Here is a 66,080-nt window from a genome sequence, read left to right as displayed (position 1 = left end):
GCTGTCATCGTGTGGAGGCCGGCAGCTGCAGCTCCAGTTCAACCCCCGGCCTGGGAACTTCCTATGTTGCAGGGGAGACCCTAAAAAGCCAAAAAATAGAAAGAAAGAAAAAGAAAAGGAAAGCAGAGGCCCTGAGACAGAAGTCGGCTGTGTTCCGGAGACGCTAGGCTGGGGTGCTGGACGGGGAGGGGGGTGCAGGCCACACAGACCACGGTCCTGGGAATCAGTGGCGTTGGAGGGGGAGGGAGGCCCCCAGCTTGGCCGTCCGAATGGATCTCGTTGGGAATCGGGTCCTTGTGGACATAATTCAGGTGAGAGGACTCTCCTGGGTTGGGGCGGCCCTAAATCCACCGAGACTGAAGGAGACGTGGGGAGAGGAGGCCTGTGAAGCTGGCGACAGAGACGGAGCACGTGGCCCCAAGCCCAGGAGCCGGGGCCACCAGGTGCAGGAAGGGGCCGGCCCAGAGCCTTTGCAGGGACCTGACCCCGACGTCCAGCCTCCAGGGCTGCGGCTCAGCTGCCGCATCCGAGATGTCTCCTTGGAAGCTGACACAAGAGGCCTGGAGACCCCTGGGGAGTGCAGACTCCTGGGCCTCCCCGGGCACCGTGGACTCAGAGTTCTGGGTGGGCAGCCTTGGCGGCCCCTCGCTGCCCCTCGGCAGCCTCTTCCTCCCTCCTGGACCAGGCAGGCGGACGGGCAGCAGCGCGGGGGACGGTCCTCAAAGCTGCCTGTGCATCCAAGTTCGCGACCTGCTGCTCCCTGGATCCCACGGGGGACGTTCTGTCCGCCTACCCCCGACCTCAGACCTCCGGGAGCCTGACTCCAGCATCCAGGGCTTGTCCAGAGGTGCAGGCGGGCAGGCTCCATCCGGCGAGAGCCAGGTGTGGTCCCCGGGGAGGCACAGTCACACCATAAATTTACCAGGATGGTGGCGCCAGCGGGAGAGCGGCCTCGGCGGGCCTGGGAGGGGAACCCCAAGGGACTTCACAGAGGAAGGGACGCAGCTGGGAGGCTGGGTTTTGGAGGGAGGAGAGGTCGTCCAGCGAGAAGGAGGGCGGAGGAAGCATTCCAGGGAGGGGCCCATGCGGCACCTGCCAGCCCGCACTGTGCCCGTCCCTCCGGAGGCAGAGAGCGGCTGGCACCTGAGTGGCCCTGCGGGAGGATCCCGTGACGGCCCCTCGGGCCAGTGTGCTCGTCTTCCCTTCCTGATGGAAAGTTGGCGCTGGGACTGTCACGTGACTGCACCAACCGAACCTCGGGTGCTGTGGCCCCCGCCCCCGTAACCACGGGGACCACCCAGTGTCTTTCTCTCCAGACTTTTTCCACTTTCAGAGAGATGCGGTCACTTCAACATCCCGGTGCGTGAACGGCTTCTTCCCCTCAAGCACCGGTGGCGCTGTCCCATCACACGAGGTCCATTTGGTCCTTTGGCAGCAGCTTCTGACAGGTGTGGCGTCTGGGTGTCACGTGGGTGTACTGACCAGGCCAGTGGGTGGACACTGGGCCGCCAAGAGGGTCACCGTGGTGCCTGCACTTTTGCACCTTTGGGGTCACCCCGTCGGAGTGGGGGCTGGGTCAGAGGTGGGGCACAGCTCACGGCATGGAGGGTCTTCCTGGACAGCCCCCTCCCCACAATGGTGGGGAGCTCACGGAGCGGAGGGGGGGCGGCTGGAGGCCCTGGAGGAAGGCCAGCACTGGGCAGGTCCTGCTGGAATCCGGCCCTGGTTTGCTGCTCCCTTCGACGGTCTGCCTATAGGACACTTTGGCCTGCAGCCGCCAGTAGCCCAGCTTCCACTCCGGGGAAAGAGCGTCTCTCCGGCACCATCAGGGGCAGCCTTGACCTGGCAGGTCAGGGAGGCCAGTGGGAGCCTGACGCATCCACCCAAACGCACCCCCTGGCTGTCCACCCATCTGCCGTCCCCCAGCCCGTCCTCTCCTCTCAGGGGGCGGGCACCTCTCTGCACACGGACCCCCCCTTCCCTTGCTCACCCTTCATCCATCCTTCACGCTTTTTATTTTATTTTTTGTCTCTTGTTATTTTCAGGGCTGCACCTGCAGCATATGGAGGTTCCCAGGCTAGGGGTCCAATCGGAGCTGTAGCTGCCCGGCCACAGCCACGCCAGATCCAAGTCGCATGTGCGACCTAGGCCACAGCTCACGGCAATGCCGGGTCCTGAACCCACGGAGCAAGGCCAGGGATCGAACCCGCAACCTCATGGTTCCTGGTTGGATTCGCTTCCGCTGTGCCATGACGGGAACTCCCCCTCTTTCCATCCTCTCGCCCAGCCACCTGCATCAGTTAATCGTGTGTAGCCAACAACCTCAACGCTTAGTGGCTTTGAAAAGTAAGGAACAGGCGCGGGGGAGCAAGCAGGAGTTTAAAGAATGGTGGAGACACGTCCAAGAAGACAGGAGCCAGCTCCCCACTGACCAACTTGTAGGCAAGCTGATCATCAAACAGACAGTGACAGTAAAAGCTTATAATCTACGGGGTAAAGTAAGAGGCCCTGAGTCCAAAGCAATGGGGAAAAAAAAATGAATCCACGGAGAAGATGCAGCAGCTCTCGCGAGAATGCCAGCTCAGAGAGCACCTCGGGCCAGGTACCACCACCACCACCCCCTGATCCAGACTCCAGTGGGAGAGCGGAGAGCGGACGTGAGCCAGTGAGGGTTCGAGGGGGGGACAACCTCTGCCCAGCCTCAGGCTGTGCCCCACTGACGCCTCAGGCACGTCTGTGCAGAGAGGAGAGATCCAGCAGGCACCTCCTTAACCGCGCCCTCGACCTTGCCGCGCAGGCTGAGGTCGGCGGTAATGGGCCAAACTCACACCCTGTGCCTCGTGACACGGCGCACAAAGAAGCCCTGAGCCGCAGCCACGAAAACCCCCGACAACCCCCGATCCTTCACCAGGTTCCTGGGAATTGCATCAACAGCCTTGTGGAGGCAGGACTCAGGAACCATCAAGTTCCCCCTTTGAAAGCGGCTTTTCGTGCCTTTGCAGCTGCATATCCATCTCAACGCGCAAGTTCCAGAAGCTTCCCACCCCCAAGGAAACCCCGGGCCCTTGAGCAGCCTCCCCGTTTCCCCCTCTCCCGGCCTGGGGAGCCACTCTGCTGCCCCTGCCTCTGTGGACGCCCATGCGGGACGTTGGCAGAAGTGGAATCACACACTCCGGGGCCTCCTGTGTCGCCTCCTCTCCCAGAGCATCGTGCATTCAAGGTCCGTCCACCCGGGGGCTGAGTCCGTGCTTCCCTCCATCCTGCAGCCAGAAGCATTTCCCGGGGGGCTCACACGCCCCGTTTTGTCTCATGTCTGTCCCTTGAGGGGCGGGCACTTGCTTCTGCCCCTGGCTGTTGTGCTGCTGGGACGTGCGTGCGCAGGGACTTGTCTCAGCACCAGGGGTCTTTCTCCCGGGCGGGCTGCGGGGCTGGGGTAACTGTAAGTGCTCGGGGAACAACCGCACTGTCCCACGGTGTCCCCGCCAGCTCCGAGGTGTGGCCAGTGCTTCCCACCATCGGTCCCTGGGGGGCGAAGTGTTGAGCTGTCTGCTCTCGGTGCTCTGTCAGAAATTCCCGAGCCCCTGTTCTGAGCCCGCCCAGAGAACCCCCCCTGTCCTGGGGGAGCCCAGCCCTGGCGTCCTGGAGTTCCCCCGTGGGCAGGGGCTGCACAGGAAGGGAGAGGAGGAAGATACTGCAGGGTGGGGCCCTCTGCACGCCAGGCTCTCGACCCGAGTCTCTGTGGCTGGCAAACCACGAGGCCGCCTGTCCTGCAAGCGTCATGCCCACCTGCTGGGCCTGGGACCCCGTCCCCTCCCCCGTCCCCCCCTGTCCATCCCCCACCCGCCCCTCTGTCCCCCCGCCCCTGTCCGCCTTGCTCACAAACCCCACGCTGGGCAGAGGGGTGGGGGACAGCAGGACAGCGTGGAAAGGCCTTAGGAGGGTCTCAGCTCCACCGGCTGCAACAAAGGGCCGAAGGCAGGTGCTTAATCACCGACGCTTGCTTCTCACGGTGCTGGAGGCTGGGAATCCACCATCCAGGTCCTGGCCACTTTGGTTCCTGGGAGAGCCCTCCTCCTGGCTTGCAGTTGACTGGCTTCACACGGTGGAGGGAGAGACAAGACCAGAAAGACGTGAGGGGAGAAAGCTCACATCCTTTTCCAAGGGCCACCCTCCCAAAGGCCCCACAGTCTCACGCCACCACACACGCGGTGCAGCTGGGGCTTCTACACATGGCCGTTTGTGTGTGTGTGTGTCGGGGGGTACACAGCCCCGCAGCCCCCGCAGGCATGGCACGCCTCTTCTCTCCACCCACTGGGCCGAGGACCCCCTTCCCCCGCCCCCGCCCGCCCCTCAGTGCATCATCTTCCCAGAAAGCCTGAGGCAGGCATCTGAGCTCCGGGTGGACCAGGGCTGGCGGGATCCAGGCATCTGAGCTCCAAGGAGGGGATCAGAGAGTCCAGCCCACTCCCCCCCCCCCGGGGGGGGGCCCCACACCCTTGGCCTCAGCAGGCTGCCCCCCCGCCCCCACCCCCCAGGAGCTGTCGTCTGAGCTGTGGTCTCAGTGCCTGTGAGCCTGGGGCTGAGAGCAGGCGCTGGGCTGACAACCTCCCAGGACCTCCCGGTCTACTTCCTGGGGCCCCGAGGTTCTAAGAGAAGGAGACAACCACAGCAGCAAGACGGCTGCTGCGTGCAGGGGCTGCAGGTGCTGGGCTTTCTGACTTGTCTTTGCACGGCTACCTCCCTCCTCCATGGCGGGCAGAATGGCCCCCACCAGCCACAGCAGGGAGCCCCAGCCTCTGCGTGAGGCCCTTCCCCGTGACACAGGAGCTCCCGTGTCCCCAGGCCTCTGCTCACAGAGGGACTGCAGGTGGGGCCCTGCCCTGTCAGCCTCAGCCACTGAAGCCCCCTCGCCTTCCCCTGCAGCTGCTGGCTCCTGGCACCTCCCGGGACCTTGCCTGGCTCAACCATCCTTGGGGGCTGTGCTTCCAGCAGAAGCCCCTGGGAACCTGGAGACCCCTGGCTTAGAACCCCAACACCCCAGTTGCAGCTGATGCTACCCTGGGCTAGAGACGTCGGGGCCCGAGTCAGCCGGCTGGTGGGGTCCACAGTTAGGGAAGGCTCCCCCGTGGGGCTGGGGCTGGACTGTGAGAGCCACAGAGTCTCTTAGCACAAAGCCTCACTCAGAGACGTGACCCACCCCAGGAGGGCTTCTGGCTGCGCCTGCGTCCCGGGGACGCCCAGCTCCTCTGAGTTCCCATCTGGAGAAGCTCAGGGCTGCCAAGAGGATCCACTGTGTGTTCAGCCAACACCTGACGTGGGCCCTGCCCCTCCTTAGACTAGACTAGAAGGCCTTGCAGCTGTGACTCCTCCCCTGGAGGGGCCCTGACTCTGATGGAGGCTGGCAGCTGGCCCAGCACATCTGGACGGCCCGCTGTCTGCAAGTTTCTAACTGGGACCCCCCCTGTAAAACTCCTCGCTTTCCCCCAAAGCAGTAGTTACTGCAGGAGCTGTTTCTCAGCTTTAGCCAATGCTGGGCTGCGTTTCTCTGGGATGCCGCCTTTCTGAGGCACTTGGTTTGCGAGGACTGCGCCTGCAGAGACCCTCCGCTCTGCAGGACCCGTCAGGGCCTCCCATAAGGAGGCCACCGGCTGCAAGTGGCCGTCAGCCCTGTGCCTGGTGAGGTGGGGCTGCAGGGCCCTAGGACCGCGTGACGACCCCCAGGAGGAGGAGAACATGAGGCTCTCAGCATGGACTCTCACGCAGAGGTGCTGGCATCCTCTGCCACCGAACAGACCTGGTACATGTCACAGGGACCCACTGTGCCGGCCAGCACGCCGAGGCTGATGCCCTCAGTCCTGCTCTGATGACACCTGGCCCCACACTTGGGCCGGCCTGGGGATGCCCGGTCCCTCTTGCCCTTCTGTGTGCTCTGCCCACTCCCAGTGGCTGGCTCCCTCCTGGACACCACCATGGGGACCCAGGTTCTGCCCTTTGACCCACAAAAGGAAGAGGCCTCTGAAGGCCCAGCACGTATGGGTTAGGATCCGAGGCCACCCTTCCTAGCTGTGTCCTTGGGCACGTCACTAAGTAAGGTCAGCCTCACCTGCAGGAGCGGGTGACCCGGCCCACCTCGCCGGGTAGAGACCAGCGGCTCCGAGGCCCTGCCGACCTCCCGTCGCCTGAGGGCGCTGCAGGCACCGCTCAGGGGCAGCGGACCCTCTTGCCTCGCCGCGCTCCCCCCGCCCCCCGCCGCGCTGTTTTGCTTCCGGGTGTTCCGGAACTGGGGTTTTGAGGACAGTTCCGGTTCCGGAGCGGCTGTGGCGGCGGCTGGGGGCCGATGCGCTGAGCCAGAGTTGGTGTGGCTGCGGCTGCCGGCGACGCAAACCCTGCCCGGGTCCGAGGCGGGATCGCGCGGCCGCTTCTGGAGTCGCTGCGCGCGGCGGGGCGGGCCATTCACCCCGGGCCCCAGCGCCCGACGGTGGATCCGAATGAATGGGCGAGCGACGGACGCCTGAGTGGCGCTGGTCCTCTCCCCGCTGAGGCGTCGGTAGTGAGGAGCGGCGAGGGGTCGGAGACAGAATGAACCGGGCCAAGCCCACCACCGTCCGTAGGCCCAGCGCTGCGGCCAAGCCTTCAGGTGCGCGGGCCTCTCCCGGCGGCGTGCGGCATCGGGGCTTCAGCCCGGCTCCTGGGTCGGGTTGCGGCTTCGTTGCTCCGAGGCGAGCGCGGTTTCCAGGAGTAGGGTTCGAAGAGGAGCCCTTGGGCCCGGGCCTCGCTGGGGCTCTGGAGTCCCGGGGGTGGGGGTGGGGCCGGGGGATTGGGTTGGGACAGCTGCGACTGCCTTCAGAACGAGGCTTCTCGTCCGACGGTGCGTCTGAGGCGTAGACAGCAGCCCGGGAGTCCCGGTCGGGGGAAGCGGCGGCACCGGCGCGGTGGCTGAAAGCAGGCTGGCCTCGGGGCCCTGCTGTGCCCCTCGCCAGCTGTGTGGCCTTGGCCCTGTTACTTAGCTCCCCTGTGCCTGGTTGTCCTCACCTGGAAGTGAGGGTGATCACGCCTGTTTCCGAAGCTGGCGGAGGCCTTGTGCACTGACCCTTGTGAGCCAGAGACGGCCGGGCCTGTGCTGAGCCCTGTGACTGGCGGCTGTCATCGCCGCTACTTCATGCAGTCCCAGCTCTGCTGTGGACTTGCCGGCTGACTTGTTCCTGGCCTCCCTGGATCCTCCTTTCATCTCTGAAGTAGCGGGAGGTCGGAGTGGGTCTCCAGCACCCTTGCCCCCTCGGCCGCTGTGTGAAGGAGTACGTGGCTCCGTGTCTTTTCTCCGCAGGGCACCCTCCCCCAGGGGACTTCATTGCTCTGGGCTCGAAGGGTCAGGCCACTGAGTCAAAGACGGCATCCACCCTGCTGAAGCCTGCGCCTTCTGGCCTGCCCTCGGAGCGCAAGCGGGATGCTGCGGCTGCTCTGGCCGGTGCCTCGTCCCTGACTGGCCTCACCAAACGCCCCAAGCTCTCCTCCACACCCCCTCTGAGTGCCCTGGGCCGCCTGGCTGAGGCTGCAGTGGCGGAGAAACGCGCTATCTCTCCCTCGATTAAAGAACCATCTGTGGTCCCCATCGAAGGTAAGGTCAGCCCTTAGACGTGCACAGAGGAGGTAGCCCAACCCGCGCCGGGGCCCCAGGCGTTCGCACAGGCCACTGCCAGGCCGAGCATCGTGGGCGTGGCCTAGGTTAGTGGAGAAGAGGAGAGAAGCATCATCTGTGAATTTGTTTTTCAAAGCATCTCATCTGGGTGCCTTCCCCCCACATGTGCTTCAGGGGATGTGCTCACGTGGGACTCACGGCAGGAGGGCACAGGTAGGTCTGGGGCCCGAGTGAGCTGCCGCCACGTAGCGGAAGCAGCGCTGACCGCAGGCACCCAGTGACCCTCTTGGCTCCTATCAGTTCTTATTTTTTTCTCCTTTGTAGGGCCACACTCACGGCACGTGGAGGTTCCCAGGCTAGGGGTGCAGCTGCTGGCCACAGCCACAGCAGTGCCAGATCCCAGCCACGTCTGCCACCTACACCACAGCTCACGGCAACGCTGGATCCTTGATCCACTGAGCGAAGCCAGGGAGCGAACCTGCAACCTCATGGTTCCTAGTCAGGTTCATTAATCACTGAGCCACTACGGGAACTCCACCTGTCAGTTCTTACCAGTGCAGTGGACGGGTCACGCCAGGGCTTCCGGAATTGGGGGTGGACGTCTGGCCCCGTTCTAGGGGAGGAGCTGGTGCCAGGGTGACGCACTCTGGTGGACGGCCAGCACCTCTCCTGTGGGAACAGGTTCGTGCCTCTGTTCCCTTGCTGGTCTGTCCCCTCCCTCTGACAGGCTCCCTTTTTTTTTTTTTTTTTTGCCTTTTCTAGGGCCACTCCCACGGCATATGGAGGTTCCCAGGCTGGGGGTCGAATCGGAGCTGTAGCCGCTGGCCTACACCACAGCCACAGCCACGGCCCACGGCCACGCCGGATCCTTAACCCACGGAGCGAGGCCAGGGATCAAACCCGCCACCTCATGGTTCCTAGTCTGATTCCTTAACCACTGCGCCACGGCGGGAACTCCCGTTCTCTTTTCAACCGCTGTTCGGATGTCTAAAACCCAATCCTGACGAGGTCTTGGGTCAGAGGAGGAGTCCCGAGGGCAGCGAGGAAGTGTGGACGTGAACAGTAACAGATGCAGTGCAAGCCAGACGCGCGACAGAGCCGAAGCCTGGCTGAGAGGGACGCGCAGAGGAGCAGGGCGGGGAGGCCCCGAGCTGCGGTCCCGGCAGAGAAGCAGGGCAGTGGCCGATTAAGTCGGTGGAAGAGCAGAGTGGGAAGGCGCAGGGCAGAGGCCCGTGGCCCGGGAAGAGGGCCAGAGCCCGGGGCGGGGGTTCTCTGCAGAGACGGCAGGACAGCCTCTGCGAGGCAGAGCCCGGGAGAGGCCGGAGGAGCAGCCACGGGTGAAAAGAGAAGGGAGCTGTGGGTGGCAGCATGCCCGTTAACTCAACAATCTAGAAAAAACGACCCGTTCATAGAAAAATGGGTGTGTTTCAAGACCAGGGGGCCCCGCGGTAGCCACGTGGGGTGCGGCGAGAGGCTGTGGTGGCATGTGGGTTGGCGCGTCCTGCGGGTCGGGCCGGCTGTGGCTCGGCCTTGAGCCCCTCGCTGGCTGGGTTCTGAGGGCCCGCCCGGGTGTCCCGGGGCCGCCCGCTCTGACGGGGCTCCTGCTTCCGGCCAGTCCCGCCCGCGGTGCTGCTGGAGGAGATCGAGGCGGCCGAGCTGGAGGGCAACGACGACCGGCTGGAGGGGGTGCTGTGCGGGGCTGTGAAGCAGCTGAAGGTCACGCGGGCCAAGCCGGACAGCACCCTGTACCTGAGCCTCATGTACCTGGCCAAGATCAAGCCCAACATCTTCGCCACCGAGGGCGTCATCGAGGTGAGGGCTGGGAGGGCTCCGAGCGAGCCGGCCCCGGGCGGCCCCTGCCCCGTGTGCATCACCCCGTCTCCTGCAGGCTCTGTGCAGCCTCCTGCGGCGGGACGCCTCCATCAGCTTCAAGGCCAAGGGCAACAGCCTGGTGTCCGTGCTGGCCTGCAGCCTCCTCATGGCCGCGTACGAGGAGGACGAGAACTGGCCTGAGATCTTTGTCAAGGTGGGTCGGCCTCTCGGGGAGCCGCGGGGCCAGCGCCGTCTGGGGGACGGGGGGCGAGGGGAGTGGCCGGCGAGGCCCGGAGGTGCAGGTGTCTGTCCTGTCCTCGCAGGTGTACATCGAGGACTCCCTGGGGGAGCGGGTCTGGGTGGACAGCCTGCACTGCAAGACCTTCGTGGACAACATCCAGACGGCCTTCAACACCAAGACGCCCCCCAAGAGCATGCTCCTGCAGGGGGAGGCGGGCCGCGGCGGAGGCGACCTCAGCGCCGGTGAGGGGCGGCAGGCCGGCGGGGCGGGGGCTTCCCAGCGGCCGGGCCGGGCGGTCTTCTCCCTCCACGGCGCCCGGGGAGCGGGCGTCCACACGGCCCTCCACCTGCAGGGAACAGCCCGCACCCCTCGCTCACCGAGGAGGAGGACAGCCAGGCGGAGCTGCTGATCGCCGAGGAGAAGCTCAGCCCCGAGCAGGAGGGCCAGCTCATGCCCAGGTAGGTGCCCGCGCATTTCCCCCCGGCGCGACCCGCGGGGCCCCGAGGCGAGCCTGCCTTCCTGCCTGCCTGCCTTCCCCCCTCTGGCCTAGGTACGATGAGCTGGCGGAGAGCGTGGAGGAGTACGTCCTGGACATGCTGCGGGACCAGCTCAACCGGCGCCAGCCCATCGACAACGTGTCGCGGAACCTGCTGCGGCTCCTCACGGCCACCTGCGGCTACAAGGAGGTGCGGCTCATGGCCGTGCAGAAGCTGGAGATGTGGCTGCAGAACCCCAAGGTGAGGGCGCCGCGCCCCGCGCGCACGGGCCCCCCGCCCGTCGGCCGGGCCGCGAGGTTGACGGTCCCGCCCGGCCGCCCCGCAGCTGACCAGGCCGGCGCAGGACCTGCTGATGTCCGTGTGCGTGAACTGCAACACGCACGGCGCCGAGGACACGGACGTCATCTCCCACCTGATCAAGATCCGCCTCAAGCCCAAGGTCCTGCTCAACCACTACATGCTCTGCGTCAGGTGCGGCCCCGGCGGGTGTGGGGGTGGGGCCGGGTGGGCGGGGCTCGGGGGGTGGGGACGGGGCCGGGTGGGTGGTGGGGCGGGGCTCGGGGAGGGGGGCGGGGCGTGGGGGCGGGGCCGGGTGGGCGGGGCTCGGGGAGGGGGGGCGGCGGGGGACGGGGGGCGGCGGGGGAGGGGGGGCAGCTCCAGCGTCTTTGCCCCGCTCGTGTCCAGGGAGCTGCTGAACGCGCACAAGGACAACCTGGGCACCGCCATCAAGTTCGTGATCTTCAACGAGCTGTCCAACGCGCGGAACCCCAACAACATGCAGCTGCTGTACACTGTGCTGCAGCACAGCTCTGAGCTGGCGCCCAAGGTGGGTCCGCCCCGCCGCCGCCACCGCGCTGGGTTTGGACGGGTGGGCGGACGGTGCCGGGCTGCGTGCCAGGAGGCCCTGGACGGGTGGACGGGCTAGAAGGGACATCCGGTCAGTTCCAGGCGGGCGTGGCCAGCTTGGGTGCCAGGGATTTCGGCGTCCCCTGTCCCCGGCCAGGGCCTCTCAGCTGTGGTCTCCTTAAACCGGGACCAGCTGCCCACGAGCCAGATGCCAGGGGTTGAGGAAGCTTCTGCTGCCAGAGCGCCTGGCCAAGGGAGAGGACAGCTTCCCTCCCCCGTCAGGGAGCAGGTCCACGGAGCCCTGTGCTCACACGCCTAGTTGTGCTGTGGGAGCTGGTGGGGCCTGGACCTGGGAGGCCCTGGGCAGGCCTCCTGCGGGGCCAGTGTGGACAGAGGCTGGGGGCAGCGGCAGGGCTCCGGCGGGCGGGCCCGGCAGCTCCCGGCTTGGCCTCTCTCTGCCCCAGTTCCTGGCCATGGTGTTCCAGGACCTGCTGACCAACAAGGACGACTACTTGCGGGCCTCGCGGGCCCTGCTGCGCGAGATCATCAAGCAGACCAAGCACGAGATCAACTTCCAGGCCTTCTGCCTCGGGCTCATGCAGGAGCGCAAGGAGCCCCAGTACGTGGACATGGAGTTCAAGGTGCGGGGCCTCCCCGTCCCCGCGGGCCCGCGGCCTTCCTTCTCCTCTGGTCGCACCTGCTGGTGCCTCCCGTGCCCATTGCAGGGCGCTCGGCTGTGACGGGCACCCCACGTGCACAGGGGCTCGTCCCAGAGGCAGCAGAGGCACCATCCTGTGAGGTCTGAGTGGCTGCCTGCCGCCCGTGGGCATTGCTGACTTCTGGGTGGGGTGTGGAGGTGGGGACGGGGCCGTCGCCCGTGGGGGCGCAGGGGCCGGGAGGTCTGCTCGGGGTAGGTGGCAGGATGTGGGATGAGAGAGGAGGGTGCGGGGCCGGAGGTGGAGGATCCCGCCTGGCCCCCGGGGCAGGTTGCAGACGGGCCCCGTGCCGCTCCTCTTCCCGGGCAGCGGGCTGTGTCCTGCTCCGTGGCTGTGGCCCGGCCTGGCCTTGCTGCCGCCCAGCTCTTGGGCCCTAGTCCTCCTCCCTCGCGGCCCCTCCGGTCCCGGCTGCGGCCTCGCGGCCCGGGCCCCGCCGGCTGCGACCCCCCTGAGCCGGGCTCTGCCCGCAGGAGCGCTTCGTGGTGCACATCACAGACGTGCTGGCTGTGTCCATGATGCTGGGCATCACGGCCCAGGTGAAGGAGGCTGGCATCGCCTGGGACAAAGGGGAGAAGAAGAGTAAGGACAGGCGCGCGCGGGGAGGGCTGCCCCCAGCACAGCTCCTGCGGACGAGCCAGCTCCCGGCAGCCGCCGTGGCTGTTGTGCGCGCCGGGGCTGAGAACACCAAGGCCGGGCCGGCTTGGCTGGCTGCTGCTTGGAGCCCGTGGCCCTTGGGGCGAGGGTGGGCAGGGGAAGAGGGGAGACGCGTCTAAGCGGCCTATTCTGGGGAAGGTCTGGCCGCAGAGGCCCTTGAAGTGGCTGGAAGTTTGGAATGGGAGGGCTTCGGTTCCCTGCGCAGCCCCGGCCCTGAGGGTGATCAGCTTATTCCAGGGGCGTCGGCCCGCCCCAGGCCCCACCCTCCCCAGCGCAGCTGCGGCCCTGTCGGTCACTCGCTCTGCCCAGGCCTCCCTCCCTGCGCGTGGCCTTGAGCTAGACCCTCTGGTGCTGGACAGGGTGCGGTGACTCTGTCGTCCTTGTTCCCTCCCAGACCTCGAGGTGCTGCGTTCCTTCCAGAACCAGATTGCGGCGATCCAGCGGGACGCCGTCTGGTGGCTGCACACAGTGGTCCCCTCCATCAGCAAACTCGCCCCCAAGGACTACGTGCACTGGTAGGGCGGCGTTGCCCCGCTCAGGGCTCTGGGGAGACGGCAGCCGCTCCCGGGCTGATGGGTGGTTTCTGGTCACCGGCTGGCGCCAGTCTCTCGAGCTGCAGGGCAGTGGGCAGCAGCCGTCTCCTGTGTCCAGTGTGCCTGTGTCCAGAGGAGGCAGAGCCTCCTCTGACGGGGGAGCTGGGGTCCCGTCTGCCCGGAGATGGGGGCCCCCGTGGGGGCGCCGTCACCTGCCAGCCCTCAAGCCACATTGGGGCGGCTGGAGGCCTCCCAGGGGTGTTGTGGGCTTGCGCAGCTTAGGAGTCAGGCAGTTGCTCTGTGAATGTGGCTTTCGCTGTGGGGGGGGGCCGGGCACCCCCCGACGCGATGTCCCCTACCCCCCACAGCCTCCACAAGGTACTCTTCACGGAGCAGCCTGAGACCTACTACAAGTGGGACAACTGGCCGCCCGAGAGTGACCGCAAGTGAGCAGGCCAGCCGCCCTGGGTGGGGTGGGGTGGGCGTGTGCGGGGAGACCACCAAGCCCAGGCCCGACGGCTCCATCTGGTCTTGGTGTCCCGTCCCTGTCTGCCCGGCAAACCCTGGGTGCTGTCCCCACGGGGGCCAGAGTCTGCAGGCACCTCCTCCCGCCCAGGCTCCCCGCTCACGGCCTTTCCCGGCCCCAGGCAGCTGCACACGTCTTGCCTCCCTTGGCCGGTGCCCAGGCTCAGCCCCGTGCCCCTCCCAGGTCGCTCCCTTCCCTGCCCAGGGCTCCGGCGCCCGGTCATCACTCTCTCCATTCACGGCACGGTTTGGCGGGCTGCGGGCGAGGCTGGCCTGGGAGCCCGTGGGCGGCGGAGGCTGGTTCATGCAGGCCTCGGCCCCAGTGACCGCGGGAGAGGCGGGCAGCCGCCTGCGAGGTAGCGCCTCCGCGAGCCCAGCCTGGTGCTGTGCCCGCAGCTTCTTCCTCCGCCTCTGCTCGGAGGTGCCCATCCTGGAGGACACGCTGATGCGAATCCTGGTCATCGGGCTGTCCCGGGAGCTCCCGCTCGGCCCCGCCGACGCCATGGAGCTGGCCGACCACCTGGTGAAGCGGGCTGCGGCCGTGCAGGCGGACGGTGAGGGTCTCGGGTCACCCGCCACCTGGGGTGATGACCTCGGCCCCTGGGCCCCTCCCCTCCTCCTGCTGGCATTGCGGGCGCGGGGCACGGGGCAGGGACCTGGTGCCTGCGCCATCCTGTACTTTCTCTGGGCCTCGTGCCCGTTCCTCCTCAGGGAGCCACAGCAGGGGCTTCTGCCTGCACCTCCTTAAGGGCAGTCCCTTCTAGGACGCACGTGTCCCGCTGCTGGTGGCCCGGAGCTGATCCCTCAGGGCGGCTGGCCGGACCCACGTGCCCGCTGTGGACCGTGTGTTCCCAAGGCCCTGACTCCCCGAGCCGGGCCGCGCGGCTCCCCTTCCTCGGGGGCCATGCGGTGGGCACTGGCCCCGGCTTCCCCAGGCTGGCTCGCCGGCGTCTTCACCCGCCCCGCTCACCCTGCCTGCGTGTCCTTGCGTCCCGTCTGCTGCTCGTGCCCGTGGCGTCCCCCGCACCCGCCCCGCCTCCTCGCTGGCTGGCGTCCCGGGCCCGCGTCCGGGCCTTGGCGTCCGCCCAGCGAACCCGTGTGGCCCTCGAGGTGCAGACGTGGAAGTGCTGAAGGTGGAGCGGACCCAGCTGATCACCGCCATCCTCAACCTCTGCACCTACCACCACCCCGAGAACATCCAGCTGCCCCCCGGGTAAGCGGGCGCCGCCCCCCCCCCCGCGCGGGCGCCCTCTCCCGCCTCGGCCCCTCCGCCGGGTGGTGGCCCCTGGCCCGGGCTCCGCTCCCTCATTCTCTCCTTCCTGGACTCCTGGTCCCTGAGCGGCCCGTGTCCCCTGGGCGTACGGGACGCCGTGTTTCCTGGTGCCGGGGAGCTCGTGCTGTGTGTCCTTGACCGCTTGGCTCATTCCGAGCGTGCGGCTCGGCGTCACCTGCGCGTCCTCAGTTCCATCCGTGACCGCTGCGGTCTAATTTTAGAACACTGTCCCCCTAAAGAAACCCATTCCCGTTGGCTCCTGCCCGCAGCCACGTGCACGCAGCGTGCAGAGCCCGCTGGTCGGCTCTGTCCCTGGAGGGCGACTTCTCCAGATGCTTTGTGCAAGTAGCGCCAGCAAACCCGTGGTCTCGTGTGACGTGTCTCACAACACGGGTTCCAGGCCGCTCCTCTCGTGCTGTCTTCCTTCCTCCCTGTGGCCCAGGGCCGCGGTTGTGCGGCCGCGCCCTGGCCCTGGTGGGTGATGCTTGGGCTGTTTTCACCCTTGGCTGTTGTGACGCGTGCTGCTGGGAGCTTTGTGGTGAGGTGTTTGCAGACGTGTTTTCAGTTTTCCGGCGAGGAGGATACCAGGAGTGTGGTTGCTGGGTCACGCGTGTGACCTTCTAGGGAGCTGCCAGGCCTCCCCCGCAGCTGCACCGTTTCCTACCCAGCCCAGGCCCCGGTTCTCCGCGTCCTCGCCACACCGAAGTGGCATCTCCTCGTGGCTCTGATTTCCGTTTCTCTGATCACTGGTGACGTTGAGCGTCTTTTCAGGTGCTTGAGGGCCACGTGAGTGTCTTTGGAGAAAAGCCTGTTCAGGTCCCTTAAGTTGCTTTGAGTGGTCGTCTCTGGACCCCGGGTGCAGACCCTCGTCCCGGCTGCAGTCTGCCCACGGCCCCCTCAAGAGCGCCCTCGGAGACACAGTCGCTTTCCATCTCGTGAGGGTCCGGCTTCCTGTGTCTTAGGTTCTCGGGTTTTTGTGTCGCGGTTAAGACACCGTGGCCTCATGTGAGCTCCCAGAGGTGGTGTCCTGTTTTCCTCTAAGGGCTTTTGGCTGTGCTCACGGCCTGTGGACGTCCTAGGCCAGCAGTGGAACCTGCGCCACGCCCGTGACACTGCCGGATCCTAACGCACTGAGCCCTGAGGGGTCCCTCTCCCGAGACTTGCATGGTTTCAGCTGTTGATGTTTCGGCCTGGCACCCGTTTGGAGCTAACTTGGGTGTGGGGCGTGGGTCTGACCTCTTTCTCTTTCACGGGCGGGCCCAGGTGGTTCCGGCACCACTGTCCTGGGTGACGAGTTGACCTCACGCGTGAGCGTTCTTTGCTGATCCTCCGTCGTGCTCCGTCGCTCTGCGCCCGTCCTCACGCCAGCGCCTCTGTGTTCCTGGGACTTGGGCTGCGTGTTGAAATGGGGACGTGTGAGTCCCTAGCTTTGTCCTTTGTCTAGATTGTTTTGGCTCTTCTGGGTCCTCGCGTTTCCATGTGAATTTTAGGGTCAGCTTGTCCGTGTCCACGGCAAGGCTGCCTGGGGTCCTGGTGGGGTCACACCGGGTCTGAAGATGCGCTTGGTACAGCGTCGGTAGCTCAGGTCTGTTTCAGCTTCGTAGCCCTTTCTCTCTCACCCTCTGAACGGCCTCCAGTGGTAGCCAGGGTTGCCTGGCGTGTGGTTTCTGCGCGTTGGCATAGCCCCGTGCGGCAGGTACCGCGGTGTTGGGCTTTCTGGCGACGATGACGAACCCCACTGGACACGTGTTACCTTGTCACGTGTTACCTGTTGCTGGCTCACAGGCGGGGGCGGGCCTAGCGGGGGGCACGTGCCCAGAGCACAGGGCTGGGCGCCCGGCCGCGGAGTGAGTGTGGTGGTTGCCGTGCCCTCCTGGGGGCACAGGTCGCAGAGGGGGGTGACGGAGGCCCACGTGCGGATCTGAGCCGCTGCTGCCCTGGCCCCGACCTGTCCCGTCGTGGGCCTGTGCGCCGAGGCCGAGCGCCCGACACCTTGCATTTCAGGTACCAGCCCCCGAACCTGGCCATCTCCACGCTCTACTGGAAGGCCTGGCCCCTCCTGCTGGTGGTCGCCGCCTTCAACCCGGAGAACATCGGTGAGCCGCTCGGCCGGCGCCGTCCCCTGGCCGCCTCAGGGGCGGCGGGCCGGGAGGGCCGGAGCAGCGCCGGGCTGGGCCTGGGTGGTGAGCTGGCAGGGCGCGGGCCCCGGGCCGGGGGCCCCCCGCTGCCACCTGCCGTCCCCTTGTGCCCTAGGCCTGGCCGCCTGGGAGGAGTACCCCACGCTGAAGATGCTCATGGAGATGGTGATGACCAAGTGAGTGGCCGCCGCCGCCGCGGGGCAGGGAGGGGAGGAGGCGGCGCCGGGGGCTGCGGGGCCCAGGCCATCCTCCGCCACGCTCAGGCCACCATGGGCGCGGGGACGGTCGGGCTGACAACGGTGTGACATGGGAGGGCTAGGGCAGAGGGTCCCGGAGCCAGAGGCGGAGTGACGGGATGGCGACACGGCCAGGCGGGCGGGAACGCGGCCTGGGCCCCGCAGCAGGGACCGCCTCTGGCCGGGGTGGGCGCCAGGCGCCAGGCCTGCCGCGCCTGCTCCTCGGGAGCGCAGACAGCAGCAGTGGGGGCCTGTGTCACTGCCGTGCCAGATGCCAGGACGGGGCGGGTGCGGGCCGTCTGCGCTTCTCAGAGGGACAACGCGGGTCGCCCCACAGGGCGGTGGCCGAGGGCAGAGCCCGAGGTGTTGTGGGAACCGGCATGTGACCACACACGCGCGACCGGCTTCAGCGTGGGAGGACTGGGTGTCTGCGGCCAGAGGCTGCAGACGGCCACTGCCTCGCGCATCTGCGGGCAGCCTCGTGGCCATCCCAGGAAGCTGGGTGGCTTTCGGGACATGTGGGAGCTTTCTGGCCGCTCATGTCCCAGAAAGCCTCGAGTCGGTCTGGGAGCACCCAGTGTGCCCTGGGTGGGGAGCTCCCAATGTCCCCTGGACAGGAGTTGCCAGCATGGCCTGGACGGGGCCAGTGTGGCCTGGATGAGGCTCCCAGTCCAGTGTGCCCTGGACCACCTGCTTGCTGGCAAGATCCCCAGGAGGGCACGCTGGGCATACCGTTCTGGGTCCAGGCTCCTGACGGCCAGGTGCGGGCTCTGCAGGATGCCCAGCTTCTTCCCAGAGGTCTGGCCTTGACCCCATGGCCCATGACCCCAGGGTCCCGCCTGTGGCCTGACGGCTCAAGCTGGGCGTGGGCCAGCGTGCGAGCTCTGATGCCTCCACTCGAGTGCTGTCTGCTGAGACGCGTTCCCCTGCTCGGCCCCCAGCAATTACTCGTACCCGCCGTGCACCCTGACGGATGAGGAGACCCGGACGGAGATGATGAGTCGGGAGCTGCAGATCTCCCAGCGGGAGAAGCAGGAGATCCTGGCCTTCGAGGGGCACTTGGCGGCCGCTTCCACCAAGCAGACCATCACCGAGAGCAGCAGCCTCCTCCTGTCGCAACTCACCAGCCTGGATCCCAAGTACGCACTGCACCGCGCGGAGCTGCGCGCCGGGCCTGGGCTGGGCACGGAGGGGGCGGTGTGGAGGAGCAGCCCCAGGCCAAGGCCACCGCTGTCCTGGTTCTCCCTGTGCCAGGGCTCAGGTGACACTGAGAGCCTTGGGCCGGGCTAGGGGGAGGGCTGCAGTCCTCACAGGGGTCCCCCCGCCCTCCCACCCTCCCTCTCCCACTGCCGTCCCTGGGGGTACTGCCCTTGTGACTCAGACACTCGTGTCGTCTGGGACTTTCAGAGGGCCCCCCCGGAGGCCTCCCCCCCACATCCTGGATCAGGTGAAAAGCCTCAACCAGTCCCTCCGTCTCGGGCACCTGCTGTGCCGGAGCCGGAACCCGGACTTCCTTCTCAACATCATTCAGAGGCAGGCGAGTCCGCAGCGGCTGGGGCAGAGGGGCGCTGGCGGGGTGCGCACGTGGGGGACAGGGCTGCCGCGGGAGGGCTCCACGGGTGGCGGGCAGGTGGGTCGGGAGGGGCCGTGGCAGGTCGAACCGGAAAGAGCCGTGCGGCGCCGCCCTGTGCAGGCCTCGTCGCAGTCCATGCCCTGGCTGGCCGATCTGGTGCAGTCCAGCGAGGGCTCCCTGGACGTGCTGCCCGTGCAGTGCCTGTGCGAGTTCCTGCTGCACGATGCTGCCGACGAGCCCGCCTCTGCGGAGGAGGAGGAGGAGGGCGAGAGCAAGGAGCAGAAGGCCAAGAAGCGGCAGGTCGGTGCCGCCCCCCCGCCCCCCACCCCACCCCACTCCCGCGGGCCCGGCGGCCAGCCTCAGGTCGTCTGTCCCTGCGGAGGGCAGGTCGGTGCCCCCCGGCCCCACCCCAGCCCTGAGGCCCGCCTGAGGTCGCCTGTTCCCGCAGAGGCAGCAGAAGCAGCGGCAGCTGCTGGGCCGCCTGCAGGACCTGCTGCTGGGCCCCAGGGCCGACGAGCAGACCACGTGTGAGGTGCTGGACTACTTCCTGCGGCGCCTCGGCTCCTCCCAGGTGGCCTCCAGGGTGCTGGCCATGAAGGTGAGCCCGGGCCTGGCTGGCTGCCCCCGCTGTGGTCCTTCCTCTCTGTTGTGTTGGAGAGGTTTCCCCCCTGTTACTTTGGCGGATCTTCAGTCATAGAGGGGACCCAGTAGAACCCACAGGAACCAGAGTCCTTTCCCCTGTGGGCCCTTCCCTGGGCGGTGACGGGGACTCCCTGAGGGTGACGTGGGAGCTGTCCTGCCGCATCTCAGAGGTGCTGGTGACAGTTCTGCAGGGAAGCTGGCTTGGGCTGCTTCCGCTCTGGGGTCGTGGCAACGCCAGGCGGGCCCTCCCCGGGCCGTGCGGGAGGAGGCGGGCCCCTGGCTGAGGGCCGGGCCCAGCGCCTGTCTGCTCGCAGGGCCTGTCCTTGGTGCTCTCAGAGGGCAGCCTGCGGGACGGGGAGGACAAGGACCCCCTGCTGGAGGAGGACTCGGGCGACTCGGACACGCTGCAGGGCTACCAGTGGCTGCTGCGGGACCTGCCCCGGCTGCCTCTGTTCGACAGCGTCAAGACCAGCACCGCCCTGGCTCTGCAGCAGGTGGGGGGCGCCGGGTGGCTGGGCGGGCGGGGGCAGTGGAGACCCTGCCTTGACTCTGGCTCACGGCCCCCCCGCCCCCCCAGGCCATCCACATGGAGACCGACCCGCAGACCATCAGCGCCTACCTGGTGTACCTGTCTCAGCACACGCCCGCGGAGGAGCAGGGCCAGCACAGCGACCTGGCCCTGGTGAGGGCCCAGGCCACACCCGAGCTGCCCGTCCAGAGCAGGGTGGAGGGCGCTGGCGGTGGGAGGCAGGGTTTGACCCGCCTGGCAGTCTGCTACAGGGGTTCCTGTCCGCTCGCTGCTGGGAGGTGCCGCGAGCCCGCACACACGTTTTCTCCTCTGCCCTGCTCTTCCTCGGTCGGCATCCTGCCCTCGCCGTCAGGGCCCTGGGCTCTGTGGGAGGAATGAGTGGAGGGAACGGGAACGGGCAGAGGACAGGTCCGTGGGCCTTCCCGGCTCTCGCGGCCTGGGCCGCGTGCAGCCCGGCCGCATCACTGCTGCAAGGTTTCAATTAAACGCGGTGTCTGGCTGCCTGCACACGGCCTTGCCCTGTGGGTCTGGAGAACTCCCTGCCCGTGTGCGGCCGGCCCCCACCAGGGAGCCCATGCCTTCTTGCTCTTCTCCCGCCTGCGCGCCTCCGGGGCCCTGGCCTCCAGCCGGGGCACCGTGTGCTGACCGGCGCGGGCATGGGCCGGTGCCCGGCGGGCGGAAGCGCAGGGGCTGCTGGACGGGCGCCCTGATGCCGTGCCCCCCTCCCGCCCCCAGGACGTGGCCCGGCTCATTGTGGAGCGCTCCACCGTCATGTCCCACCTCTTCTCCAAGCGCTCCCGCAGCCCCGAGTCGGACGCCGTGCTGCTCGCGCTGCTCTCCATCTTCTCCCGCTACGTGCAGCGCATGCGCACCAGCAAGGAGGGCGAGGAGGTCTACAGCTGGGTAAGGCGGGCCCCGCCCACGGCCCGGCCCCGCCCACAGCCCCGCCCACGGCCCGGCCCCGCCCACGGCCCGGCCCGCCCGCAGCGCCGCCTCGGCCCCTCACCGCCCCTTCCTCTCCAGTCGGAGTCACAGGACCAGGTGTTCCTGCGCTGGAGCAGCGGGGAGACGGCCACCATGCACATCCTGGTGGTGCACGCCATGGTCATCCTCCTGACGCTGGGGCCGCCCCGCGGTGAGTGGCCGGAGGCCGTCGGGGTGGGAGGTGGATGCCCCTGGGGGGAGACGCGGCACCCTCAGACCCGCAGACTCCCTGCTGCCCCGGTCTACACGCTGCGCATCCTGGTGGGATGCCCGGGGGCGGCACGCGAGGCCTCCTGTGCCTGACCCTGCTCCTGTCGGCCCAGCCGCCGGGACTCCAGGCGTCTGGAGGCGGAGGTGTCCGCATGGAGCTGCCTAGTTGAGGGGACAGGGGGACCCCGCCTGGGGTGTGGTCTGCAGCTCAGCAGCCGTGGGCTGTGTCTGCAGCCTGGGGGTCAGCTTTTCCCTTATGGCTGACCGCGGTGGACTGCTCCACCCTTGACTCGTGTCCAGGGGAGGCTGGCCCTGTGCTGGTCAGGCCTTTCGGCTTCTTGGGCTTGTGAGGAGCCTGGGTGTTGTGGGGAGCGGGCTCAGCCAAGCTCAGGGAGGCCAGCATCTCTGCACCTCCGTCTTCTCGCTGGACGGGGCAGAGCTCAACGGCAAGGATCTGTTCACTGCGTGAAGCCCCTGGGACATGGGACACGCTCAGCCCAGTTCCCATTTATAAAGTCTTGGCCTGGGGAGGTTCTGTCAGGGCGCAGTGGAAACAAAGCCGTCTGGGAACCACGAGGACGTGGTTCCCATCTCCGGCCTCGCTCAGTGGGTCAGGGATCTGGCGTCGCTGTGGCTGTGGTGCCTGCAGGCTGGCAGCTGCAGCTCCGCTTAGACCCCTCGCCTGGGAACCTCTGTACGCTAAGGGTGTGGCCCTAAAAGGACAACAGACAAAAAAAACCCCAAACCTTGGCCTTCATCCGTGAGTGCAGCTCAAGGCGCCTCAGGTGGAGGTCTGGGAAGGCCTCGCCGAGCTGGCCTTGGTGCTGACACCGTCTTTCCCGAAGCTGGTGATGGCGAGTTCCGGGCTCTGCTGGACATCTGGTTCCCGGAGAAGAAGCCGCTGCCCACGGCCTTCCTGGTGGACACGTCGGAGGAGGCGCTGCTGCTGCCCGACTGGCTGAAGCTGCGCATGATCCGCTCCGAGGTCCCTCGCCTGGTGGATGCTGGTAGGGCCCGCGTGCGCGTTTCAGCCACTGCTGATGAGAGGACAGCTCGAGGCCTCTAGTGGTGTCCCGGGCTTCTGTCATTCGCTGCTGACCCCTCCTGCGAGGTCCTGTTGTTGGGGTTCAGGTGCGGGGCCCCGGTACGAAAGCAGTGTTGGAGGAGGACGAGGACCATGTGGCCGGGAATTTGCCGGGAGTGGGGGTCGGGGGGGGTGTTTGGAGCCAATTCTGGGGGTGGAGCGGGGGTGGGTTGGGGGGGCATCGGCTTGGGAAGCACAGTGAGCACTCGCTCGGAGGGCTAGCCTCCAGCCTCAGCACACAGGGTGAGGGCCAGCCGAGCCACCCCTGCCCCACCAGGCTCTGTGGGCCTGGGTCCTGCCAGGGTCAGCCTGCAGCAGTGGCTGAACAGGAACCCCTCTCAGCCCTGCAGGACCTGGAGCCCCAGCAGCTGCTGCTGTTCGTGCAGTCCTTCGGCATCCCTGTGTCCAGCATGAGCAAGCTCCTGCAGTACCTGGACCAGGCCGTGGCCCACGACCCCCAGACCCTGGAACAGAACATCATGGACAAGAGTGAGCCGTGGGGGCCTCGCCGAGCGCTTGGGGGGGGGGGCGCTGCGGGGCCAGGGTGCTCCCCGACCCCCTGCGGGAGGACCTCTGGCCTGGGGTTTCTGGGGGAGGGCTGCCCCCTCGCTGGGGGCCATGCTCACCCCCGGCCGCTGCTCTGCAGATTACATGGCTCACTTGGTGGAGGTTCAGCACGAGCGTGGGGCGTCCGGAGGCCAGACCTTCCACTCCCTGCTCACAGCCTCCCTGCCCGCCCGGAGAGGTACCCACCCCCTGGTCCCCGCCCGCCCCTGGGCTCCTGCAGGCCTCTGAGGCTGGGGGCCCCAAGGCGAGGCCCCTCGGTCCCTTCCTGGGTTGTGGGCCCCCAGGCGAGACCAGTCTTTGTTGGCGTGTTCACCGCAAAGCTGCTGAAGGCTTTCAGCCGACACCACTGCTCTCTCCCTGCAGACAGCACCGAGGCGCCAAAGCCCAAAAGCAGCCCTGAGCCGCCGCCAGGCCAGGGCAGGACCCGGGCGGTGACTCAGGTGCGGGCGCTCGGCCCCGAGGACGACTTGGCCGGCATGTTGCTGCAGGTAGTGGGCGTTCCCTTCCCCCTTCAGCCCCTCCACCCACCGGGGGGGGGGGTGCACCCTGGAGCCCACGGCCTGGTTCTCTGTGCACGCGTGTGCTCACCCCTTCGTGGTAGCGCTCGCCGCAGAGCATCTGTGCTCTGTGTTCACGCCGTCACATTTGCGCGCACGCGGCATTCTCACACGGGCACAGGTCCACACGCTCTCCCGGGCGTCAGCGCGGTCCTCCCGGTCTTGAGGCCGGTGCCCTGGGTCATCAGGGCAGCGGCCCAAACCTGAAGAATTTATAGACTTTGAGACCTGCCTGTGCTCTCGCCCCCAAAGCAGGGTCTCCCGCCAGCCCCCGCCCCATGTCCCCAGCAACTCCCCCTGCTCCCTGGAGAGTCTTGCAGGAACTGGACATGGGCTCCGGGCAGGGCCAGGGCGGGGGCCTGGGGCAAGCAGGGCCCGGCCGAGCAGGCGGAGGGTCCCCGCCTTTTGCCGCCAGCCTGACCACTGCCCTCCTTCTGCTCCAGATCTTCCCGCTGAGCCCTGGCCCGCGGTGGCAGGGCTCCAGCGCCCGGCCTGTGGCCCTCGCGCTGCAGCAGGCCCTGGGCCAAGAGCTGGCGCGAGTCCGCCAGGGGAGCCCCGAGGTGACGGGCATCGCCGTGCGCCTCCTGCAGGCCATCGCCACCCTGCTCAGCTCCCCGCACGGTGGCGCCCTGGTCATGTCCATGCACCGGCACCACTTCCTCGCCTGCCCTCTGATGCGCCAGCTCTGCCAGTACCAGGTGGGCCCCGCACCGCCCTCGCCCCAGGAGGCCGTCCAGGTCTCTGACACGGGCTCTGCCTCCAGTCCTGCTCCCCCTAAGGCCCGGGCCCTCACTGACGAGGTCCTGCCCCGGCCTGTGGCCTCGGCCCTCACTCCTGAAGGAGGGGAAGAAACTTTGGCCGTGGACCTGGGCGCAGGTCCCGCCTCCGTCACTGAGGCTCCAGTGAATGGGCTGGGGGGGGGGGCTGCCCCTCGTCCGCCCCCGTTTGCATCCTGTGCCTCGTGCCTGCATGTGCACGGGTCTGCTGAGTCTCTGCCCCGAGCCACGTGAGCTCAAGCTGCAGGCAGGCCCCTGTGGGCCGTGGGGTCGGCAGGACCCCTGTGGGGTGCGGGGGGACGGCTGTGCCCCGCTGAGCCTGCGCTGCCCTGTCCCCAGCGCTGCGTGCCGCAGGACACCGGCTTCTCGTCGCTCTTCCTCAAAGTGCTCATGCAGATCCTGCAGTGGCTGGACAGCCCCGCCGTGGAGGCCGGGCCCCTGCAGGCCCAGCTCAAGCTGTTCGCCGCCCAGTACTCAGCTCGACGCCGGATCAGTGACGGTGAGGCCGGGGAGGCGGGCAGCGGCCACGTTCACAGAGGGGTCTGGGGTGGTGTCACTGGGGTGGGCCCGGCCGTTTGGGGGTCGGGGTTGTGGGGGTGGCGGCTCCTGGGGGGCAGAGAATGAGGGTGGGGACTGAGGGGAGTTGCCCGCTGGGGCCCAGGCAGGGCAGGGTCGGGCCGCCAGGAGCCCCGCGGGTCACATGGTGCCCCCTGCAGTGCGGAGTGGGTTCTTACACCTGGCGGAGGCCCTGTCGTTCCGTGGGGACCCGGAAGTGGTCAGCTCCACCGTCCGTGCCGTCGTCGCCACCCTCCGGTCTGGGGAGGGGTGTGACGTGGAGCCAGAACTCGTCAGCAAAGGTACTGGGGCCAAGCCCCCAGCCTGGCCGCCCACCGGCACCCCTCCCCCGGGTGCCTCCAGGGTGGGCCTTGGCCACGGGGGGCGGGGGGGCCCGTCCGTCTTGGGGTGAAGACGCAGGACACCCCTCTGCCGACAGTCCTCCGTGGTCTGGTCCAGGCGAGGTCGCCTCACCTGGAGGAGCTGCTGGCCGCGCTCTTCTCTTCACCCTCCGCCTGCCCCGCCTCGGGGCCCGTCGCCGTGGTGAGCGCCCTCCTGCTGCAGGAGGAGGAGGAGTCCCCGGCCGCGGGGAAGCAGGACGCCGACAGCTGCAGGTGAGCTGGCGGGGCGGCGGCCAGCCCAGGGCGAGCCTGGCCGGCCGTGTCTGAGCCCACCCTGCCTTCCCTTCAGCCCGGAAGCCGTGCGGCTGGGAGCCTGCTCGGGGCTCCTTGTGGACTGGCTGGAGATGCTGGACCCCGAGGTGGTCAGCAGCTGCCCCGACCTGCAGCAGAGGCTGCTGTTCGCCCGGAGCAAGGTGGGCTGTGCGGTGCCGTGCCGCTCCGAGCCGGGCCCCTGGCCCCTGGGGGCGGGCCGTCCCTTTCTGTGGCTTCCAGCGGAATCCTAGGCCTGGCACGCCCCACATTCCTTCGGAGCTGGTCACCAAACCCGGCAGATCGGGTCTCTGCGGGGGGCGGTGTGGGCTGGGGTCGGTTGTCAGCGGGCCCAGGGGCTCTGCAGCAGGGGCAGGCGCGCTCCGGCTCGTCTGTTCCCGGAGACAGGGAGGGAACGCTGGTCGGGTCCCAGGAGGGGTGTTCTCTCCGTGACCTGGGGGGTCTGCGCCTCTGAGGCCATGGCCACACACCTGCCCAGCCGAGCAAGCCCGCGCCCAGCTCGTGTGTCCGCCCGCCTCTGAGGAGCCGGCTCAGCTGAGCACACTCGAATCGGTGGAGCCCCGGGTCTGCCTCGGAGACTCCCCTGCTGGGCGCTGGCTCAAGCAGGCTGTCGTCTGCCTGGCGGGGACCATCCCAGCTTCTCCCTCCCCAGGGCAAAGGCCACCCTGGCCCCCAGGTGCCGTCTTTCCGACCCTACCTCCTGGCCCTCCTCACGCACCAGTCCAACTGGTCCACGCTGCATCAGTGCATCCGTGTCCTGCTGGGCAAGAGCCGGGAGCAGAGGTCAGCCCCCCATCCGCCCCCACCATCCACCCCGTCCCTGGCAGGTCTCCGCCTTCAGCCTGGCTGTGGGCTCTGTGGGCCTCGGGGTGTCACCTCTGGGCAGCTGGGTTCAGACGGCAGCGTTCGGTGCCCTGGGGGCATCTGGTCCTGTGGCACCCTCCCCCCCCAGCTTTCTCAGGACCCGGGGACTCCCTGGCTCGGCCCCAGTGTCCCTGCTGTGGCTGATCAGCAGGCCAGGTGGTTGGGTCTGGTGTCCTCAGCTGGTGTGAATGGCTTTTGGCCGTGCGCTGTGGTCCATACTCGGCCACAGGGGCGCCAGAGGCCCTCGGTGTGGCTGCAGGGGCTGGGGCTGGAGGAGGGGGTTGACACAGGGCCAGTGATGTTTTGCCAACAGGATGCCCGGAGGGGCTGGGAGGACGGCCCATGCCCTCCTTCGGCCGCCGGGGCCCTCAGCCGGCCGGTCTCGCCTTGTCTCCACCTTGCTTGGCTCAGCCAGGGCTCGTGGTTTCCTCCCAGGTTGGACCCCTCGGCCTCCCTGGACTTCCTCTGGGCCTGCATCCACGTGCCCCGGATCTGGCAGGGAAGGGACCAGCGCACCCCTCAGGCAGGTTTTGGGTGCACCCTCCCCCAGGGTGGGGTGACATTTGCTTGAGCCCATCCTTCCCCGGGGCTGACCGGCGGGCACCTGGTTGCAGAAGCGGCGGGAGGAGCTGGTGCTGCGGGTCCAGGCCCCAGAGCTCATTGGCCTGGTGGAGCTGATCCTGGCTGAGGCGGAGACCAGGAGCCAGGACGGGGACACCGGCGCCTGCAGCCTCCTCCAGGCCCGGCTGCCCCTGCTGCTCAGCTGCTGCCGCAGTGATGACGACAGCATCAGGAAGGTGACGGCGCACCTGACCAGCTGCATCCAGCAGCGGGGTGACAGGTGAGGGTGCCCGCCCGCGGGCTCTGGAGCCCTGCCCTGTCCCCTTGCCCTCAAGACGAGCGGCTGTTCAGGCAAAGCTGCAGCCCGGACCTGGTCTCTTGCAGTGCGTTGGGCAAACGCTGCCGAGACCTGCTAGTGCAGCTCTACCTGCAGCGGCCAGAGCTCCGCGTGCCTGTGCCCGAGGTCCTGCTGCACAGTGAGGGGGCCGCTGGCAGCAGCGTTTGTAAGGTGAGGCCTGGTGTGGGCTCTTGGGGTCGCTTCTGTCCTTTCCTCGGAGGTAGAACGCAAACTGGGAGGTGCGGGCAAGCCCTTTCTCCGACTTCAAAGGAAAGAGCCTGGGGAGACCTGACGGCAGGGTCAAGTGCTGAGGCTGCTGCCCCCCCAGCCCCGCCTGCCCCGCCTGTCTGACCTCGTGGAAGGTCTGGAAATGGTCTCCTCCTCCGAGAAGGCCCCAGGCGTGGAGCAGAGGCGAGTGTGTCTGCTTGGACCCCCCCCCTTGCTTCCTGACGAGGGACCTTCGGCTACAACAGGCTGCTGGTGGGCGTGACTGTGTCCCGCCCTGAGACCACCCACAGCCGAAGGCCGTGTCCCTGGGGTCCACCCCGCGACCCCAGCGGGCTCGTGGTTCTCTCAGACCCTCCGTACAGATCCTCAGGCTGCCCGTTGCCCGCTGCTCTGCTCCCCCGTGCGGGACCTCCGTACGCGGGTCCTGCAGCGTTTGCCTTCACATTTCCTTGCTGATGCGGGCGTGGGGCACGGCCTGCGGCCCCCTGGCCCAACTTCCCTGGGCTTGGCCTGGGGCCTGTCTCCTGCCTGCCCTGCTTCTTGGGACAGGGAGGGAAGTTGATGTTTTTCCAGCTGTGTTTCCTGCTGTTTTTACATGTTACGTGTTGGGCGCAGCTGAGGGGATGTGTGTGAAAATGTGGCCTTTCCCACACGAGGTCGTTTTGGCCCTGGCCCTGGGGCCCTCGCTCCGGGTGGAGGGCGAGATTGCACGCCCCGTGCGTTGAGGTGGCAGAGAACTCGGGCCCCTCTGACCCTTGGGGAACAGGTTTTTCTGGGTCACCTCGTGGGCCCTTGGGGACCAGGCCAGGGCCCTGGGGTTTGGGGAACCTGCCTGGTCCCTGCAGCGGGGGGGGTGTGGAGGCTGTGGGCAGCCCCAGCGCTGACCGCCCCGCCCCTCTCAGCTGGACGGCCTCATTCACCGCTTCATCACCCTCCTCGCGGACACCAGTGACTCCCGGGCGTCCGAGAACAGGGTGGCCGACGCCAACATGGCCTGTCGGAAGCTGGCTGTGGCCCACCCCCTCCTGCTGCTCAGGTACCACCGCTGGCAGTCGTGTGCCCCTCCTGCCCCAGCCCCGAGGGGGCCTGTGCTCCGGGTGGTCCCTGGGGAACAGGCTCTGCAGCTCCGAGCTGGCGCAGGCACGCGCGGAACCCCGCCCCGGAGTGGGGGCCACTTCCCGGCTGAGCTGGGCCTGGGAGGGGGTGGGAGGGGGTGGGGGGTGGATCGTGTGAGTGGCCCAGAACCAGGGGGGCACAGAGGCAGCAAGCAGCCCCACTGCCGCGTCTCAGGGGCATCTCCGGGCCTCCTGGTCGGGGTGGGGGAGACGCTCGAGGGGCCGGGGTGTGGCTCTCTGGGTGGAGGGGCTGGCACAGGGGGACCACCAAGCGCTCTCGCCCCCTAGGCACCTGCCCATGGTCGCCGCTCTCCTCCACGGCCGCACGCACCTCAACTTCCAGGAGTTCCGGCAGCAGAACCACCTGACCTTCTTCCTGCACGTGCTGGGCGTCCTGGAGCTGCTGCAGCCGCAGGTGTTCCAGAGCGAGCACCAGGGGGCGCTGTGGGACTGCCTGCTCTCCTTCATCCGCCTGCTCCTGGTGGGTCCCGCCCGCCCTCTGCCCCTGGGCTCCGTGCCCTCGTCCTCCCCCTGCGCCCCTCTCACCGGCTGCCCCCACTCCGAAACGGCTCGCGGTTCAGCTCGGCTCCTGCTGCTCCTGCTGCTCCGGCAGGCCCGGTCTTTCCACCCAGGACGGGCTTCCAACATGCCGTCCACCCAAGGCTGCTGAGGGCGGGCCGACGGGGCTTCCCGGGGCTCCTGGGACCCTGCAGGAGAGCCGGGCCTCTGGCCGCATCAAGGGCAGGGTCAGGCTTCGCGCGGGGCGAGGCCACTTGTGTCCCTTTGGCACCTTGACGTGCTGCCCAGCAGAGGGGGGGCGTGTCACCGGTGTCCGGTGTGTGCCGTGAGGCTCCAGGGGAGGCCACGCGGGCAGGGCAGGGACAGAGGGGCTCCGTCTCGGGCACGCGGGACGCTGAGAGGTCTCCTCGCGCGGCGCCCACTTGCAGAACTACAGGAAGTCTTCGCGCCACCTGGCGCCCTTCATCAGCAAGTTCGTGCACTTCACCCACAAGTACATCGCCTGCAACGCGCCGGCGGCCGTCGCCTTCCTGCAGAAGCACTCGGACGTGCTCCAGTGAGTGGGCGCGTCTGGCCCGAGCCGTCTCCGGCGAGGGTCCCACCAGCGAGGGTCTGTGAGAAGGGCCACGGGGGCGTGAGCGGCAGGCAGGGTGCTGCCCGCGGCACGGGGGCCGCTGGCAGTAGGGGTGGCTCGGTCGCGGCATCTGGCGCTGGAAGCCCGGGCTGCGCCGGGGTGTCCCGACCTGGCTCCCTGCCTCCTGGCCCAGCTGTGTCTCGCCCACCTGCGGCATGGTTCTCACGGGAGCCTTGTCTCCCTAGTGACCTGTCCTTTGACAGCAGCGACCTGGTGATGCTCAAGTCGCTCCTGGCAGGGCTGAGCCTCCCCAGCAGGGCCGGCAGGGCCGACCGAGGCCCGGACGAGGGTGGCGACGGTGAGCAGCCGGGGCTTCTGCCGGGAAGGGGAGGGGCTGCAGGGCAGATGGTCCTGGGCGTCCCTGGGAATGGGGGGAACCAGCCACGTCCCTCTGTTTGCATCCTTGGCTCCCGTCCCCATCCTGGAACCCTCATGCCCCGATGGTGACCCGGGACCCGCAGCAGAGCGTGTCCCGCGAGCACTTGGGGGATGCGGGGACCCGGGTCTGTTGCCGGCCCCTCACAGAGCCAGTTTTACCGAGTCGGTTGTGCCTTTGCTGAGCACCTGCCGTGTGCCAGGGCAGGGCGGGTAGGTGGCCAGGTGGCCAGCCGTGCGCACAGGGACGCAGGGGAGCGCTGGAAGGAGAAGCGGCAGTGCCGGGCTCGGGGCTCGGGTCTTCCTGACAGCGCCCAGCAGCCTCATGCTGTCCCCGTCCCTGTCGGCGGATCACCCGTGTCCCCGGCCCTGGCCCTGGGCTCGGCCCGGTGGAGCCGCATCTTCGAGGGTCTGGGGTCCAGGTGCTGCTCGGCAAGCGAGCCCCTCGCTTAGGCCGACGGGCCCTGCAGCCTTGGCTCTGGGTGTGTGCGGGCTGCTCTCCCAGCGCCTCCTCTCGGGCCCTTTCTGCCGGCCGGGCGGCACTGGCTTCCTGTCTTGCAGACGACAGCTCGGCCGGCTCCCTGCCTCTGGTCGGCGTCTCCCTCTTCACCCCGCTGACGGCGGCCGAGATGGCCCCCTACACAAAGAGGCTTTCCCGGGGCCAGACGGTTGAGGGTGAGTTCGGGGGCCGGGGTTGCACGGCGGCCCTGGCTGTCCTGGCTCCTGCAGGCGCTTCCGGGAGACACAGGGCTCCTGCCGGCGGGTTGGAGGGAGAAGCAGGCTGGGGCCTGTGCTGGGGAGCCCCCGGGGTCCCCGGGGCACTGAGGAAGAGAGACCTGGCAGCGAGCCGGCTGACAGCTCCGGGTGTCCTGCAGGGGCGTCAAAGGCCCACGCGGCCACCTGGGGGGAGGGGCAGGGTGCTGTCTCGGCACCTTTGCGGGAGGCCGGGGACAGGCATCAGGGCGCGTGGCACGAATGCAGAGCCGCTGGAGAAGGGGCTCGGGGAGCACGGGCCTCTGAGAGCTTCCCAGTCCGCGGGCACCCCCGTTCTGGGGTCCCTGGCCCAGTGGAGGGGGAGCGGGGAGCAGCAGGACTCCCTGTGCTTTCGGTCCTGAGGTGCCAAGGAGACGGCTGGGGCTGAGCAGGCGCTAAGGAAGGTTTGGAAGGTTCCAGCAGGCCTGGTGCCGTGCTGCACCGGGGGGCCCAGGGCCCCTCTGCCGAGGCGAGGCCCGGGTCCCTGCCTGGCGGGTGTGGTGGGGGCAGCACGCTCTGTCCCCAGACTCGAGCTCTCCTGCCTCCGGGGCGTGAGAGGGACAGGGTCGCCGCAGCCGCGGCCCGGCCCGGCCCAGCCCTCACGTGCCCCCCGCCCGCGCCAGATCTGCTGGAGGTGCTGAGCGACGTGGACGAGACGTCGCGGCGGAGGCCCGAGATCCTGGGCTTCTTCTCGGTGAGGAGCTGCTGCGGCCCGTGGGACTGGGAGGCGACGCGAGGTGGGGGTGGGAGAGGGAAGCCCTCCTGCACCCTGCTTCCTGCAGGCGCCCTGCATGGCCCTCCGCACGGGGCTTTGGCCACGGGGCCCCCTCGGAACCCCGGCCCCTGCTCACCGTCAAGCGCGGGACCGAGGCAGCCCGCCCCTCCCCTCTGGGCCTGAGCTCTACGTGCTTCGTGGGTCCTGAGGTCGCAGGGCTTGGGGAGCGGGGTGCCCTGCCAGCCCTGTCTGCCCAGCCGAGCCTGACGGTTTGAGCCCTCGACGGGCGGCTCGCCCTGCTGACACCCCCCGCCCCCCGCAGACCAGCCTGCAGCGGCTGATGAGCTCAGCCGAGGAGTCCTGCCGCAACCTGGCCTTCAGCCTGGCCCTGCGCTCCATCCAGAACAACCCCAGGTGAGTCCGTGTCACCTGCCGCCCGGGGGCCACACAGGGCCTGGGCCAGGCTTCCCGCTCGCCCAGCCGTGGGGCCCAGCATGGGACTCTAGGGCGGCGCCTGGGCCTCAGCCTGGGGCGGAGGTGCCCACCCGAGCACGTGGGTCTTGCAGCATCGCCGCCGACTTCCTGCCCACGTTCATGTACTGCCTGGGCAGCCGCGACTTCGAGGTGGTGCAGACGGCGCTCAGGAACCTCCCGGAGTACACGCTCCTCTGCCAGGGTGAGTCCGGCTGGAGCCCCCGGGTCCCCAGGTCCAGGCTCCCGGGAGAAGGCCAGAGGCTCCACCTCCGAGCGCGGCTCACAGAGCCTGGTCTGCCCCGCAGAGCACGCGGCCGTGTTGCTGCACCGGGCCTTCCTGGTGGGCATGTACGGCCAGGTAGACACCAGCGCCCAGATCTCCGAGGCACTGAGGATCCTGCACATGGAGGCCGTGATGTGAGCCTGCGCGCCAGCCCCGGGACCTCCGGCCGCCCCCTGGGGGACCTCCAGCCAGCCCCGGGGGGGTGTCCAGCCGCCCCCCGGGGGGGGGGCCCCAGGCCAGTGAGTGGCCTTGGGACCAGCAAGGCGGGTCAGGGCAGCATGCAGAGCCCCAGGTGGCGGCCCCTGGCCAGCAGAGGGGGGCCAGCCCCCCGGAGGCTGTCCTGCTTGCAGAGCGATTTGGGCACAGCCCAGCTGGGAGGGGTGGCTGACGTCCCAGCGAGTCACAGTGAGGGGCTGCTTTCTAATGAAATGTTGTCAATTCCTGGTGCCGCCCGTGTGGTCTGTCTGTCTCCCTGGAGATGCCCGGGGGTGAGTGGGACCTGGGAGCTGGGAGTCCTGTCTGCTGGGCCAGCCTCCTTCCCCCCCGGGTGGGCTTGTGGGGTGTCCATCTGGAGACAGGCGGGTTTGCGCGGTCTCAGGCCTTGCTCCCTGCCATCCAGCATGCTCCCTTCCTGGCGGCGTCCCGAGGAGAGAGCTGCCAACGCCTGGGCATCCTCTGCCCGTGCGGGCTTGGCCACATCAGGCTCCAGAAGGGAGCGGGGACCGCTGGGGTCACCCATGGAGCCACTCTCAGGGCTCAGGCAGACCAGCCCCTCCTCCCACCCCAGAAGGGACCACAGGCCCTGAGACCTTCCGCTGGGGGCCTGGCTCAGTGGCTGGTGTGCACCGGGCTGCCTCAGTGAGCTGGCCGCAGGACAGGGGCTGGCCCAGTGTCCAGTGCGGAGCTGTGGGTGCTGGTGGGGTCTGGGGGGCTCTGTCCGAGAACTTGGCTTAGGGGCACTGAGAGGCGGGGGCAGTGTCCCCTCTGTCAAGGGGCTCCAAGCACCCCTTAGCAGCACTGGTTTCTCCAGGCCAGCCTCCTCGGTGGGGCTGATGCCATTTGCACCGCATCCATGCTCAGAGCAGCCAGGCTCTTCCTGCCGTACTCATGGCATCTTCTGTCTCATCCCCTCCAGTTAGCGCCCAGCACTCGGCAGAGCGGCCCCGTCCCCCCACTGCCCCCGCCCCCTGTTCCCCTGCACCCCCAGGCTGGCCCCCAGCCCGCCCTGCTCCTGCGCAGCTGGAGCCACCAGGGGGCGCTGTAGCTGCAAAGTGGACAGCGGTCCTTCCAAAGTCAGTGCTGCCCTGTGAGGCGGACAGGCCCTTGGTGGTGGGGGTGGGGGCATTGCCTCCACAGAGACCCCTGGGACGGCCTGCACAGCCTCCCTTCCCCCTCTCCTCGCTCTCCCCAGTAGCCTGTACCCACCGCCCAGCCTCCCTAGTCCCCTGAGCTCCCAACTCAGCCACCATGTGTCTGCCCCTCAGGGTCCAGATCCTGCCTGTTGGTGGAGCCCCAGCACCCCCGTCCCCTCTGGCTTGTTCTCGGCCCCCGTTGTGTGACGACAGCCTAGCTCAGGGACACGTGGGACTGGCCTGATGGCCGCTCCTGGGGGCTGCAGAGAGGGGCGTAGAGCTCAGGCCCCCCTGTTGCCGGCTGGGCACTGTGAGCAGGGTGCCCTGCCAGGAGGTTCCGCGCCCACTGGGCTTGGGTGACAGCCTTTGGGACACCCACGTGCCCCAAAGGACCACCACCTCACCCAGGGCCACAAGAGGGCTGGAATCACAGGCCCCTGGGGTTCGGGAAGATGGGGCTGGAGTGTTTCACCTCGACTTTGGGCCCTTCCCGCCCTACCTCTCTTGTCACAGCCAAGGCCTGAGAGCTGGTGGTGCGATGCAGCCTGGGCCCTTCGCTCAGAGCAGGTGGGGAAGGCAGAGGGCAGGGGCCCTGGGGGGTGTAGGGATTCCAGACCCCCAGGGATGACCTGGCAGCACCCATGGCTCACACCTGCCAGGCTGGGCTGCAGCAGGTGGGGGTCCAGCGAGACCCTCGGGAGCTGGGCCGCAAGTGTGAGCCGGGGGCGTTGGCTGGGCGGTTCTCCTCCCGCAGGCCGGTCACCCCCACCCCACCAACAGCACCCACCTCCATTTTACACCTGGGGAACTGAGGCCCGAGAAGGGGGCGACCAGCCCTGGGTCACCAGCCGGGACATGGGCAGTGAGCATGGGGAGGCCCAGCAGATGGCAGCAGGCAGCAGCGGGTGTGTGAGTGAGTAGCATGGGGGTCCTGTAGAGGCTGAGCCCCCGCAGGGTCCCCAGATCTCTCCTGGGTCTCGGGACAGAAACGGCAAGGCTGCCTGACCTGCCCCGTCCGCAGGGCGTGGCGGGATGGAGGGAACAGAGGCCAGTGTCCAGAGCCCAAAGCCCCAGACCTGGGGGGCCAGGGGGCGGGGCGTGGGGTGGACTGTGGCAAAGACTGGAAGCCTGTGTGTCCCGCCCCAGCTCTCTGCAGGGCTGCTCCCACCTGGCTCAGAGGCCTGCAAAGCTGACGGGTCATGGACCAGGTTGGGTGGGGGTGGGGGCCTTGGGTGTCAGGAGGTGCATGGGCTGGAGGCAGAGCCCACCAGCCCCTGTGACCCTGGACAGCTGAGCTCCGCTCTTTGGGCCTCAGCTTTCACCTCGTCCAGAGGGGCTGCACAGCCACCCGACCTGAGAATGGAGATGGTCTGAGCAGAGACGGCCCGTGCGAGGCCCTCTCCAGCCCCACGGCCCCTTCCCTCTGGGGAGGGAGGCCCCGGGGAGGGGAGGACGCTAGGCCAGGCCCGGCCCCCAGCTGGGGAGGGGTGGGGCCAGGTGAGGCGTCGTCATGGTGATGAGCGCACCTGCCTCCCTCCCTACAGCCTCCCCACAGACGCCTCCCGTTTCGTTTTCCGTCCTGGGAAGGGGTGGACCCTGACCTTCAAACAGGCCAGGCAGCCCAGAGTTGGGCGGAGGGCCAGAGGGGTGTGGGCAGCTGGGGCCCAAGGGCGCCTGGATCCCCCCTGACGACGGGTCCCACGTTCACCCTGCACGCACTGGCTTAGGACTCATTTCACCAGTGAGGCCATGAGGCCCAGACAGTGGTCCACGGTCACACAGGGGGGGAGCTGCCCCCGGGGTCCCCGCCAGGACCCCCCTCCTCTGTTTCCTCCCCAGAGCAGTGTAAACATCCGACCCAGCTAGACTGGCCGGGCAGCAGTGGGGCTATTTCGGGGGTCGGCTGGAGGGCTCCCCTGGGGCTGCCGCTCCCGTCTGTCCCTGGGGAAGTGACCTGCTGAGAACACCAGGGAGGACAGGCAGACTCACCCCAGGCCCAGGCTGGGCCCCCGGGGGACCGGAGGTTACATCCCAGCAGGCTCATGCCTGGGAGAGTCAGGAAGGGCTGTTCCGAGGAGTGCAGCATGGGTCTTGAAGGATGAGTAGGAGTTTTCCAGGCAAGGATTCTTAGCTTATCAACCTACAGCTGGGGCACAGGACTCGTCACATGTGGGTGGTGAGTCCACAGCCCTGGCTTCTTGTCTGCCCTCCCGGTATGAAGTTTGGCCTGGAGGGGACTCTGGGGCCTGGGGGAGAGCAAGGGCGCACCTGGCCCGAGTGGGGCTGGGGCAGGACATGGCTCCAGAGCCCAGGGCCCCACTGACCCCCGCCCCAGGGGGAAGCAGCTGCTGCCTCTGCCCTCCACCTCCTGCCCCCCAAGACACGGAGTTGCAACTGGTGTGCTGTGGGGGGTGGGACTGGTTCCCAAAGACCTAGGACAGGTAACCAGGTGACACCAGCACGGCGCCCCAGGGCTCTAACCCCAGCCCAGATCACGCCCCCGGCAAGCCTGCTTCTGGGTGTGAAGGTAACTCCTGGGGCCGTGAGCCCTATTTCACACAGAGAAGCGCTCAGTGAAGCGTGTCTGTCGTCTGACCTGCTTTATGAACAGAGAGGTGCTGTGATCTGGCCAAGGACACACAGCCATGGGAGGCAGGGCCGGCCTTCCGTCCGCCCTGGCGCCCCCACCAGCCCCCGCGGTGTTAACGGGACGGGAGGGCCAGGCCCCATTACAAGGGGTTCCTATAAATGGCGTGAGGACGATTAATAATGGATTTATAACACATCGTTGTGGTAGCTGGAAATGATCTATAAATGTGCGGTAAATGTTTTATAATGTTTTGTAACCCGTTATAAATGATAAATGGCAGACTATAGATGCCAGATCAAATATTCATAACGCATTGTGTGCGACGTTGGGCCGCTGCAGTTCAGGAAAGCCATTAATAATAAAGTGGATGGAAATATAAAAGTTACCGCCATGCCCAGCAAAGCCATTTATAATGAAATGTAAAATTTGGCTGCTGGAAGCAACCCACGAGCTCCCGCCGAAGCACCGGCCAGCTTCCCCGGAGCCCGGGGGAGGAGCGGGTCGTGAATTATTCGTGAGGTGTTCGGGTGAGAACGTATACTACCCATAGCACGCCGTATAAATATGCTATTAATATACCCACGGCAGCATGCATTATTCATGGGGCCTAATTAATTAATGGGTGGCCCCTTAAAATGGGGTGTCGCAGCTTCCAGCTTCCTCCTGCCCAGGCTCTGGCATCCACGGCCGCCCGAGTGAGCCGCTGGCTGACCTGACGGTGGCCTTGGGACATCCCGGGGAGGCTCTGCAGGGGAGCCACCGTGACCCCCCACCCGCGATTCCGCTGCAGGTGGCAAGGGGCTGGCATCCACCTGGCGGTCTCCACTCACCTCCCCCAAGCCTCCGCCTCCCATAGCTGAGCTGCCGAACTGGGCCGGGCAGGCCAGTCCTGGCACTGCCGGGAACAAGGCCCCATCTCACCGTGAAGCGGAAGCTCAGGAGGAGCCTTCCGTAGGGTGCAGAGGGAGGATGCCAGCCGGGGTGCCCGTTGGGGTCCCAGCCATGCCTTCTGCACGAGCCACAGCTCCCAGTTCTGTGCGGCACTGGCTTCATGAGACACTCCCGCAGCGGGGTTTCCGGGTGCAAGTCAGGCCGGGATCCCCTGTGCCAGGCGGCACTCCCTTGGGAGAACAGCGCACTGCAGGGGATGAAGGCTCTGAGAAGGCCCGCGAGACGGGCCGAGAGCGTGTATCCCCCCTTTTTTCTGTGGCCCGCCACTCCCTCTCCTGGTTTCTTCCTCCTCCAAGGCTCAGGTGTGCTGCTGCGTGTGCTGTTTGGGCAGGCGCCCCCGATTCTGTCCCAGCCGTGGCCATCGGGTCAAATCTGTTACTTGGGGTTAAGTTTACTTATTGGAGGGTCTAGAGACCCCATCCCCCACTGCGGGGTGTGGTGCCAGATCCCCCCACTGGACCCTCCCAGGGCCCAGCAGCCATCACATCCCCCAGGAGCTGGCTTTTTGGATGCAAATTAGTGATGCCTCTGGCCCCTCTGGTCCCTGCCCGTCCGTCCACTCCCCGCTCCCCGGGCTGAGGCCTCCCCTTCCTCCCGGGAAGGTGCACCATCCTCACCCAGAGGGGCCAAGCATGCGCTGGGGAGCAGGACGGGAAACAGGCCATCTGGCTTGGAAATGTGCCCCAGACCAGCGTGGCTGCCTGGGGCTCCGCAGTCCCGCTGCCGCTTGGCTGATCAGGTGGGCCCCTCACTCGGAGGAACCTTATTTTCTTGAGCTTCGGAATAGGTAGGGTCAACCCACTTTTAAAGGGTGGCTGCAAGGAGTTCCCGACGTGGTGCAGGGGAAACAAATCCAACTAGGAACCATGAAGTTGCGGGTTTGATCCCTGGCCTCCTCAGTGGGTTAAGGATCTGGCATTGCCTTGAGCTGTGGTGTGGGTCGCAGCTCACTGCGTTGCTGTGGGGCTGCGGTGTAGGCTGGCAGCTGTAGCTCCGATCGGACCTCTAGCCTGGGAACCTCCTTATGCCGTGGGTGCAGCCCTAGAAAAAGACAAAAAGACAAAAAAAATAAAATAAAGGGTGGTTGCAAGAATAAAGTAAGAAAATGAGTGTGAACATGATAGAGGCGGGGGGTGGGGGCCCGGCCAGGCCCCTCTGCCTTCCCGCCCCTTCCTGCTGCCGCCCCCCACCTCCTGCCCAGCCGTCCCTTGCCTGTTCTTCTGAGCCTCACTCCCGCTCAGGGCCCTGCACGGGCCAGTCCTGCCTGCAACCGTCTTCTCTTTTTGGGACAAGTCCCACCAACCCTCCTCCAGGTCTCAATTCTTACGACCCCTCCTCAAGGAAGTCATCTCTGGAACAAGACAGGGGTCCCCACTTTCAGCACCGAGAGGCGCTGTGTGTCCCTGTGGCGCGCTGTCACCGGGCAGGTTTGGTTTGTCTGTGCCTGAGGACCGGCGAGGGTGACCATGCTGGCAGCCCTACCAGATCCCCAAGTTCCAACAGAGGGACCCAGTCCACTCTGTTTCTCATTCGCCCAGAGGCCAACGTGGATGTCCCCAGTCCGTGGTGGCCGTCTTTCTCCCTGACCCCGCGAGGTCTAAGCTCCTCCCTCCGCAGCCCCATCATCCAGTAGGCCCTTCGCATGCAGCTGGCGGACCAGGGGAGACAGGGCTGCAGTGGGGCACCCCTCAGCCCGCTGGCTGGGACTCCGCCACACGGCCCCAGCGACCTGCCAGAAAGGCTGCCTGGAAACTTGGGCCAGGCACAGAAGGGGCCGGTGTGAGGTTCTGGGGCAGGAACAGGAGCAGGGACGAGGAGGAGGGCAGGTGGGAGAGTTAAGGACTGGGGGAGGTTGGCCGGCCCATGCTGAGGCCAGCGCCTCCCCGGTGAGTACGGTGAGGGAGGGGCTGGACGTGTGGAGAAGAGGCTGCAGGTGGCATTGCAGAAGCAGAGGCTCAGCTCTAGGACTCCTGCAGAAATGCAGGCTCACACGAGCTGGTGGCCGTGGAGGTAGTGGCAGCGGTCAGCTTCCTGCTGGACGGGATGTGGGAGGCAAGGAACAGGCCCAGGCTTGTGGCCCAGCAGCTGGCAGGACCACGTGGGCCGGTTGTGGGTGGGTCTGCTCCAGGGTCTGGGAGGACCAGGAGTGGCTGTGTCAGGACCAGCAGCGGGGGCAGAGGCTCCCAGGCCAGGAGGGGCAGGGCGGGCCTGGGAAGGGAGGGCAGGGAGGGCGAGGCCCAGGAGCAGCAGGAGGCCTGATAAGAGGCCCGGACTTCATTCCAAGGGCTCCAGGGCCCAGTCAAGGAAGGGCTTGTCCTGGTGGCTTTCTAGAAAAATCCTTTGGCTGCAGGGGAGGGGTGGGCCGGAGAGCAAGAGGGAGTGGAGGGAGATTGCTCCGCACTGAGCTGACGGCGGCCTGGACGGAGGGGGGTGGGGGGCACGCAGTGGGGAGAAGTGGGCAGACTGGGGGGGTGTCCTGGCTTGGGGGCCCCTGCGAGGAGCAGGGCTGATGGAAGGACAGGCTGTGTGTGAGGTGCCGATGCGGACACCACCACAAATGCTGCCTCCCAAGTCACTGTCCCCATGGTGGGGACCGGTGGGGGCAGGAGTGCGGCTAAACTCCTAAGAATCAGAGCTCTGGCCACCTCCCCCCCTCCCTCCTTCCAGCCCCATGCTCGCCCCCCCCCCCCCACTTCTTGGCCTTGGCCTTCCCCTCCCTCACCGGCTTTTCCAGTTCTCCTAAATGCTGCCCTGGGGGTCAGGAAAACCCGCTTGGTTTCTGGTTCTGGAACTAGCCACCAGCACAACAGAACTGGCAGGACACTGCACTTTGTCCTCTGCCTGGGAAACCTGGGCAGGTCAGGGCGGCGGCCACAGCCAGCGATGGTCCCATGTCATGGGGGGTCCCTGGCTAGCCCCTGCTTCCCCCCTGCAGCAGGGAGCTCACCACCACAGGCCCCAGCTACAGGCTCTGCACTAGAAGACCATTACTGCTCCTTAAAGTGGGCACAGAAGCCACCCTGTCTCCCCGCCCGACCTCGGGGTGGGGGTGGGAGAAACACCTTCATTCCCAAGCACCCTTGTCTGGACAAGCCCCAGCCCAGAGGCCGGGCAGGCGGGCGGGGTCACCTCACATATCCAGTGTCAGCGTTTCTGGCTGTCCTCCACGTGCCCACAGACAGGGCTCCCCGAGAAGAATGTGGAGGGGAGCCGCCCAATAACTGAGCTTCCCCGCAAAAGGTACTTTTCCTTAATTACCTGTCACAGATGCCCAAAGTGCAAAACTGGGAAACAGGGGTTTCAGGCCCCAAGAACAGCCCCTGTGCACAGGTCGCAGTCCAGGAGCCTCCTGGTGGGCACTGCCCCACCAGTACCCGCCCGCGCCGCCGCGGGCCAAGGTTCTTCCCCAGCCACCTCTTCCTTGAATCTGGGAGAGTCACGTGCCCGCCTGCCTGCAAGAGAGCCCAGATGGGAAAGTCCTTTGAAAGCCTAGAAATGCGAGGGGCGTTCCTGCCGCTCCCCGGGCGCGGATGGGGGGCGCCGTCGGGCCTGCCCGGCTCCACCTCAGGCAGCCTCCGTTGCCCTGTCCGTAAAGTGCCTTGCGGGCACGCCCCATGCGGGTGGTGGAAGTGTCGACGAGAAGGACTTGGAGCCTCATCCAGACCCCGGGAGGGAGGCGGGCAGAGGGCGGGGCCTCGGTGGGGCGGGGCCTAGGGCGTGGCCTGCTGGGGGCGGGGCCTGCTGGAGGCCTGGGCCTTGCCCCGGGCCTGGCGGGGGCGGGGGCGGGGCCGGGCAGGGAGGAGCCAGAGCCTGGGGCGGGGCTTGCCGGGGCGGGGCGGGGCCTGGGCGGGGGCGTGGTCCTGACGGGGGCAGGGCCCGGCCGGCGGACTCCGGCCGCCCTCGGCCGGCTGCTCAGCCGCGGCACCGGCTCGGTCCTCCCTGGGCTCTTCGGCCGCAGCTCCTCGTCCGCTGCTGGCTCGAGCCGGGCCGCAGCCCCCGGGAAGCGCTGTCGGAGTCCCGGCGCTGGCTGGGCGGACGCCGCTGCCCGCATGGCGGCCATCACGGCGCTGCAGCAGTGGTGCCGACAGCAGTGCGAGGGCTACCGGGACGTGAGCATCACCAATATGACCACGTCGTTCCGCGACGGCCTGGCCTTCTGTGCCATCCTGCACCGCCACCGGCCGGACCTCATGTGAGTACTCCCCCGCTGCCTGCGCTCGCCGGCCTCCGGCGGGAAACTGAGGCCTGGCTGCTCCGGCTGGGGGCGGGGACAATGGACCGCGGTCGGAACTCCAGGCCCAGAGCCTTGGCGGGGCGCTCTGGAGCCGAGCGGAGCCCGGCCCGGTCCTGCAGGCACGCCCGCCTTGTGGCCCCCTGCAGGCTGCCCCCACTGGCCTCCGTGTGCCCCGCCACCAAGTGGAGCTGGGCCGGAGCCGGGACGTCCGGCCGCCCCCGCCGACTTAGTCAGTCTGTGACTCAGGCCAGCGTCCTGGGCTCTGGCCACAGCCAGCCCTCCCTCCCTCCCGGTCAGTCTCCCTGGGAAAAGGCCAGCGGAATTGCCGTTCTGGGCTCTGAGAGCCCCCTGTCCTGGGACCTGCCCACCAGATCAGGGGGTGGCCGGTCACTCTGGACTTGCTGTGCGCTGCTGCTCCTCCCCCAGCCTCTCCAGCACCTTTAGGAATGCAGCCTGGGGTCACTCTGGGGGAGGGGCCAATGAGAGCCGGAAGCGTGAGACCCCTTCTCCCCCGGGCCCCAATGACCAGGCCTTCTTACCCCAGGGTGACAGGGCGTAAGATGGGAGCCTTGGGAGGTGGGGAGGATGGGGGGCTAGGTGGTCCCCCCCTAGGAGGTCTTGGAGTCCAGGCTGGAGGGCCCGTGCCTTGTTACCACATTGTGTCCCTACCCTGGTTCCTCTCCGTCTGCTATTCACTCAGCAAACGCTCTTTGGCTGTGACTGGGACCTGGCTTGCTGGCCCCGAGGTCTGTGCCCTGAGGCCCTGGCTCCCACACCTCAAGAGAATTCACAATGAGGAAAGCAGCAAGGGAAGGGGCCCGGGCTGGGTGGCCTGAGGCCCAGGAAGGTGTCCTCGGAAGACTCTTTCTGGAAATAGCGTGATGTGTAATCAAAAGCGTTCTCCTGAGAAGTTACGGCTGGAGCCAGGGGCGGGTGGGGCGTGTTTGCAGGGAGGTCTCCAGGCAGCACCTTCTCCAGGCTGCCCTCCGGCCTCTTGTGTGCGGAGGAGGCATCCTTGTTCAGGACACAGCACATCGAGCGGGACCAGGGCTGGCACTGGGGACCCCTCGTCTGCACCCAGACTTCCCCAAACCCCCGGGGACTGTCCCCAAGCACTCCCCTGCCCTCTACGGGGAAACCAGTGTTAAGAAAGAGGCGGTTTCCTCCTCCCGGGGCTGGTGAAATGCCTACGAGAGCCACGTGGGGAGTTCTCGGCTCCCGCCCGGGATGTCGCCCTCGGAGCCAGGTGTCCAGGCGGGATGCCCTTCCCCAGCCAACCCCCGAAGAGGAGCTTTGCCGGGGGTGCGCCAGGGTCGTGGGGCCTGGGAGACGGGCTGGCAGTGGGGGTTGGCAGGCTGAGGTTCACCTAGGTGCCTGCAGAGTCCCTGCTCGGCAGCCTGGACGGTCAGCAGAAGTGGCTGTTGGAGGGAGAGAGGGTGCAGGCTTGGGACGCTGCGCAGGTGTAGCTGGAGATTTGGGGCCTTTCCGAGCCGGGAGCTTCCATCTGTCCCCAGCTGTGCTGGGGTTACAGGCCTGTGTGCATGTGTGTGTGCACCTGTCCCAGCATGCACAGCCTGAGGACAAGCGCATGTGGGTGTGTACACAGGCAGGCACTAGCTGGTGTCCTGCAGCAGCTCCTGTAACTGTTATTGAGTGCCTGCTGTGTACTCAGCACTGCATACTCTACAAGACGGCCTTGGCCCCTGCCTCTGGGAGTGACCTTTTAGGTACAGAGACAGCAAAGAGATAAATGAACCGAAGCTCAAGGTAGCTCCAGAGAGTGATGAGGTGGGTCGCGGAGGAAGCTGGGAGAGGAGGGCTGCCCGCCCTTGAACGTGGCAGTGAACTATCTTACTGACAGGCTGGCCGCGTAATTGGTCATCTGCGCCCCCCGCCCAACCGTCAGCACCAGAAGGGTGGGGGTGTCCGTCTGATGTGTTTGCTGCTGTGTCCCCAGAGCCTGGAGCCGTGTCTGGCACGTGACAGGTGTGCAGCTGGCGGTCTGCAGATGGGGGCGTGTGCCGGGGGCTGAGTGGCTGCGGTGGCAGGGCGGGGGCAGAGGCCATGGGACCCCGGAGGCAGAGAGACCAGGCACGTGGCCACAAGCCAGGGAAGGCCTGGAGCCCCAGAGGGAGCCCGGCCCTGCCTGCAAGGCCCTGCTTGGCCCTTGATGTGTGACTTCTGGTCCCGGATGGAGAGGAAATAATGTCCCTTAGTCTGAGCCATCCAGTTTGCAGACATTTGCCACGACAGCGGTAGAAATCTAGTAAGTTTCACATACATGGCGGGGCCCAGAAGGGACGCCACAGATCTTGGCTGATCAAACACCGTGGGTGTGGGCTCGCGCGTGTCAGCACCCCGCTTCTGGTCCCGGCAGTGCCTCTGGGCGAGTTGGTAGCTGGGAGGGGGTTGGTCTCCCCAAGAAGCCCTGAGCCGCCCCCACGGCGAGGGCAGGAAAGGGAGGAACTGTGGAGGGCCACGCGGGGGGCCGTCCCCTCTGGGGAGCCCCCTGGGGCCAGACTTGGGTGAGACTCGCCCCCACAGCCCCCACCCTGTGAAGACCCTCTGGCAGCAGGAGAGTGGACATCCTGTCCCCCCCCCCGCCTCCTAGACTGGCCACCAGGAAGTCCTTCCCTTTGCCTTCTCTCATCCTGCTTCCCGCGGCGCGTTTCCTCTGGGCCCCCGCGGAGGGCAGCTGCGAGGAGCCAGCGCGGAGCCCGCCGCCAGGTGGGGACTCCATGCCCGATGCTGATCCTCGCTCTGGCTCTGCCCGCTGAGGTCTGGGGGTTCACCTGTGACCTGCATCGGTCCCCCCGGGGGGACCCTGGCCGGTGTGGCCGCCCTGGTTTCCCGAGGGTGCCGCCTGCCCGCAGGTCTGTTTTCCCACGACTGCTGAGCAGTCAGGTGAGGGCAGGAACCACCCAAAACAAACACCCCTCCTGCCTCCAGGCCTAAAGCTGCGGGGCTAGAGGGAGTGGTTCTTCCTCTTCCAGCCGCACCTGGGCACCTGTGGGCCTGAGGTTCCTGGAGAGGCGGGCAGGCGGGCAGGCGGTGCCAGTGCAGGAGTGCTTCCCAGGGCCCCAGCCGGGCTTCCTGCTCTGCGAGCGGTTAAGGCGGGAGGGTGACAGAAGGGCCCTGGGTAAGAGCTCTGGAGGGTTCGGGGCTCAGGACCCAGGGTTCTGTGCAGACTCACTGCCCCCCCCACTTCCCCGTGGGGCGACCTGGCCTTTCCCTCTGGCTCTGGGCCCCTATCAGGCTGCACCAGAAGCAGGCGCGGCTCCCCCTGTGCTCTTGGAGACGCACTGTGGTTGGGGGGTCAGGAAACTGGCTTCCCAAGGCCCCCACCCGCAAGCTCCCTTCCTGGGCCAGAGCCGAGGGGGCTGGGCCCTGGGCCCTGGTCCCAGCCGACCTCCCTTCCTGGTCAGCAGGAAGCTGCCTGGGGACAGAAGCCTTCTGTTCTTGGCCTGAGGGCTATAGCCACCTTCCAGCCAGACTCTCAGGAGGAGGGCAGAAAGGGGCTGCTGGCCCGCCTCCTGGGGGCAGCTTGGGGGCTCAAGGCCCAACACACCCCGCTTTTCCTCAGGCCGGTGCAGGAGCCACAGGCTGGCCCCTCCTGGCTGGGCCCTGCTCACAGCGGGGGTCAGGGTTTGTGCCATCCTGGGGGAGGCCTGCAGCCTGCAGCCAGGTGACAAGGAGGCCCCGACCCAGCTCTGCCCCCATGGGGACCTCTTCTCCAGGCCCCGCCTGGGACGCCCCTGCACGTGCACTCTGCCTGACACCCCAGGCCTCTGCTGGGGTGCCTGCCTTGCCTCTGTGCCTGAAGCCCCCTCCGCTTCTGCTCTGTGGCCTCCCCCTGGACTTCCCGTTCCTTCCGCCTGCTGATCTGAGCCTCACTGCGTCTGTCGTGCTCCCTCTCTGCTCCCCTTCCTGGTGGGATTGACTCGGGTGTCCTGGGGGTTCCTGGGTAAGAGGCCCTGCATCTGGCAGCCCCCTGGCCCCGCTCCCACCCCCCACGCAGCTGCCCTCTGTTCCGAGAAATAAACAGTGTGAGGCCGGCTCTCCGGGAATCTGGAAGGGGTGCACGTTTCCAGGAACCCCTGGGGCGTCGGGGGAGGAGGAGGCCAGCAGCCGGGAGGAGCCACGCTCGTCTCCGTCTCTCGGCCAAGCCTGGCCCGGCCAGGGCAGGACACACGCCGGCTGGCACTGGCCACGCAAACCCACGCATTCACTCCTTCGGCCCGTGTTGACCGAGAAAACAGGCCCCACGGGGGTCCCCGCGCTCGGCGAGCGCCGATGCGTTTACCACGGCAGCGTTTACAGAGCACTAGCTGTGTGCCTGGCCCTGGCAGTGCCCAGGAGGCATCCCTGGACATCCCCGATTTGAAATTCCGGGAGTTTGCCTAGAAAGGGATCGACCCGGGGAGGGTGCCCTGCGTCCCTCGGCTGAGTGGGGTGAAGCTGCTGCAGTTTGGTCCAGTTTGGTCCAGCAAGGCGTTAAACGCAAGCCGGCCGCCTCCCTGAGGCTCAGCCCAAGGCATCAGCCTGCGAGCCCTGCCAAACAAGGTCCTGCCGACGGGCACGGCGGGGACCACAGGGAGCCGCTGTCCCCCGGCCCGTCCAGCCAGGGCCCAGGCAGTGGATCCCAGGTCGATTCCTTTCTAGGCAAACGCTTGGAATTTCAAACCGGGTACGTCCGGATCCTGCCGACGGCGGGGACCGCAGGGAGCTGCTGTCCCCCGGCCCGTCCAGCCTTGGCCCTGAGCTGGCAGAAGCGGTCTCCCCGCCCCCAACCCCCTCTGTTCCGGCACGTTGCCCTCCCGCTGTGCATCTCGCTTCCAGATGCTGTTTCCAAGGGCATCCGTCATTTGGCTCAGGGCCCCCACTGACTCTCGGTGACTTGCTTCTCTCCCAAAAGTCCCTTTCTGAGGCCCCGGGGCCTGGGCTCCGGCACGTAGCTTCTGGGGAGGATTGGCCCGTCCTGGCGGGGGGGTGGGGGGGGCACCTGCTGGCGGAAAGCGGGTCCTGCTGGGCTTCCTGAGAGGGCCGGGTGGGTGTCTCCTTGGCGCTCCCTGAGAGGATTTGGGAGGCCGCCCCGACCCTGCCATGTCCCCAGCCTGCGGGCTTCAGAGCTGTGCTGTGCAGCTCCAGGGACCGAGGTGCTGCCTGCTGAACCTCCTGCCGTGGGGACACGGGGATACGGGGACACGGGGATGTGGGGACGTGGGGTCACGGGAACGTGCGCTCAGCCTCAGGAGATGGGAAGGAGGGAGCAGCATGGCTAAGGCCGGGGGCCGCGGTGCTGGGAGGGAGCACGGTTTGGGAGGGGCTGGTGGCCGTGGGCCTGGCAGGGCGGCCCGGCCGAGCCGTGGGGCCAGAGGGCCCGGGCAGGCAGCTCGGATTGGGTGCCGGGGGCGGGGTCCTTGCCCCCGAGTGGAAAGGCAGCTCTGCAGCCTCTGGCCCGCGCACCACTGACCCTGCTCAGGGGGCGGGCCCCGCTGTCCTGCGTGCCCCCGATCTACCCTGAGCCCTGAGTCTGCAGGGAGAGCGGGCCTGTGGGCAGCTGGCAGGCCGGAGCCGCTGCGGCCCTGCGGGTGGACCGAGGCCAGTGCAGGGGGCAGAGGGCTTCCTTCTCTCGCTTGTTTGGAGACAAAACAGACCTTGTTATCCTGCCCTCCGGCACCGGGCATCTTGCTGAGGACACGGCCGCTGCGGTCAGTGACCCGGGGCAGGTCTGGAGAAGAGATTGAGCTTTCAAAGGGAAGGCGGGGGGAGGGGAGGGTGGCCCAGACGCCGAGGATGGAGGGGCCCGCACGGCGGAGAGGCCCCTAGGCGAGGATGGAGCCCGGCCGCTCCGCGGGCCTGTGGACATCGGTGGGCGTAGGCTGCTCTGGTCACTCGTCCCCTGGGGTCAGGTCTGCCTGCTTCCTGTCCTGGGCACAAAGCACCCTCTGTTCTCCTGGGGTGGTCTCAGCATCTGGAACACGTTACCTGCGAGGTGGTCCAGGCGGAAATGCGAGGTTTCCAGGAGTGCTCGGCAGGCTGATGAAAGGCTGCTGGAGGCCGACAGGGCCCCCCGAGAAGGGAGGTGGCCCAGGGCCGGCCGCTGCCTGATGCCTCAGTTTCCTCATCTGTGTAATCGGCTTCCCTGGGCTGTCCCCGGGTCAGGGCTGGGAGCCAGGCCATCCTAGGCCAGGTGGCCTCAGGGTCTTGGCTCCCCGCTCTGGTTGAGACCTGCCTGGCCTTGAGCCAGCGCCCTCAGATTCACCGTGTGAAGCTTGGGTCACCAGCTTAGACGGGGACACTGCACTGAGGCCCCGAGAGGGGAGAGGACACGCCCAAGTCAGACAGCGGGGCCTGGGTGAGTGGGGATGCGGCTGGCAGCCGAGCTCGCTCCTGTGCCACGAGGTTTCTGGAACCATGCGTCTCACCCCAAGTGGCAAAGCATGAGGACAGACAGACAGACGAACCCGTATTTAACCGGCCCTGGAGACGCGCGTTCAGGCCTGGACGGGCCGCCTGCTGGGGTCCGGCTGTGTTTCCTGCTCGAGCATCCTTCTGGCTGTGATGTGTGCGCCTGGGACCCACCTGGCAAGGCCTGCCGTCCAGGCCGGGCCGAGGCCCCTGCACCCTTGGGGTCAAATGTGGAGGGAGCGGGGGTTCTAACATTCCCAGCCTTGAGGGTCTGTCCCCTCGGGAGGAGGCTGGGCACCCGGTGGGCACACACACCCAGACACTGAGGCCGTGGCCTGGCTCTGGTCCTGTCCTCCAGCTGTGTGACCTCGGGCAGGTCAGGGAGCCTCTCTGTGTCTCATCTTGTCCGTGAGAGGCGGGCGTTGACAGCACCTACAGGTGTGGGTCTGTATTTGTAAAGAGCTGAGAGTGGCAGTGCTCACGGGAGGCGCTGGGTAAATAAAGTGACGGGAGCCGGGAGGGGGTCCAGCTTGCCTGCCCAGGGGGCAGCGGGGAGCTCCGTCCATGGGGCCTCTCACCCATGGGATGTGGGCTCCCCAGGAACTCCCCCCCCGCCCGCCACCAGGGCCTCGGTCGGGCAGGGGGTGAAGGCTGAAGCCGGAGCCTGTGTGGCCATCGCTGCCCAGGTCACCGGGGGTGCTGGCGGCATCCCTGTGCCCAGAGTCTGTGGCCTGTGTCCAGCCCTGCCCTCGTCTCGATTGCAGTGTGACCTCATTCCTCCCCTGCCTCCGTTTCCCCATCTGGACAAGGTGGTTTCGGGGGGCCCTCCTGGTCCCCCCCCCCTTGGACGCTGAGCTGCTTTGAACACTTGTATTTTCATTTTCCAGAAACTTCAATGCTCTCAGGAAGGAAAACATTTATGAAAACAACCAACTGGTGAGTGCCCCCTTCCTGCCGTCCCAGCTGGGGTGCCTGGTCCCCAGAGTCCCAGGACCTGAGTGGGCGGGGCCTCCCCGGGCCGCTGCTGCCACCTGCAGGTGGCCACGTGGAGGCCAGGCGCTCGCCTCTGGGCTCTGCAGCCAGTCCAGGCCAGGTGACCCCTGCTCCCCAGAATGGCCCCCATCTTGTAGTGGGGCCCTCCAGGTCCCCTTTTTCTTGGCGGGGGAGGGGTGGGAGGGCAGGGCCCTAGGTGGGTCCTGGCTTGGGTCTGCTCTCAGGCTGGCCTGGGTTCGAATCCTGCCCGGCTGTCCTGCTGTGGAACCCCTTTCTGTGCCAGCCTGTCTCCTGCTGCACAATGAGCTCCGTGACCCCTGTGGGCCGATGCCCGGAAAGGCAGCCTCCAGCCCCGGCCACCCATGTGCACTGCCCCCCGTGTCCATGCATGCCCTCAGCCCGGAGCTGGCATTCCGGCTGGCAGGTCACATCTGCATGCCCAGGGAGCCCCACTCAGTGCGGGCAATTTGAATTTAAATCTAACTTAATTGAGATGAAATAAAATGACATATTCAGTGCCTCAGCTGCACTGGCCACGCTTCAAACACTCACCAGCTGCACGTGGACAGCCTGGAGTAGGTCACATCCACCGTGACAGGGTCGTCGGACCGCACTGCCCCTGAGACAGGATGTGGGCAGGAACAGGCACCACAGGGGAGAGGTGGGGTGTCGGGGAGTGGTGAGCGGCTTCAGAAGGGGACAGGGCCAGCCTTGCTGGCTAAAGACAAAGGTGAGGGGCTGCGGGGTGAAACAGTAAGGGCCACAGCTGGGGCAGAGCAGCAGATGGGAACAGAGGCACAGAGGAGGCTGGAACAGAGTGGGGAGGAGGCTGGAACAGGAGCAGGGAGGCCCGGGTGTTTTGCTGGCAGCTGCCACCGCTTCCCGGGAGTCTGTGCAGAGAGTAGAGGAGGGGGTGACAAGGGGGACAGCGGAAGGAGTCCCACCTGGGTGTCCTCTGCAGTCGGAGCGATGGGGGGGCCTATGTTTCTGGTGTGGAGGCAGGCACACTGCTGAGGGCTGCAGGTCTGGGCACCCAGGCGCCTTATCTGGGACACACAGAGATTGCAGTGTCCCTGTCCCTGCTCCATGGAGGGTGTGGCAGTTTAGGGCGAGGTTAGAGAGAGGTTTGGGCAAAATCGGGTGAGGCTGGCGTTAGAGGCAGGAGCCTGGCCAGGCTGGCAGGGGAGGGGAGAGGAGCAAGGAAGAGCCCTGCACCCCATGTGCAGAGTCCCCTGGCAGAGGCAGTGGCTGCTAGGGTGACAGGAGCAGAGATGCCCCTCCCTCCCATGGGGGAACCCCTCCCCTGTCCAGCGAGTGTCCCTGTCTGAGCCTCCAGGTCCCCCCCCCAGCTCTGGTTCCTAGGGCACCCATGTCACCTGCTGGCTTGGGGAGGGCCCGTGCCATGGAGAAAGCTGCCCCCAACCGGGCATATAAGGGCCATGTTGGCCAGGGCGTCCAGGCTGACTCAGGGGTGTGGGGGCCATGGAGGGGTCTGGGAACAGGTAGCTGGGGCCCCTCTGGGCTGGTGCACGGCCTCAGCTGCTGCTACCACGTACCTGCAGGTACCCTCCCCGAGCCCTGTGTCCGGGGTGTGAGTCCTGTGTACAGACAGGTAAACTGAGGCCAAGTACGCAGAGCACGAACCTTGAACCCAGACTTTTCTGGGCTTCGAGCAGGTCTGTTGCCTCGGGGCCCCTCCCAGGAGGAGCTGGTGGCCTGGCTGAGGAGGGGGGAGGGGAAGGGTCCCCCTCCTACCCTGCTGACCGCCCCCCCACCCCCCCCGCAGGCCTTCCGTGTGGCTGAGGAGCAGTTGGGCATCCCCGCTCTGCTGGACGCCGAGGACATGGTGGCGCTGAGGGTGCCCGACCGCCTGAGCATCCTGACCTACGTGTCCCAGTACTACAACTACTTCCACGGACGCTCCCCCAGTGAGTGGGCTGCCCGGCCCCGCGCCCCAGCCCCCAGCACGCGCCTCTCCCTCTGGGGTCCCTGCCCAGCCCCGAGCCCGCACCCAGTGCTGCCGGGCGTGCGCGCTGGGATGGGTCAGGCAGGTGGGGACCTCTCTGGAGCACGCATGGTGCCCAGGGCTGTCGCCTCCTCCGAGGGGAGCCAGGGCCCGGTCCTGCGTGACAAGCAGGGTCCCAGCCCCAGGCCTCCTGCCGCCCCTTGGGTGCATGCACCAGCTCCCCCTGCCCCTCCTCAGGCCGGGGTTTGCCATCTGCACCCCTGGGGGTCTGTGCCCAGAGCTCTCGCCTTGGTGGGGTGGCACCCCGGGCGGGCCCCAGGCCTGGCTCCAGACGCCCGGCTTTGGTGCTGCGATCCAGCTGGCCCTGGCAGGGTGTGGCCCGGGCAGGCCGGGGGCGGGGGAGGGGGGGGCAGGCCCAGGGGACTTTATTCCAGATGCTTTATTCCAGCAGCCCAGCCCCTCCCCCAGGCTTAGAAATCCCCGGAATCGCGCTGGGCACGGGGCCAGACGCCCTTAAGAGTCCCGCTTTGTGAGGAAACAGAAAGTCCCTTTTCCCTGAGCCCAGATCTGCGCCCTCCGAGGGGATGGAGGAGCCGGGGTTAGGCCTGGCCCCTCCTGGGAAGGGGGGCTCGCTGGGGCCGTCCCTCCCCCGCGCCCACCCCCACCCTGGGCTCCAGGTCCCGTGCTGGCAGCGGGTACCTCCAGGGACCCCAGGCCAGGGTTGGCCCCGGATAGCTTTATTAGAACCAGGTGCCCCCTGACCGTGTGTGTCTCCCTCCAGTTGGGGGCATGGCCGGTGTGAAGAGGCCTCCATCGGACTCCAGTGAGGAACCATCTGGAAAGAAGGCCCCATCCCAGCCAGCCAGGCCCTTGCCCACCCCAGCCCGGGGGCAGCCACTGTCTCCAGTCAGCACAAACCCCACTGTCCCGCGGAAGGAGGGGGGCACAGAAGGGCCGCCACGGAAGGCTGTAAGTGCCCAGCTGCCCTCCCTCTGGTTCTTGGATTTCCCACCAGCTTCCACTGAGTGTCCCTGTGCCCAGGATGGGTGGGGTCCCCTGGGGTCCCAGGCATGGCCTCCGCTGCCCCTGGACTGGTGCAGCTCCTTCAGGCCGGGATAGGATGCCCATTGTACAGACGGGTAAACTGAGGCCAGGTGGAGCTCCATCCTCTGACCCAGGCCTTTCTGGGCTTCGAGCAGGGGCTTTGCCTCAGGCCGCTCCCGCCCAGGTGGGGCTGGGAGAGAGGGCAGGGTTGAGGCCTTCACTCCCAGGCTGCAGGGAGTAGGGTCGCCCCACAGTTCAGAGGAGGAGGGTGGGTGGTCCCTCGGGGGTGGGCTGTGGCTCCCGGCTCCCCCCAGGGGGGCTGGGGGTTGGGTCGGTTTCTGCGCCTTGGGGTGGGAATGGGAGGTGCCGGCATCCGTCCCCGGGGTCCCCGGAGACCCCCGAGGTCGGCCCCCAGCCCCCTCCCCTCAGGCCAGGCTGGAGACCCTGAACTTAGAGCCCAGCCCGCCTCTGCCTGAGCCTCTCCTGGGGCCTCGGCTGTCGGGTCCGTGAAATGGGACCTCGTCCACCGGGTGGGCAGCTGCGGGCAGACGTGCTGGGGCTCAGACGCGTCAGCGGGCGCCCCTCCCCAGGGCCCGGCCTCGGCGCCCAGCTCCGTCAGCGGCACCTGCGGCATCTGCGGGCAGCACGTGCACCTGGTGCAGCGCCACCTGGCCGACGGGAGGCTGTACCATCGCGGCTGCTTCAGGTGGGCGGGGGCGGGCGGATGGGCGCGGGCGGTGTGGGGGGGCGTCCGCACCCCCGACGAGGGTCTCGGGGGAGCCAGTGACTCAGCATGCCTAGCCTGGAGAAGAGGTGTTTGTTGAGTGAATCGCCAGCCGCGTGAGGGGGACGCGGGCGGGGGCCGGGCGTGTGCTCCGGGGAAGCGGGCACCAACCCGCAGAGGCTGGAGCCCGTCTGCTTGCCGCCCACCCCCAGGTGTAAGCAGTGCTCCAGCACGCTGCACTCGGGGGCCTACAGAGCCACGGGAGAGCCCGGCGTCTTCGTCTGCTCCAGCCACCACCCCGAGACCGCCTCTGCTGGCCCCCACGGCCCCACGGACGCCAAGCTCCCCGGCGCCCCGAGGAAGGCCCAGGAGGCCCAGGAGGCGCACGGGCAAAGAGACGCAGGGCCAAAAGCCAGGCCATCTGCCTGGGAACCCAGGGTGGGCAATGTGACTGCCAGAGGTTTTGCTCCAGCCGCAGCTGACCCTCCGGCCACCACTGCCTCCTCCCACGCCCCCATGGGGAGCCCAGCTGGGCCCAGGTTCTTGGCAGGCCTTGCGCCTGGCAAAGCCAGTACTCATGTGACCAACAGCTCTCCGACGGGGTGGTCACTGCCGCCAGGCAGCTCTCGCTCAGCCACGACCCCAAGTGCCCTGGACCCTCGCCCGGCCACGCCACAAGGCCAGGTAACCCCCAAAGTCGCCGCCCCCCAGACCAAGCTCAGTTCAAGGCCAGCATCTCCAGCCCCGGCCAAGGCTCCGGCCTCCACCTCGTCGACCCTTAGGATGCAGCAGGCCCGGGAGAGGTTCTTCCAGACGCCTGGAGCTGCCCTCGACCAGGGCCCGGCTGGCAGGGTCCCCGCTGCCGCCGAGGACGCCGCTTCCAGGGACAGCAGCAAGGCGCAGGCGCGGAGCTTCCTCCAGAAGGCCCTTCCAGAGCTCAGGGAGGCTGGTGCTCAGGCCCCCGGCAGGTGGGTGAGGAGGGGGACTGGCGGCACGAGCCACCGGGGCCCCAGGAGGCCGGGGCTGTCGGGGCGGCGGGGGAGGCCTTCTGGGCTCTGCCCCTGACTGTTTCCTCCGCTGGGAAGTGTGGCCGAGGGGCCGGAGTGCCAGGTGGCCAGCAGGAGGGGACGCGGCTACTGCTGTGAAGCCGGTCTGCACGCTCTCTGGGGCGCAGGGGCAGGACGCTGCCGCCCCCGGGGCCTGGCCCACACTCGGTTGGTCCTCGGCGAGATCGCCCATTTCACAGATGAGGAGGCAGAGGCCACAGGGGGTTTGCACCATGGTCTGTGCGATCCAAGCGGGGGCGTGGGGGGCGCTGAGCCTTCCCCGCCCACAGCCCAGTGCCACCAGGGCTTTCTGCACGCGGGACACGGAGCGGATGTGGGGGGATGGGGTGGAGGAGGGTTCCCCGGCTCGTGTCCCGAGGCTGCAGGACAGAGCGCCGCAGCGGCTGACACAGCGACTTTTATTCCTCCTCGGTCCGGAGGCCCAAGGTCAAGTCCGGCGGGGGCAGGGCCACGCCCGCCGCGGGGCCGGCGCTCTGCATGCTCGGCGCCTCTGTCCTCACGGGCTCCTCCCTGTGCGTCTGTCCTCTCCTTTCCTCTCTTGCGAGGACACTTGGCGTGGCCACTGGGGTTAGGGCCCCTCTTGAATCCAGGGAGACCCCACCCTACCTTGATCATGCCTGCGAAGAGCCTGCTCCAGGGGATGTGAACTGGGGGGGCCCCATGTGCCCCACGATCGTCACCCCTCCAGTGAGGAGGCTCCCCACCAGGCCGGCAGATGGTGCTGTGCCCACGGTCTCCTGCTACCCCTTATATTGGGGGTATCTCAGCTCGGAGCTGTCTCCCTGCTGCTGGACCAGCCGTGGTGCCCAGGGCCTCCCAGGGTAGGCTGAGGGCTGCTGGGGCTCTGGGGGCCCGGCCGTGCAGGGGTGGGGCCGGCCCGTCCCGGGAACCCAGCTGGAACCGGGTAGAGAACTCAGGTAACCAGGGGCACCTGGAGGAGCCGCCTGGCTTGGGGAGGGGCCCGGTGCCTGCCCTGGGCCCCGCTGCACCTGCAGCCTCGCGCGTGTCACTCAGGACAGAGCTGGGCCTCCACGGCGACGCCCCAGAGGACCAGCAGGTGGAGGGAGGAGGGAGGGACGGGGGTGTGGCCCCCTCCCCCAACACCCTGGGCATGGTGTGACCGGGGGTATTTTGATGTCAGCTCACACCAGACTTGAAGGAGGCTGACGTGCCAGTGCCGGAAGTGATGCCCATGGCCTGGCTCCGCCCTCAGGAGGGTGGGCATCGGGAGGAAGGGGCTTCTGTCAGGAGTCATGGTGGGAGGGGGTGCCTGGATCCACCCATGCCTGATACCTGATCCCGCACCCACAGGCCCTCCCTGGCCCCCGCCCCTGCTCTGAATTCCCATCCCAGAACCGAAGGGCCAGGAGCAAATCCGTCAGCCAAACTGTCAAGGGTGGCGTCTCCCCAGGCCCTGGACCCCGCGGCAAGGACTGAGCCACCGGCGCCTCTGAGTGTAGGCAGCACCATGCGGGCGTCGCCCCAGGCAGGCAAGAAGGTCTCGCCTGCACCCTCGGGGGCCGTCAAGGCAGGTGCTGGCTCCAGGCCGAAGCCGGAGGCCTCGCTGGCCAAGGGTAAGAGCCCCCTAACGTGGGTGGGGTGAGGGCAGGGCTGCGGGCGGCTTCTGGGGCCTGTGGGTCTGTGTCCTGGGACTCAGCCTCTCTGTGTGTCGTGGCCGCTGCCTGCTGGCCTGCGGGTCTGCTGTGATTTGCACAGCCCGGCTCCTGGGGTCCTTCCTGAGACTGTCACCCACCTGCCCACCCGGGCTGCGTTGTGCAGTTGCCCCGTGGCTCAGCCCCTGAGGGGCTGTGCAGCCACCATCCCTGCATGTCTGTCACTATTGCCCCATCCTGAGGACAGTGCCCCTGGGCTGGGCAGACCCCGATGCTCCCTGGAGCTGGCCCCCCGAGCCCCTGCCTGCACATTCTGCAGAACTGTGGGCTGGGCTTCTTCTGGGTCCCGGGAATCCACGAGCGACTCAGCGACCACACAGAGCCGGCTTTCCTGTGGCTGAGGCCCCACCTGGAGGCCACTGTGTCCTGAGCACGGAGGCGAGGTCTCCCCACACACGCAGGGCTCAGTTGGCCATGCCCTGGCCTGTTTGGCAGCAGGGGAGACTGAGGCCCAGGGAGGGGCAGTGGTTCCCCCCGGCACACACAGCACAGGGTGGAGTCCTGTCCCCAGGTCAGCCCATGTCCCTCCCAGGAGCCTGGCTGGCCAAGGGTCACCTGAGGGAAAGGGATGGGGACGCGCCGCCCTGCCCAGCAGACCCCCCCTGCCCCTCCACCCCCAGGCCTGGCGGCCGGTCCCCAGGAGGGCCAGGAGGACGGGCCGGCAGGATGGAGGGCCCGCCTGAAGCCCGTGGAGAAGAAAAGTCCCCCTGAGAGGTGAGGGGCGGCAGGGGCTCCTGGGGTTTGTGCTCGCGGGAGTCTGTGTCCCGGGTGAGCACAGGGCTTGGCACACCCATGGGCGTTGGCACATGCTTATGGGTAGATAACGGCACCCACACGGGCCAGCTGCCCCCACAGTAGGGTGTGTGCACGTCTGCTCGTACGGTGGAAGCACAAGCCAGTGTGCAATGGCCTGGGCGTCCAGAGCCGCGTTCCCGCGTGTGACTGGGCTTGGGAGGGTCCATTAGGACTGTGGGATATCCTCACTGCGAACCAGGTGGGAGGCCCGGGGGACGGGAGCGCCAGGCCTGCCCCTGGAGCCGGGCTGGACCACTGGCTCGTGGGCTTGGCAGTGGTAGGGCCAGCGCCCCCCAGAGCTCAGTTAGGACGGGGGCGGGGGTAGGCACAGCAGCCTTCTGTCGACCAGGTCAGCTCGTGGCCGTCTGGCTGTCGTGTGTACCTGCGTGTGTGTCTGCTGTGTGCACCTGTGCACGTGCCCACCTGCGGAGGTGGGCGCTCCTGTGCCCAGGGGGGTGGGAGGTCAGGAACAGAGATGGGTGGGTAGCGCTGGGCCCCACCTTCAGGCCGCATGGTTCCCTCGGGCTGGCCTGCGGGGGGCTGCGATGGCCTGTTCCCATCTCCCCCCGCAACTTCCTTCCAGGGCCCTGGAGCTGAAGGAGCCTCAGGTTCGTGGAGAGCCGAGGGTGGGCAGCACACCCGGAAAGGCCTCCGGGAGCTCCGAGGGGGGTATCCGCGTCACCCTGACCCCCGTGCCGGCAGACAGGACACCAGGCCCGGCCGGCCCCGGGGCCAGCCTCTCAGGTAACGCTGAGCAGGAGCCCCGGCCCTCCCCCCACCGGGCAGCCTGGTCTGGGTGGTCCCCGCACCTGCTCAGCCAGAGGAGCCGATGGCCCCGGGTGGGCGTGTGTGTGTCATGCACGTGAGCACATGCGTGAGTGCGCGTGTCTGCTCCCAGCCCTGTGTCCCCTGGATCTGGGTCCAGCCTCCATGTCACTTCTCAGGTGACCCTGAACAGGGCACCAGCCCACTGAGCTCGTTTTCCAAGCTGTGGAGGCTCAGACCCCCCCCCCGCCATCCCCCCCACCTCCCGTGGACACCACCAGTTGGGCAGGATGAGGGCACAGGGCTGTGAGGTCCCCCGTGTTGGCACTCCTCTGAGGGGGCCTGGCTGTGGGAGGCGGTAAGGGGCATGGGGGGGCACAGGGCCTGCTGGCCTGACACGTGGCTCTGTCCCCTGCCCTGGGCAGCCGCCTCCCCATCCCCATCCCCCGCCCGCCGCAGGAAGCTGGCTGTCCCTGCCAGCCTGGACGTTTCTGGTAATTGGCTTCAGCCCGAGCCCTCGGGGCGGGAAGCCCCTGCCTGGAGCCGGAAGCAGGAGGACAAACCAGGTCAGCACGGCGGTGGCCCCTCGTTTCTGCTTGGGGTGCAGGGAAGGAGGCTCCTCTCGGAGGACGTGCTGGCTGGGGGTTTGGAGGATGAACAGGAGCTCATGGAGCCCAGAACAGAGGGAAGGCATGTTCGGGGGGTGGGGGGCTGGCCTTGAGCCCACCCAGAGGCGCTGAGCTCCACTCGTGTGAGGTGGGCCCTGAGGCCTGGAGGCTCCAGACCCTTCCGGGGCAGGCACAGGAGAACTGGACAGGGCCCCGTCCTCTTCGCGCCCGAGCCACAGACATTGGCAGTGATAGAGCGCTTGCTCCTGGAGCCCGTGGGTCAGGGTGGCAGGAGCTGCTGTCCTGGAGGAGGGCAGGGCCCAGGGCGGGTGTGGGGACTTCTTGGGGACAGGGTCTGGATCTGTGAGCATGGGGGACCATTGGGGCTGTCTGGGCCTCCTGGGCTCAGCAGGGAAGCCAGGGGTGAAGGGGGCATCCGGGGGAGGTGGGGCTGGATGGGTCAGACCCCCTGCCTGACCACATCTGGTGTCTGGTGCCTAAAGACTGGTCCTGCCTCTTCCCCAGGGAGGCCCTTGGGCCCGGCCGGGGTCCCCGCTCCGCCTGGCAAGTCAGTGACCTCCCCTGTCAGGGTGAGTAGTCTGGGTGCTGGTGGGCGAGGAGCTGGGCCTCCCGGGGCCCTTCTGCCCCCGTCACCCCTCACCACCCTCCTCCCAGCTGCACGCGGACTACGTGCCGCAGGAGGAGATCCAGAGGCAGGTGCGAGACATTGAGAGGCAGCTGGACGTCCTGGAGCTCAGGGGCGTGGAGCTGGAGAAGCGCCTGCGTGCGGCCGAGGGGGGTGCGTCCCCGGCCAGCCCCCCTCCACAGGCCAGCCCACGCCCCCTCTGCCCACGCCACCCCCCACCATGGGCTGGTCCCCTAACCACTGGCCAGACCCCCACGGACACCACTCTGACCACATGCTGCCCCCCGCATGCCACCCCAGCCATGGGCCAGCCTCCCCCCGTGCCACCCTGACCCCATGCCCCCCTCTGTCCCCAGGCCAGCCCCCCCTCCATCCCTGGGTCAGGCCTCCCCCGCCCCCTCAGTGCCCCGATCTGGCCTCAAGCCAGCTTGGCCCTGGGGCCCCCTTGGCCCTGGGGCCCCGGCCAGGCCCCCCGCGTGGGTGCCCCGGTCCCTGCCCTCAGCCCCGCCTTGGTCCTCTGCACAGACGTCGCGGAGGATGCTCTCATGGTGGACTGGTTCCGGCTCATCCATGAGAAGCAGCTGCTGCTGAGGCTGGAGTCTGAGCTGATGTACAAGTGAGAGGCCCCGCCTGCACGGCCTCCTGGAAGGCGCCCCCCCCCCGGCACGGGCTGGGGGGCCAGCGGGTGGACAGGGCCTCACACCTGCGCCACCTCGGCAGGGCCAGGGACCAGCGCCTGGAGGAGAAGCAGCAGGACCTCGAGGGGGAGCTGCGCCGGCTGATGGCCAAGCCCGGTGCGTCCACTGGCCTTCCTGCTGGGCCGGCGGGGCTGGGGGCGGGGGGGCCTTGGCCCCAGAAGGTCGGCACGGGTGCGGCCTTTCCAAGGCCCCCTCACAGCTTGCGGCCAGGGGGAGGTGCCTGTGGCGCACACTCTGGAGCCCAGGGTGGAATCTCGGCTCCTCCACTTCCTGGCTGTGTGTCCTTGGAGGAGTCACTCAACCTCTCTGTGCCTGGGTTTCATCTTTGCAAAGTGAGGGCAGTTCCGGCTCCCACCTCCTTCACTGCTGTGAGGGTTGAGTCCGCTGACACGTGCAGGGTGCAGGTCGTGCGTGTCTGTGGGTGTGAATTGCCGCGGCCGAGCGCTGGGCTGGGGGCTGGGGTCCTGGCAGCCCCTGCCTGCTCCTTGCTGTGGGAGGGAGACAGCGGTGCCCTGAGCCTGTTCCGCGTCTCTACGCCGGGCAGCTTCTGCGAGGACGGGTGCGGCGCCTGGAGGAAGGGCTCTGCTCTGGCCGTTCATCACTCTTCACTCGTTTGTTCAGCCAGCGTCACCAAGAGGGAGGCCCCAGATGGCCCAGGGCCTACCCCCGCCTCCAGTGGCGGAGCCTGAGGCGTGGGGAGGGGGACACTGTGTCCTGTCTGTGCCTGCAGAGGGTCTGAAGTCCCCCCAGGACCGGCAGCGGGAGCAGGATCTGCTGAACCAGTACGTGACCACGGTGAATGACCGCAGCGACATCGTCGACTTCCTGGATGAGGACCGGCTCAGGTGGGGGGGCCGGTGAGGGTGGGGCCAGGCGGGGGGCAGGGGAGGGCGGAGCCCAGGGGAGGGCGGAGCCCAGGGGAGGGCGGAGCCCAGGGGAGGGCGGAGCCCAGGGGAGGGCGGAGCCCAGGGGAGGGCGGAGCCCAGGGGAGGGCGGAGCCCAGGGGAGGGCGGAGCCCAGGGGAGGGCGGAGCCCAGGGGAGGGCGGAGCCCAGGGAGGGCGGAGCCCAGGGGAGGGCGGAGCCCAGGGGAGGGCGGAGCCCAGGGGAGGGCGGAGCCCAGGGGAGGGCGGAGCCCAGGGGAGGGCGGAGCCCAGGGGAGGGCGGAGCCCAGGGGAGGGCGGAGCCCAGGGGAGGGCGGAGCCCAGGGGAGGGCGGAGCCCAGGGGAGGGCGGAGCCCAGGGGAGGGCGGAGCCCAGGGGAGGGCGGAGCCCAGGGGAGGGCGGAGCCCAGGGGCGGCCCGGGTCCCCTCCCGCTGACAGTCTTCCTCCGCGTCAGTGGGAGGAGGAGACCCTCGTTGTGCATTTGGCAGGTGGGGGCCAAGGGCAGGGCGCTGGGCAACCTGCCTTTGAGGTGCCCCCCTGAGGAGGCCCCTCATGCCCCCTGGCCCCTCTTGCCCGCACGTCGTCCCTGTCCCAGGTCCTCCCAGGTCCCTGCTGAGGGGCTGGGTCCCAAGAGGGCAGGGACCTGCCCAGAGGCGGGGGAGGGTGGTGCCAGGGTGTGGCTTGTGGGCAGGTGACAGGCCTGGTGACCCTGCTGTCAAGGGGCCCCTTGGCGGCCTGTGCACCCCCGCCTCGGGCGTGCGGCCCCTCACAGCCCGTGTGTTTCAGGGAGCAGGAGGAGGACCAGATGCTGCAGAGCATGATCCAGAAACTGGGTGACTGTGGGCAGCGTGGGCGCGGGAGGCCGGGCTGGCTGGGCTCGGGGGCCGCTGGGCATCCCGTGGGAGTAGGTGCCGGGCCCCGTGGTGGCACAGGCAGCCTCACCCTAAGGGAGCGAGTCCCCTGCCACTTGAGGGATCCAAAGAGCAGCCGGTGACCATGTGGTCAGGCTGCGCCCAGTCCAGGCTCCAAGGGCAGGTGGTTCCCACCGGGGGCGGGGTGCGGGTCGGCTCCGCTGGGGCCTGGCTTCCTTCAGGCTCTGGGTGGAAGGGACGGCTGCGGGGCGCTGGCCACGCGGTGGGCGAGCGAAGCCCCTGTGTCTGCCCCTCAGACCTGCAGAGGAGCGGCGGGGACCAGAGGAAAAAGCCCAAGTTCCGCTTGTCCAACATCTGGTCCCCGAAGAGCAGAAGCAGGACCCCCGAGTAGCTGCCTGGCGGGGCTGCAGGACTCTGTCGGAGGCGGGGTGGGGACTTGGGCGAGCAGACCCGCACTGTCCTCTCTGTGGGGTCCAGGTGGCCTCAATAAAGAAACTGCCTCTCCCGTGTGGCCGCGTGCACCTGGCAGCCCAGAGGTCCCGGCCATTCCTTTTCTGCGCCAGCGTGGACGTGCCCCTGGCCGTGAGCGGGCCCTGACCCCCTCTGGGCCTGGCCGGGCCCCTCTGAGACAGGCACTTAGCTGCTTCCTGGCCTGGCCGCGTGGCCAGGCGGGACGCGAGGCTTACAGGAGCCGGGCCCGGGTGGGTCTGTGCAGACTGCGTTTGATGCCGGCCCCTCGTGGGGATGTGCCGAGATCTGCAACCTTGACCTTGAGAGAGAGGCCATCTGGGTCCCGATGGGCCGAGTTCTCCATCCAGGGAGCGGGCCGCCCTTTCTGACTCTGGTGAGAGGGGCGACGTGGTGGCGCAGAGAAGGACTGAGGGGGCAGAGCCTCCCTCCTCAGGAGACCCGGAGAGCGACTTCCCCTCTGGCTTCAGCCTCTGCATCTGTGTGAGGGCCTCTTGTGGCTGTGTCTTCCTGTGCTGCCACTTCCCGTCCAGCCACTTCAGAGCCCCCCGTGGTGGTCCCAGTGGGCCCTGGGCAGTGGCAGAGCACCAGCACTCCCCCACCTGGTGGCTGGCGGGGTCCAGGCCCCATGGGTCCCGGTAGGGACAGAGCTGGGAGACCCTGGCTCAGTGCACTGAGCTCTCGCTGCATCTTGTTGCCTTCACGGGCTGCCGGAGGGTCTCAGCTGGGATTCTTGGGACTTGAGGTCAGGATGTGACCTGGGACAGGGAGGGGGGCTGCCCCTTGCAGAGCTGGACTTACAGTCATGCTTCGCTGCTTGGCTGTGTGGCCTCAGGCTAGGGCCCTGCCCTCTCTGAGCCTCTGTTGGCTGACGGTTGCATGTTGCCAGGGAGGCTTAATGGGGTCACGTGGTTGTGTCTGGTGCAGCAGTGATGGTGGAGGAGCGCAGAGACCTCCTACCTGCCCTCCCAGCGCGGGCTGACCCCGCACCCCCAGCAGCGGGAGGGAGACGGGCTGCCCCCGGTGCTCAGTGGGGCCTGGACTGCAGGAACTTGGCTGGGTGGAGCAGCTTGGCTTCCTCCCTTGGGTGCTGGGCGCCAGGGTGGTTCTGAGCAGAGGCCCTGGGTGGGATCTGCATGTTAGGAGGAGGGCTATGGAGGGTGGCCTGGACTGGCCAGGGGGCCGCTGCCCCCGCCCCCGCCTGGGAAACCTTCCTCCCAGGCTTGTTCCACCTGGGACTGAGGCAGTGAGGTCTCTTTGCCAGCAGGGGGAGGCAGAGGGCCACTCTGCAGAGTAGCTCCATTTTACTGATAAGGACACCGAGGCTCAGAGGGGCCTGGCAACCGCCCCAAGTCACACAGCAAGTCAGCTGGGCCTGGCCTTCCACCTGGCTCTGGGAGCCCCTGGTGGGTGGGGGTTTGTGTGGGATTTGGGGGGCAGGGGTGTAATCTCACAAAGGGTGCGTTGTCCAGCCGGTCAGGCGGTGGGGCAACAGGGCTGGCCCTGCACGCGCCTCAGAGGTGACCCCCTGGGGAGGAGCTCCCCCCATCATGGCTGCTCCCCGGGACCCCAGAGGCCGCCCTGGGGGTGCTAGGTGGGCTCAGGGTAACAGAGCCCCTGTTAGTGGTCAGGTCCCCAGGCCCTGAGCTGCCCGCCAGGGCCCCTGCAGGCCCTGTACGACCCCGTCCTGGCAGGACAAGCAGGAAGGCATCCTTGGGTTACACCAGAGTTACCAGGTCGTGCAGCATCCGTGCAGCCAGGGGGCGGGGGGTGGCATGGGGACCACCAGGGTGGCCCATTGCTACAGGGGGGGCCTGGTGTCACTGCTGCCCCCAAATGTGGAGGAGACTCGGCCAGTTCTCACCCAGCCAAGGGGGCCCACAGCCCAGATGGGAGCCGGGCACAGCCATTCCAGAGGGCACAGCACTGAGCGAGAGGCCCAGCTGGACGTAAGCCCACATCTGGGCGGTTCCCAGGCCTGTGTATCCAGGGGAACCAGCATGCCGATCAGTGGACCGGGGAGGACGTGTTCAGGGAGGGCTGACCCCTGGATGGCACCCCTCACACCCATGCTCACCTCGCGGCACCCGCAGCCCCGAGGGCCTGGGGGCTCGAGTGAAGGACACTCAGGGCAGAGACACCTGGGACTGACGCCTGGCTGTGTGCGGGATGGGGGGGCTTGGGGGGGTGTGGGCTGGGCCGGGGGCTCCTGCCTGCCCTCCCCCGTCCCTGCTCCCACCCCCATAAGCGGGGCCCCTTCCCTGCCATCCCTCCACCCTGGCCTCCCCGCAGTGCTGCCTCTGCTCGGCCACAGCGGCCTCCCTCCGGGCAGATGTGCCCTGGCCAGGCCCCCGCCTGGAGCCCCATCCTCCCCAGGCCGGCTCCTTAAGACAGGTCCCTGCTGACTCACCTGTGTGCCCCCCTTGGAGGGGCTCTCTGAGCCCCCGACTCTGCCCATCGCCCTGGCCCACTCTTGACACCTGGAGGCCCCCTTGGGAAGGTGGGTGTTTGTTTTGTCTCCAAGACCCACGCTCCCACCACGGTGTCCCCAGCACCCAAGACAGTGCCCGGCACGCAGGGCGGAGGGAGTGAGTGATGGAGCCTGTGTCTCCAGCCGTGACACTGGACCACTCGCCCGCCAGCCCCAGAGACCGCCCGCCGGCCCCAACGCGGGCCAGCCCCCGGGGTGGGGGGTACACAGCGGGCCGCCCCTCCTGCCCCACTCAGACCTGAGTCACCCAAGCCAAGCAGGTGCAGGGGAAGACTGAGGGACACAGGAAGGGTTCACGACCTCGGGGACTTTTGGGGGCAGTTCAGAGCTGGCGGCCCTGCCTCCCAGGCCCAGAGGGACCTAGGTCTGTGTGGCCACTGGGATCCCGTCCCCAGCCTCAGCTCCCACACCTCTGCAGGGATCTGGGGACAGTGACCCCCCCCTGGTGACACAGCCCCTGGCCAGGAATGGGGGGATCAGCATGCACATGAGGTCCCTGCAGCTCACTGTGAGACCACAGGGGTGGGGCCACCATGCCACCTGGTCCCTCACCGGCCTCCTTCACCCCTGCAACCCCCACGGGCTGGTCCCAGCCCTCCCCCCACGGCCCCCAGGGCCTGGTGGAGGCCAGGGGGTGCCCCTAGGGCAGGAGTCTCAGTCTGTGACAGTGAGGCCTGGCCCTTCCCACAGATGGCACCCCAGCTCCCTGTGCCCTAGCCATTCCCCAAGCCCAGAGAGGGAAACAGCCTTCCCTGGGTCACACAACATGGACGACAGAGGCAGGAGGAGGCAGGACCTCGGGGGTGGGGGTGCAGGGGTGGCCCCCTGGGAAGCAGGCCCATCACGGGTCCCAGAGAGTCATGTAGCCACCCTCTGCCCTTTGGAAGAGGAGCAGCTGTCCCGGAGCTGCCCCCGTCACACATTGGCATGGCGGGGCTGGATCTTGGGGTCCTTGGCCTCCATCTGAGAGGTGCAGAGAGCAGACCCTGGACCCCCCCCAAGCTAGGCCCCCCAGGGGAGGAGCCTCTTCCGGCTGGGCCCAAGGCGGGAGCCACAGCCCCCCACAAAGACCATCTCTGTGTCGTCTTCCACCTCCACCTCCCAGCATCTCAGGGTCCCAGGAAGAAAGGGCTGCCCAGGTCTCTAGGTGACATATCCAGGTGTGACCCGGCTTCCTCCAGCCCACCCAAGCCCCCCTGGGCCACTGAGCCAGGGCTGGCGGGATCCCTTCATGGCGGAGTCACTGAGCAGGCACCCAGGGGTGGAGCCCGGTCTGCTCAGTGGGCACGACTCCCCTCTCTTCCTACCGAGGCGTCCCTGCCCGCAGTAGCTGCAGGGCTGGGGGGTGCACACTAGTGGGTGGGGGCTGACGAAGACCCCAGAGGGGGTGTCAGGGCATTCTGGAGCCCTGGGTGCCTGGAGCTTGCTGTGGGCGATGGACGTGAGCTCGGGCAGCCCCAGCGGGAGGGATGCAGCCTGAGGTCGGGGATCCCTCCCGCCCAGCGTGGGCCGGAGACCCTGGCCCTCCCCCACGGCCCTCCCCCCGCCCCCCCACGCGGCCCCTAAGTCTGGCGCCCTGACCCCCGGGGCCCTCCTGCCCCGGGCCTCGCTCCCAGCGGAGGCCGGCGCCCAGGTGGCTGTGGCAGGTCCTGCAAGCCCTTCTGGGCGCCCACCTGGATGCCTCCCGCAGCCCTCGCGGCCGGGGCCCGAGCTTCCGGCCTGCGCGAAGCAGGTGTCCCAGGTGGGCCCGAGACGCTGATGAAGACAGACGGCGCGAACGCGGCCCATTACGCTGTTAATAAAGAATATCGCGCACACACCTTCATCTGCAGCCGCTGACACTTCACCAAGTACATCAGGATGTAATCCAATTGAAACGCAATCTCGAGACCATCTTATCTCATCACAAATTGAAATTATACCATATTCCTCTTTTCTTAAATTAAAAAGCTCGAACCTCTTCGTTCGCTCTCACGCGGTTGTGTAAAACTTAATCAGTGGTTTTAACAACATGCTGTTTCCATATGGGCCATTTCCACCCGCATTTATTGACGGGGGAGAACTTTCTGGAAAAGGTGATGGGGCGGGGGAGCGGAGGCCTCAGGCCCCGCGCCCAGGGGCCCGTGGTGGGCGGGGCCCGCGGCGGACCCGCCCCCTCGCGCGCGGGGGCGGGGTCAGGGCCTCTGACGCCGCCGGGAGGGGCTTGGGGACAGGTGTGTAAGCGTCCAGCACCGCATTTGGGACAGAGACGGGGGGTGCACGACTTGGTGGCGCAGTGAGGGACCCGCTGAGGAGCAGCGAGGGCGCCGGGAGGCAGCGCAGAGCGGACGGCCGTCCAGGAAGGAAGCCCCGCACGGCCGGGGGCCGGAGGGCGGGCCCAGAGGGCACACGGCGGGCGCGACCAGGTCTGCTGGGCGTCCCAGGCTTTCTGGGCGGCTGTGCGTTACGACAGAGCCCCTCCCTGTCAGTCCGCAGAGGAGGGGTACCCCCAAGGCCCCACCACACCGGGCAGCGTGGGCGGCACGTGTGGCCAGCGGGCACCTGCAGCGGGCCCAGGCCAGGTAAGATGCGCCTTCCGAGTCCCACGGGCGGCAATTCCGAGGCTGAGACCAGAGACAGAGTAGGAGGCTGGTTCAGAGCATATGCATGGATCCCTCGTTGAAATGGGGTATTATTGCCTGTGTGCTGGGTTCCGTAAGCTCCAGCATTAAACCCAATATCCTTCCTTTGCTTATTT

The 66,080-nt window shown here is 67.7% G+C and overlaps 2 protein-coding genes across 5 annotated transcripts; both read left to right on the top strand.

Annotated features, from left to right (window-relative positions):
- The first annotated feature begins 6,305 nt into the window (after positions 1 to 6,305).
- On the top strand, positions 6,306 to 32,559 carry INTS1 (integrator complex subunit 1). Of its 2 annotated transcripts, none has more exons than XM_047779400.1 (47): positions 6,306 to 6,637; positions 7,325 to 7,615; positions 9,252 to 9,448; positions 9,525 to 9,662; positions 9,772 to 9,931; positions 10,042 to 10,147; positions 10,240 to 10,426; positions 10,512 to 10,657; positions 10,871 to 11,012; positions 11,497 to 11,673; positions 12,219 to 12,327; positions 12,797 to 12,917; positions 13,304 to 13,381; positions 13,857 to 14,014; positions 14,577 to 14,673; positions 16,738 to 16,829; positions 16,987 to 17,047; positions 18,049 to 18,246; positions 18,515 to 18,644; positions 18,801 to 18,980; positions 19,129 to 19,278; positions 19,637 to 19,816; positions 19,900 to 20,004; positions 20,587 to 20,754; positions 20,875 to 20,986; positions 21,891 to 22,052; positions 22,472 to 22,618; positions 22,776 to 22,874; positions 23,060 to 23,184; positions 23,697 to 23,951; positions 24,369 to 24,528; positions 24,746 to 24,886; positions 25,024 to 25,198; positions 25,275 to 25,398; positions 25,908 to 26,038; positions 26,555 to 26,642; positions 26,734 to 26,960; positions 27,065 to 27,188; positions 28,148 to 28,281; positions 28,649 to 28,841; positions 29,308 to 29,435; positions 29,699 to 29,811; positions 30,450 to 30,563; positions 31,265 to 31,335; positions 31,679 to 31,770; positions 31,923 to 32,032; positions 32,136 to 32,559. In XM_047779400.1, exons 1-47 carry the CDS (start codon positions 6,580 to 6,582, stop codon positions 32,249 to 32,251), a joined length of 6,570 nt encoding a protein of 2,189 aa, XP_047635356.1. In that variant the 5' UTR covers positions 6,306 to 6,579; the 3' UTR covers positions 32,252 to 32,559. The 2 variants fall into 2 exon arrangements, with proteins under 2 accessions (XP_047635356.1, XP_047635355.1); XM_047779399.1 differs by having other exon boundaries at positions 10,234 to 10,426.
- Positions 32,560 to 40,885: 8,326 nt separating this feature from the next.
- On the top strand, positions 40,886 to 60,912 carry MICALL2 (MICAL like 2). Of its 3 annotated transcripts, none has more exons than XM_047779397.1 (17): positions 40,909 to 41,198; positions 48,539 to 48,587; positions 50,431 to 50,572; positions 51,392 to 51,579; positions 52,245 to 52,360; positions 52,591 to 53,346; positions 54,757 to 55,019; positions 55,739 to 55,832; positions 56,497 to 56,657; positions 57,104 to 57,244; positions 57,812 to 57,876; positions 57,962 to 58,085; positions 58,458 to 58,548; positions 58,653 to 58,726; positions 59,361 to 59,475; positions 60,306 to 60,345; positions 60,681 to 60,912. In XM_047779397.1, exons 1-16 carry the CDS (start codon positions 41,056 to 41,058, stop codon positions 60,331 to 60,333), a joined length of 2,550 nt encoding a protein of 849 aa, XP_047635353.1. In that variant the 5' UTR covers positions 40,909 to 41,055; the 3' UTR covers positions 60,334 to 60,345; positions 60,681 to 60,912. The 3 variants fall into 3 exon arrangements, with proteins under 3 accessions (XP_047635354.1, XP_047635353.1, XP_047635352.1); XM_047779396.1 differs by having other exon boundaries at positions 60,299 to 60,345; XM_047779398.1 differs by having other exon boundaries at positions 40,886 to 41,198; positions 60,299 to 60,912.
- The last annotated feature ends 5,168 nt before the right edge of the window (positions 60,913 to 66,080 follow it).

Source organism: Phacochoerus africanus, chromosome 5, assembly GCF_016906955.1.
Source record: "Phacochoerus africanus isolate WHEZ1 chromosome 5, ROS_Pafr_v1, whole genome shotgun sequence".
Lineage (NCBI taxonomy): Eukaryota > Metazoa > Chordata > Mammalia > Artiodactyla > Suidae > Phacochoerus > Phacochoerus africanus.
Note: the sequence above shows the minus strand (reverse complement) of the source record. Positions and strands in the feature narration are given on the sequence as shown.

Excerpts from the sequence above, each read along its gene's own strand:
- INTS1 (XM_047779399.1), top strand. The coding sequence starts at position 6,580 with ATGAACCGGGCCAAGCCCACCACCGTCCGTAGGCCCAGCGCTGCGGCC. Across the intron at positions 13,382-13,856 it reads CCGCCCGAGAGTGACCGCAA|CTTCTTCCTCCGCCTCTGCT; the intron begins GTGAGCAGGCCA and ends CTGTGCCCGCAG. Across the intron at positions 24,529-24,745 it reads TCGACGCCGGATCAGTGACG|TGCGGAGTGGGTTCTTACAC; the intron begins GTGAGGCCGGGG and ends TGCCCCCTGCAG.
- MICALL2 (XM_047779398.1), top strand. The coding sequence starts at position 41,056 with ATGGCGGCCATCACGGCGCTGCAGCAGTGGTGCCGACAGCAGTGCGAG. Across the intron at positions 55,020-55,738 it reads GGAGGCCTCGCTGGCCAAGG|GCCTGGCGGCCGGTCCCCAG; the intron begins GTAAGAGCCCCC and ends CTCCACCCCCAG. Across the intron at positions 59,476-60,298 it reads CTGGATGAGGACCGGCTCAG|GGAGCAGGAGGAGGACCAGA; the intron begins GTGGGGGGGCCG and ends CGTGTGTTTCAG.